Consider the following 72,089-nt stretch of genomic DNA (forward strand, 5'->3'; position numbering starts at 1 on the left):
TGTATTTTTTTGAAAAAAGGTACTGGGTTAGATTGCTGTCATTTTCCAATTCCGGATATAGTTTCCTACGCGCCAATGAAGTGTATGGCGTTCTATTCGACCAAAAATAACAACATTAAATCCCCTTCTAATTCCACATTGTTCCAACACACCGTTGCAACTGCAATCGCCTAGGAACAACTTGTATCTCGCTCCAAGGACACACACGTCGCGAACCAACCATGAAATTTGTTTCATTATCACATAAAGGCCTCCCGGAGCGAGAAAGAATACGGCTAGAAATGAGCCAACACCGGCGACAAAGGCATGTGAATGCGATGCTCTAACCCGCATGTTCCACATCACAGGACCATTGTCAGGGGGTCGTTTTTAAACTACTTAAAAATGTCTCTCACTTCAATGATCCAGCAAGATAAGTTGCCTTATTACATCGAACTCTGACGCTGAACGATATAATTAAACAGTGGGCAAGTTCAATAATTATAGGAGCTAAATATACATACCCACGTACCATCTTAAATGGAGAAACGTTAGTAAAACACAACAACACACACATATATGAACCCTTGCACGCACACATCTTCAGAAGCCGAAAATACGCGCGCGCGAGCACACACACACACACACACACACACACACACACACACACACACACACACACACACACACACACACACACACAGATATACATATACACAGACATTTCCATTTACAGGAACCATGCTCTGCCATTTATCATAGGTCCCAATATTAAAGACTTCCAGCGTTTTCGATCCTGTTCATTATATGCTGATTTTAATAATCATATTAATAATCATGTTACATGTGATCGGTAAATACATCGGTTAAAGTAAATACGAAAACCTACTTTCTACTGCACGTCACACTTCAATCAGTTTCCACAGGTATCCGTTATTTTCTAATTTTTCGTGCAATGTGTTTAAAGGAATTTTATGACACCGATCAATATCTTAGTAAAATAATCATTTTGGTCCTAGCCGGGCAGTGAAATCTTTGCTTTGTGCTAAAGTCAACACTGGCTGTGTTGAGCTCAAATAATCCAGCTTTGCTTCGACTTCTTTACAGTCAGAACGCAGCTCCATGAGTTGGGCTGCCGTCGTGGTTGGATCCACAAGTTCCAGGTACGTTATCTGCAAAATGCACGTTCATTTAAGGTTTTAAAAATATCCCAGCTAATGTCAAATAAACTGATCCTAAATCTCTCTCGCCATTGTCAGCTATTCGAACGAACTATTATTGTTACATTTTATGTAGATCGAGAGTGGAAAGCGTGGGTCTAGCTATTAAATTAAGATCGTAACTGAAAATAACATTTTCTACTTTGTTCTGTTTTTTTTTGTTTGTTTTAATAGGATTTGTGATCAAATTGAAATCAAATGCAACGAACCATTCAATGTGCGTTCAATAAACGTGTTCGCGCCTTCCCTTGCAACACGGTGTTTTCAATTTGATGGCAGCCAAGTATTACATTTGTCTGTGAGTCATGTAAATCACTAAGTTACTTATTTTCGAAGGAAGTGCTATTCTCCTTTAATATGCTATTTGGGTCCCTGGTGCTTTTAAATAAAAATGAGCATACAATACTTTCATTGACATCTATAAATAGACAAACTTAATAACAAAAGGATGCCCCTCTTAATTGGATTTAATAACTGAACAATGTTCACTCCTGAGAGTTAATGTTATCGAATTGAATCAAAAATAGAGCCGCAAAATATCAGGCAGACATAAAACTGTTAATGGAGGTCAGATAAATATATATAACGTTGGGTAGACAACTAGAATGAGATATATGGGTACAACTATTAGAAACAATGGAGATAGGATGGATGCATAGATAATTGAAGATAACAGATTTTCAAGACATTCATCTTTTGATGGATCGGCCAATGATGCGAAATGCATTGTTTCAATAAGTGGCGCACGGGGAATTGAAGATTGCTTTATCTGTGAACAATGCTCCGAGAATCATTTTAAAACAGATAAGGCAACTGTAGTTAGATAATGGTGAAGCAGAAAGCAACCCAGCAGAGTATACTAAAGATTGGAAAGACGGCTCCTGTTTGCCGATATGTGAGCGATATGGAGGGAACTTCAAATAACAGACAAATCGAATTTGTCTACTGTGTGATCGTCAGGGAAAACATGAGATCTAACTCTGACATCCCAAATCTTAAAATGCCGTTCCGTGACGAATGTCTGTTTTCCGGCTGCAGTTTGAAAATACAGAATCGAGGGTCTGGTGTCTCGCAGCGAAAACATAATCCGAAATGTCTGAATGTTTCTAATCTCCACTGTATTTCCGTTACTTATTCGGCGTTAAAGATGGTTTAAAATCAAGGAAGGAAATTAATTTGTTTGCTGGTGTATGGTGATCACAAAAGCTTTATTACAATGATTTATCAACATTGTTGGTTACTCAATCCGTTGTTATCTTGCACTGTTTCCATTTACTGTATTGGAATAACAATATCTTCGCTGCGATTGCAATACGAGCGCTGAAGTACGCAGCGTTTAATTTCTACGTTGCAATATTGTTAGTCTGTAGTTTCTAAACAAAATTCGACAAGTTAGCCTCCAGGATGCTTGAACAACATTATTAACCGTTCTCTGAGATATCACTTTGAAGTATATTTTTTAAAGTGATTAATACAGCCGGTAGAATATAAAACGAATGCCTTCACCTGGAAAACGCATGTAAACAGCGGCGTTGTCACAGCAGGATTAAGCATCTACAGAAAGCCATCGCACCAGAGTGAGATCCGTGGAAATCAATCCACACACGATAGGTCTGACCGTTTTAATCAAACCAAAGCAGCGACACGGGCGCAAATGAAACCACCGACATTCTCTTCCCTAAAATATAATCACTCTGCGGCGCATTTTAATTTCTATAATGTTACGTTGTCCGGGTGGGAGTAAATAAATGATAACGACAAGCGCGTTTACGTTATAACCATCTTGTAATAATATTGACAGTGGGTTCTCAAATGACGGACAAATAGGCAAATTTGCCTTTTAGTAATGTATTACTGTATATTTGAAAGAGAAACACACAGGTTATTTTAACGAGGCGTCTTGGACCTTTGTTCGAGCAGTCCCAAAAATCTAGAATCAAATTTTATTTCAGTCAGTCTAAGGTTATAACGGGAATCCGGAACAGGGACAACAAACAGTACAAGATCCAGCCAATCAGGGTGTTAGCGTGGAGGTCTCTTCCACAAGTAAAACATTACTTGTGCGCTTAATTACAGGATCGATTGAGATTGCACAGTTAGAGTTATCACAGGTTATGGGATCGAAGCGAGCGGATTCCGGGTACCTCTAAACACTGTCTCATTGGTACTTAAGACGAAAGGCCCACTTCTGTTCCCTAACAGCTATTTACTTATATTTCGAACATGGCAGCCGGCTGGTGGTCTACTGGGCAGCAGTGATCGCTGTCCTCCCGCACGTTTCTGATATCGATTGCCACAGGCACTGAAGAGATGCCTCAATAACTGCCTCGCAAGTACCCTTCCCCTTTTCGCTAGAAAGCCTGCACCTAGCGTTTGTTTGTTTGTTTAGTTATTTAGTTGATAAAGCGCGGAGTAGGTCCTTGCGGCCCTTCGACACATGCCGCCCCAGCATCCCCACAACCCCGATCAATCCTAACCTAAGCAGGGACAATTTACAATGACCAATTAACCTACCGATACATCCTTAGACTGTGGGAGAAAACCGGAGCACCCGGGGAAAACCCAAGTTCCACGGGGAGGACATAGAGACTCCTTACAGATCGGTGCCGCAATTGAACTCCCTACCCTACAATTGGCTCCGGTAGCCGCTTCCAATAAAACGGCCACATAGTTTGTATGACCGACATCAGATTACGGGAGCCAACAACCCCATTCTGAGCTCCGTCACGACATAACATTACCAAAGCGACACTGGGAAATCACTGATGTTCTCAGAGACTCCTTAAAAAGTGTGGATTTCCCCGCGGACATCTCAGGGAATCCATGGTACCCAAACACGATCAAAATGGAAATGGGGCATTCAGGACTTCAGTTCCGTTGATAGGACACAAAGAAACCTACGGTAAACGTCGGAAAGAGCCCCAGCATCTCCCAAACTGCCAAATCGTCCGTTCTGCCAGTCATCTCCTGTCCCACTTGTTTCGTAGTCTGTGAATCCCACATGGGCCTCATCAGTCTGTTCAGAACCCATAGAACTAGTGTTAGCCTAGGTCTCTAGGAAACTTGGCTGTCCGTCCTTCTATCTCTCTCCTAGTCTCGCTAAAAAAAAATTCTCCATATTCCAGCACCTACTGTTTCTTGTCTCCATGTCTGTCTATCTATCTAAACATCTGTCTATCTATCGCCATTTGTAACTATATGACATTTTAAAACTTCCAGAGGGTGAATTTACGTCATGAAACGTATAATTAGTTTCTAAACCTCCGGTGGTATCGGACGACAATATAAATCTTGCCGCGTTTTCCCTTTCGCTCTCTATGGCACCCAAGTGTGATTTAACATGTCATATTTTTAATACATGACCACTACTGTGCAGGACACGCTGAAAGGGTAATCGTTGTTAAATAATTAATACAGTTCTATTCCTCTAGTAATGCGAGTCTTCGGATTTGTCAATTACTTGTCATTAAATGAGTGTCTGCCCACGTACTTCATTTCACATCCTTTGACGGAGAATAACCTTTTGTCAAGCCCACTCCAGCTTTGAATTAAACACAACTGGCCTTTTGATATCTAAGTTCAAAGCAACCCGGTTTTCCACATTTAATAACGCCCCCACCCCTCCGTTAACGTCGCAAATTTAACAGTAATATTTTGTGAGAACGGGGTGATTTAATTTTAAAACGATCTCGGATAAAAAACAAAATGGTCAATCGAATTTCGAAATAAATCTGGATAGAATCAAACACCAAACTTCTGAAGTGGGAACATATCGGATAGTGTAAAATTGCAGCAGTGAACTTGGGGTTCTATTGAACAATTGACGTTTATCGTTGAATGTATATATATATATATGACGATTTTATTGGCCGGCTTCTTTTCGGCCTAGGACCAAAGAACTTCTAATACCTTTTGATGGGGATTGCATTGATTAGTCCAAAAGAAGGAAACAGAACGGTTCCCGGCCAACGAAAAGAACAAAGTAATACCTTCAAAAGCAGAGTTATTTCTTTTTTTAACCCTTCAATGTACTAAACAGAGAATTTCTGTCCAGACATATCTTGCAACCATGGTGCTAAGTGGAACAGAAATCGGGCTCTCCGAAGAGCGGGTGCTTTTCTCTCTCTTTCGCGGAGAAGGGGTGGAGGAGTTTAATTAGGTTATAATGTGGCGGTATTTGTATCGGAGAGCAAATCCAGTTTTGTTGGGGGGGGGGGGGGGAGGTGGAGCGCATTGTGAATCCCCATCCGATCCACAACATCAAATCTGCAGAGATTCTCACAGAAAGATTTGAAATGTCAGAAGAGGCTCCAAAATGCCTTCGTTTAAGACTTGGTACATTATAGACGGTAAGCTCGGACGGTTTACTGTTGTCGTGGCAACACGACACAGCTACCGCCTATAATAGGGCCTGCTTGATCCGTTTACTTCTGCGGGGCAATTTAATTACATTTTGCACTAGTTACTTTATCTGCATATAATTTGCAAATGTCGCAGCACATCTTTTTCTCTCTCACTTTCTCGCCTGGATTCAAAGGCGAGAAATAGCAGCGACTTCAGTAAGAGACGACTGCAGTCAAACATTGAGATTCAATCTATAAGTGTCTGCATCGGAATTATGGCCGGAGCTGCCTCATATCTTGCCCTCTCCAAACATTAAAAACTACAGATCAAAAACTTAGTTTATTATCAATTTTTAAATTGCCCCATGTGAAATTCAAAACAATCGACGGTCAATGGAGACAGGTTAAAAGCAACATTTTACTGCCTTTTTTCTACTACAGGCGTCCAGTTTAAACCCGCTCCTCATAGTTAATTAAAAATACACGAGGAAGTACAAGATCTTTGGAGGCTTTGCTTGCTTCTGCATGTTTATAAACAATTTTGTTCCACAACAAAATTTACAATGCTAAACTCGACGTCAATAAAGCACTTCTGGTCTGCGAGCTTTGGAAGTTGGAACCAAGTTTGTAAAGTCGAATGGATGATCTCGAATTTTAACTGGTTAACCGTGCTCGGGAACACCCAAGTTGTGCAGTCTCCCGGGAGACTGAGGGGAGACGAATCATACAAGCTGTAATTCCGCTTTAGCCTATTGCAGGGGTGGGACAGTTCACACTATACCGCATTAACTGGTCTTTCTTTTGAAATATTGCTAATCCTCTATCTGCGCAGCGGGAGCAGTCGTTAGTACACAGTACATTAAAACCGCGGCGAGGAAGCGGGATCTGCATTAGAACATCCAGCATTTTACATGCATTCTTCCTATTTTACACTCTTTACCATCCAGAAGGTGATCAGTCCACCACTTCCATTCGCCGCTGCGAAATTATGCACTTTTAATATCAATATCAATGAATTCTCCAGTTACAATTTGGAGAAACTCTTTTGCGATGAAATGGCACCAGTTCCATTTCCCTTTTACTGTTTTTTTTTAAAAATGCGTTTTTGCGTTTCAAAATGAAAAAAATATCGCTGATAATATTATCAATTACTTGATCCCTTTTTGTTTAATATTAGCAATTGAACGCCGCTTTAAAATAGACTTGTACTCTTGTAACATAGCCTTGTTTTAAGCATATCGAGCTTCAAATGCGCTTCGAATGCACCAGCGCACCCTGCCCCGCTAACTATACTTGACCTTTTGGTAATAAGGTAATTAAAGAGTAATTTTTTTGTGCAGAACGATAAATAGGACTATTAACGTCCTGACGAGTTTAAAGAGAATCGTATAACAAAGGCGAGAAGGAAGAGAATGGAACAGAAAAAGAGAGTGCTTTAAATTAAAAATATTGAAATGTCTCTTGTTTGTTTTAAACGCACCACAAGCGAAAATGCAGCCTGTACCCTCAATGTGGGTGAAATGGGAATTGTTTAAAGAGTACTTCTAGCCCTGAAAATTACAGTGAGAAGTCAATACGGCAGCTGTTATACAGATTCTGCACTGAACTCAACACACACTCTACAATACATTGTATTTTCCAAGTAATAACTACAGTTTTCTTGTAGTGCGATGGAATATGACACAGCGCTAATTTGTGTATCTTATCTTCTTTTTAATTTATGACTTTTAATTGATAAAGGTGGAAATAGGAACAGTTACATCTAAGTATTATCTAAGTATTTATTGCTCCAGATATACAAAGAGCGACTGTTGTGATATTCTGCATATTGCAAATTCATAGGAAACTAAGCTATGGTTTAACGGATGAAACCATAATTAAATGAATGAAACAATAACTCTTTACATAAGCTGTATTATTAACATTAAATTGGACATTATTACCCCCTCCCCCACTACTACCACCGCCAATTTAAAAGATGATCTAGTCACTGGAAATACATATCACATTTGTTTTAGGTAAGCATCGGTACACCGACATCCAACGAAACTCCCCCCTTTTTTTTGGTTAAAGACCAAAGGATATTAGAAAGTGCTCGATTCCATTTGCCGTGAGGGAGATGATGGATTATTTCGAGACGATATTATTGACCGTTTATTTCTGAGTTACTGGCGTTTGATTCGTCGCGGTTGTAGTCGGCCAGGGTAGCGGTGACTCCTCTGCTAGAAATCGATAAGAGAAATCAGCTTCACTCAACGCTTTACTGCTGCACTATATCCCGGACCAGCCGCATAATATCGTTTCCACGGAAAAATTTGCAAGACATTTGATGGGTGGTGGTGGATTGGGGGTGGGGGGGGGGGGGGAGAGGAGGTTAGTGGCGTGTGTTAGGGATGCTCCTGGATGGTTTAACAATTCAAAAACACAGTGCAGTTGCACTCTCTTTTTAAGAACGGTATTACATGTAATTATTTCCATTCTTAACTTGGGGGTAATTCGTAAAACTTCACTGGTAATCTCACTTTCTCGGGTCTCCCTTCGATTTTGCACCAACAGTTTATTTCGTTGTGGTGACAAACCCCAGGCTTGTGTACTATCAAACGTTTGCAATTAGGGATGGAATGGTTCACATTCATTACTCTTACTTAACCAATTGGTCACGTTTTGGACGTGGTTTGTGTAAGCTTCTTAGAAATAATTTAATTTCCATGAGATACTAAATCTGAGCGCGGTTTTTGATACACTGTGCTGAGGATAACAGCCTAGTAACGAACAGGTGGTGTCTTTGGCATCTGAATTCCTTTTGATATTTCTGCTTTTCTGGTGTGCAAAGCTTGGCCGCCGTTCAGTTTCGATGTTGCCACATTAAAATTGCACCATGCAAATAGCGTCACGATTAGATACAGATACACGCTGATGTAGACTGTGTGTGTGGGAGTGCGTGAACTGGTCCTGCGTGGGGGTGCATATTGTGTCAGGGAATATTGTCCCTCTGTTTAATTGTATAAACGCGTGAGTTTTCATATATGTGTTAGTATCAGTTTTCTCTTTCTGTGTGTGTGTGTGTGTGTGTGTGTGTGTGTGTGTGTGTGTGTGTGTGTGTGTGTGTGTGTGTGTGTGTGTGTGCGCGCGCGCGCATGAGTGTGTGTGTGCATGTGAGGTGTGTGTGCGCGCGCGCACGCTCTTTGCGACACTACACTCTGTGTATATATCCTTCTGCAGATGTATTTGTGATTATGAACAAATATTTGTAAGAGTTTGCATCAATTTTTGCACCATGTGGGAATTTGTGAATGTTTTATCACGCAGGTACCGTGAAAGTCCATGTTAATTAAGTATACCTCTACCGCTTTCTTCCCTATCTGAGCACCAATGTGTGTGCTTCATTTCGTGTGCCGAAGTGTTTGCGGTTTTTTTGTGAGCGTTTGTGTGATCTGACTGTGTGTGTATTGTGTACTGTATAAGTCTAAACTTGATGCATTTTCTTGCGTGCTTGAGCGGATATATTCTGTCGAGTACGTGCGAGTTTGTATCGTTTGGTTGAACATGCGTTTGTGTTCATATATGATTGAGAGATCCGCGCTTTGCGAAAATACTTGGGTAGATGTACGGTGTGTGTGTGTGTGTGTGTGTGTGTGTGTGTGTGTGTGTGTGTGTGTGTGTGTGTGTGTGTGTGTGTGTGTGTGTGTGTGTGTGTGTGTGTGTGTGTGTGTGTGTGTGTGTGTGTGTGTGTGTGTGTGTGCGTGTGCGCGCGCGTGTGCGCGTGCGCCCGCTAGTGTGTATCAACTATTCTGTGTTTCACAGGTCTATATGTTAACGAAAGAAAACCGGATAACTGTACAATTCTGCGGACTCCGTAAGGATGGGAGCAATGTGAGGGGTGGCAGAATCTATGCTTAACAACAGTTTCAGGCTGTATAATTTTGGTGTAACATTTCTGTGCATTTATTCAAGTAAAATGAGACGTAACGAGTCTGCCTTTGACCCTCCAGCGACCTCACCTGAGATTTTGTAAACTGTTGACTCGCCTCCCTCCCATCAGCGACGCTAACAATTTATAGCATCATCCTCGTTTTGCCTCAACTCGCCATCTCCTTTGTCATTTCGTTTTTATTACATGACAGGAATAACGTACAAAGTCAAAATACTCAAACCACCCAAGAATGTTTAGGATTGACCTTAAAATCCAGTGATCTGCTAAGTACTGCGGTCGGTCCACAGTGATGTATAGAAATGATATCCCAAGTAGTTTCACTGTTAATTTTATGAATTTCAGTCAAATGCTACCCGTACGACTTTCTCTCAGTATGTATTACATTATATTTAATGTAAAGTCAGTGGACGGACTGGTTTAATTTGGAAGTTTCACGCTTAAAACTAATATTTTTCTTCAGTTGGTACAAAATTTAAACTTGTCTTTCCATTCCCTGCAATAAACCTCGCACTCGATGCAAATTAACTTCATATCCCCTGCCGTTGTTCCAAGCAAAGCTAGCCATCAAGTCTTTCTGGTCTTTGTTGTATCCCCCAACAACAATATCTAAACCCGTGCTGATGCCACTGTATTTGTCCGCCGCATAGGTGTGCCCATGTCGGGATGATGATGATAAGGGTGGGGAGAATCGTTTGTGCTGTTTTAATTGAATAGTTGATTCCAGCTACGAAAACGACTAAAGTGGCTGCTCTCCGTTAACTGTGTAAAAAAAAACCCGTAAATTCTGCTTTACCATTTGCATTTCCTTTATTCATATATACGCACGAAAAAAATCATAGTTTGACAAATAATTACTGATGCATGTAGGTTGTTTCACGCTGTGGCGCGGTATTATATTTAAAAGTGCCACCTTAATCAAATCGTTGCAATCTCTGGAAAAAAAAGCGAAGACCAAATAAGATCCCGTGATAGTGTTTGGAGATGGGGAGGCAAGGAAATCAAACTTGGAAAAATTCACTCCCAGCACCTTACACGACGACGTGTTAATGTTATGGTATTAAAATAGATTATTATTCCTTACTTTAATATTTTCTGAAATACTCACTGTAGGACAATCATCATTGTAAAAATAGATGAACTATCTTCCCGGTGGTCAAATAACACGAAACATCCCCTTTAGTGCGTGAGGCTACACCGATGATCCACAAACAGGCCTTTCTCTAATTCTATCTTTACAAATGTCAAAACCACATTCTCAGAGTCAGATTCAGAATCAAGTTTATTACCACTGACATATGTCGTTAATTTTTCATGTTCTACGGCAGGGATACAGTGCAATACAATAATAGATAGATAGAGAGCAAGCAAAAAGAGAGGCAGTGTTCGTGGGTTCATAGGCTCTTCAAAATATGATGGCGTGGAAGCTGTTCCTAAAACACTGAGTGTGCGTTCTCTGGCTCGGATAACCTTGGAACAAGAATGGGAACACTTTTATTGTTTTTAAAGAGGAAATACTTAATAGAGGATAAATCAGAGCCACGGGGGGAGGAGCGAGGAGAATAACATTGGAACTAATTGCACAACACTGTCCAATTACCGCACAAGAATAGTTATAGAGTCGCATTGGGTAGAAACAGGCCCTTCAGCCCATTGCGTCATGCCAACTATCATGCTCTATCCCATTTCTCTCCAGCCAAATGGCCTAGTTTTCTGCTGCATCACTGTATATAATTCGATGAAATTAGTTCTTGTGTATAACTGCCGGGTAGATCCAAGACGAAGGTATTCAGCACTGCTTATGTTTTTCTTCGTTTCCCAGAGAGAGGAAATTTTACACTGACATTTCAGCTTCCGCGCTCGGAAAGCGAAGGGCAGGCAGGTTCAAGTTATTCTGATGCTGTGCGCAGCCATCAGTTGCAATCGAATTTTGGAAGAGTCAACAGAGCGATGGAACGCGAACCCCTTGAGGCGTGTTCCATTGCTTGTTTAATGCTGACCAAACGTTCCGTCTCGGCCAGCATGCTCCTCACAATATTTCTGCACCTGTCTCAAGCTGCAACAGCTGGGCAGGTTCAAATTATTCAATCATTTCGGGCACGGATACTGCGGTACACATGTATTGCCTTTCCGCGATAGTATTAAACAATTAATTTTTAAATTAACCAGTTCTTCCCTGAGCAAAAACATACGAAGGAATATACTAGAGAGCGCTAACTATTGGTACCAGAACCGACCCAGTCAATTATTTGGGGGGAATTGTTTGGCAATTCAATCTTGATTCATGTTTGTACCATAAAACTATATCAGATATTTTTGCATGCCTCAATGATAAACTTCACAATCTATAATCATTGAAAACGTTTCATTTGTAATTTAGGAAAATTATTACGGTACGAGAGGATCATAAAATATTGCAATATATATATATATATATATATATATATGTTCCAATATTTTATATATTTACGTAGCTGCTTATAATCCGTAGTGTAAAATCAGTTAAATCGTCCTGTTTCAAACCGAGTTGATATTGCTGCTGTTTCTGAATATTATAAAATATCAAATTCAGTTACATGTAAGGTTAGGTCTGTTAGTGTCACCCTCACTGAATCTAAAAATCCTGTTTTAGAATACAGCCGAACTAATCCACTCGAATTATGCAGTCGATCTATCCGTCTCCCTCTTTAACAGATGCCGCAGGGTTTATACTGGGAATACTTTCATTTTTTCGTTGTGATTGTTGTGTGTGCTTTCTGGCAGGCTTCTTTGTTCTCTCGTCATGATATTGAACAACAGCACTTACCTCCGAGAAAATTTCCAGTTGTCAAAGCGAAGGATAACATTCACCAACTATAACTAAAATAATTGCTACCCAATCATATAGCTGGAGAAGTCTTATTGTTGTAGTTGATCGTTTAGTTTCCAATTCACCCACTCTAGCATCTCATTCCATCACCTCCATCACAAAAAAATACACCCCCACAGCGCAACAAGCTTTCCTTCACTCAACCCAACTTTCCAAGGCGCTCAGTGACTTATTGGTGTGGACTTCGTGAATATGGTTGCCTGATAGCCACCATAGATGCAGTGGAGCAAAGAGCCTATTTCTGTGAAATTTTACTGTGGGTGTTTAGCATGTAAATTTTTCAAATTCCATGGGTTCACCGGCACCCAGTATTTTCCATCTCAGTCCCACATAGCTAATGGACACAGACTTGAGAGAGAGAGAGAGAGAGAGAGAGAGAGAGAGAGAGAGAGAGAGAGAGAGAGAGAGAGAGAGAGAGAGAGAAACACAAGTACAAATAAGTAGCGTGTGTACATTGTAAAACAAATGACAAAAACTTTCATCACATCCCCAGGATTGGCAGAGGTAAAATTTACCCACTGGCCCTGTTTTTCTGCTCACTCTTGTTCACTCTCTATTACCTCTAGGCTGTCACATAATTGAAACTGTACCAAACCAATCACAATTCTCTCTGAACCTCAATCCATCGCTTGACACATAAGATTTTTGCTTTTACTTTCTGCCTTGTATTAGAATATCTTGTTGTAATGCTATGTAAGCCTAGGTTGTCACATAACTGTACCAAATCAATCATAATTCTCTTTGAATATCAATCCATCTTTATTTACATAAGACTTTTGTTTTTGCTTTCTGCTTTTTGTTAAAACACCTTGTTGCCATGCTATGTAATAAGTAGAAAGATTTCTTAAATTTATAACATTATAAGTTATTAGTATGTTTGAAGGTATTGCAATTATATGTTTAAATTCCATAACTTGATGCAATATGTTTAATGATGAATTATCAGAATATATACAATGATAATGAACAAATGTATAATTTCTTTCTAATTTGTTTAACCATATATTTGCTGTTTACCTATTTTGTTCCACAGTTAGCTAATTTGCTACAAGTATGTGCACTATTCAATATATTTTATACTTTAATATACTTTTAATTATACATGCCTCTAAAACTTACTAATAACTAAATTATTATGTTAAGGATTATGATGCTGATTTGTTCTGTTTTCTGATAACTTATTAAGGATAGTATATTGAACAATTTTTCTATTAGCTTCTGGTTGTTTCATCCACCTTTGTTTCTTTGAGATTCTGACTTGTCTTTTATAGTTTTTTTTCTATTTTTGTTTCAGATTTCTAGTATTTATAATATTTCTTTATATACACTTTCCAGCATTCTAATGGTAACTGCTTAAAGGTTGCTCCCAAGTTATGTCTTCAGCCTGTCAATTAGACAACTGACTTGTCTTCAGTTAGATGATTGATGATTCCAACTGATATCTGTCATACATTTATGCATTTGTCTGTGCAATATTCAATTATCATTATTCTTGAGGCAGATTATTTCTATTTGCATCTCCACATTCTGTTTACAGAAAGGAATAAGTATGAAGCTGCCATATTGTATCTGAAACATCTTTCAAAGAATCACCTAAGAAATAGAGTGTTTAATGATGGAGAGAGCTGTAGTGCATTTAGTCACTGTTTCGAAATGAACAGTTTTAGTTCACTCCTGAATCAACAAAGATGAGGAACAGAACAATAACACTTTATGAAAAGGATTTCCAATATAGTTTAACATTGAAAATATACTGTTCAACGTAATTTTCCAGGAACATTTGTTAACCCAAATTTAACTATCTCATACAGTTAAAAATGTATATTTTATGCATTCTATAGCCCCCTTTTACATCAACAGTATGGCAAATATAATTACAACACTGAACTTGCAGTGTTCATTATGTTCTGCCCAAACAGTGAACCCTTCTAATGGAAGGTATTGCTTGCTTGCAATCTGACTTAAATCATTATATTTGTAAGCTGATTTTCTCTTTACTTTGGAATAAACTGTTAATTTTGGAAGATGTGATTAGATAACTGACTCTGTGGATAGTTTCATGTTTGAATCATGCAAAGAATTTGTAGCCTTCTTTAGCTTAACACCGATTTTATTAATCCAATCAAGGAAAGATTACCATGGCAACTAACAACAGAAAAGTTGCAGCAATGGCTGCTTTCTGAAAGGGTCTTCAAAAGGAAGATGCTTCAAAGAACATTGAAGGAATAATATGTCTGCTTTTCTTTCAATACGTTTTGCAACAGTGCCTACATAACATAAAAGACTGAATTATTCAAAAAACATTAAAAGAAGCAGTCGATATGGTTCAAATTCTTCAAAAGAACATTGCTGAAGAAACTTGTAGCTTGCTTCGGATATTTATTTGCTGCTTTGGCATGATTTATGATTTCTTAAAAAGAGTTACAGATTTCAAGAGGTGAAGTCGTCACAACACTATAATATTTTTGAAACTGTACCTGGTGCTAGAAGTGATTTATGGCTGACACTGTGCCAATACAAGTTTGTTTTTTTCCCCATGTATAAACTCATTGTTTTAGATGTAGAGTCATAGAAGGTTCTAAATGCAGGCCAAATAGCTTTTTCTCATAAGGAGGAAGAAGTGAAAATTAAAGAATTGTATGTAACTTCTAATAGCTATTCCTACTTTGTGGCAAAAAATAAGAGCTAACTACATATGTTTTTCAAAAGCATGGAACATGTTCTTGTAGAATTGAGTATTAACTTCAACAACCATTCCATTTCCCTTTTTTATCCACTCAGTGAAGTTGGCCCTGAATGTTTGGGAAGGAACAAAACTGACTCATTCACATGGCTTTTGAAGAGTTCATACATAGGATAGGTTGAATATGTTTTGTTTGTGTTTGAGTGACTAAAGAAGACCAAGCAGTGTTTAAAACACTGGAACATTTTTATAGGGCAGATGCAGTGCACGTATTTTCTATTTTGGAGGAATCCAGAACACTGGCAATACAAGCTTTTCTCCCAAAAGGTAGTGAAAGTTGTTTCAGTTGAAACTTACAAAACTAAGATAAATAGTTTATTATAGGGTGAGATATGAAACAAGGGATGTAAATAGAGTAAGTCCAACAGCATTGTTCATTAAATGGCCTGTTCCTGTACCTATCATTTACCAGAACAAAAGTGAGGAAAATTCTGGTCTGAACTATAAGATGAAAGGTCGATTAATTACTTCCTATACTAAATGTTTCCACTTCAGATAATTTTGATATTGTCCCAGATGCTTAATATAAATACTAGATGTTAGGTATGTGTCATCAGAAAAATCTGTTAGTTCAGACCAGTACCATTACTGCCATCCTGATGATAAAACTACATTCTCATAATACTGCTGTGGCACATAAGGCACCACTAAGTGGATCACCATTCATCCAGCAAATATTGTTGTTTGTGTTGGAAATGCCATTTTCCAAATCACCCATGCGAGCCTTTGTGTGTCCAGAATTAGTACGTGAATGCAGTGGACCACTACAAATGTAAAAGGTAGCCTATAAAATAGCTTAGTTCCCTTGTTGCTAAATCTGTTGTTAGTCCTGTGGCATGAATTCTGAAGAAACATCTGCTAGTGTAGCGGACAAAAATATTATATCTTGAAACAAATTCTTAAACTACAAATAGGTCAGAGGCCAAAATTGTGTTTTTATTTATAACTATGTGGTTTTTAGAATAAAATGTTTAAAAATATCAATTTGATAGAAGCCTTTTTCCCTCCAGTACACAATCTGCTGTTATTGAAATAAAAATTTAACTCAAATGAAAGACAGCTGATAAACCTGAGGTCAAAGGTTACAATAGTTTGCTGAATTAAAGTTCCTACTTTAAAAAATCCTTTACTTTAAACATTACTGTGATACTCCATTCTTGCAAAGATCAGTTCCTTTAGGAGAGAAGAGAGAGAAAAAAAGTAGAATGCTGAAATTAAATTATTGTGAAGATCTGAATGAACTTACCCACTCTTTAGCCACAAGTCAGACTGTGGGGGAGGGAAGAACAAAGCACACACGTTTAGCAAATACAGGCCAAGGATTGCTGTTTACAGACTGTCAGGTTTATTGGAAAAGTTTAGCTCTGTAACCTGATCCAATCTGATTTGCTTCTGATAGTTTAAAAGGACCAGGTGATTGTAACCTGCTCTCCCTGGTTGGTAATGACAGGCAGATTAACTAATTTCTGCTTTACCTCCCCAATTCTGATTTTTCTCCCTTTTCCAGGCACAGACCTGTGGACCGGCTTAGCTCTTTCAGGTATCGTCCTGCGAACAGAGCTGGTTCTGAAGGTTCAGATCAAGTGAAAGTAATGATATACATTATCAAATGACTCTGAAAGAAAAGCAACATATAAAGAATATTTTTGTTTAAAAAGGAGAGGGAACTAAAATGTGTTGCTTATTGAATCTTTCTGAGTGATTGGTCAGCTTCTCATGGCTCAGTTTCTGTCTCCCGTGTGGCTGTCTTGCAAACAGGTGTAAAATTCTTGCTTCAATTTTCCAATCCGTCCTTCCCCAGGAAAATCCTTTCAGCAGCTGTGTGGAGATGACTGATGGAAAAAAGGCTGACCCGTTGAGGTTTTTGCAAATGGGAGACCATTTTCTTTGAACTGCATTCCTCCTTCTCAGCACTTTGCTAAAAAGAAAAGAAAACGAGGCTTCAGTTTTGGTGCCTTGCTTTTTATGCCCTTGGTCATATTCTGGGCAGTCACATCTTGGTGCGAGCACAGACTTGATAATTACCTTTCACCCAGTGCTGCAAAAATCTGGCAGGTTCAATAATGGATGACCCTGATGATGTGTGCTCAGGCACATCTTTTATCCGGCACATGGCCTGGACTATCACACTCATTAGCTGAGAATAGGCAGAGAACAGTAATCCCTGTATGGGTGGAAAGCAATGTCAAAAGTCATAAATATGTCTTCGAAGCTGGGAAGAGTGAAATGGTTGGGCAAACTGGAATTTTCTTCTTAGCATGTCCTGAAAGATACAGTCAAATTTTGTCAAAAGATACCAGGTTATACCTAAACCCTCTTTGACTCTCTTTCATTGGAATACACTTAAATGCAAATTGGCCATAAATGCTGGTGATATATTAATCAAGGTTCCAAAGGAACCAACACCTTAACCACTTAAATGAGACTTAAAACATTTAGTGTCAGCCCATTTTACTATTACTAGGCATAGTAGGTACAGTCTGTAAAAGCAGGCTGGACTAGAGGGCGCGTGCTGTGAGGAGAGGATGAACTAGAGTGATGATGAGAGAAAATACTTCTTACTATGTGCAGTTGATATTGTAGTTTAAAAGCTGACTGATTCAACAGTATCTCATATACAAATATAAGTGGCGGATCTTCATATCTGGGCTTTCGCATAGAAGAAAAGATTGATGGCCATGGATAAAAGTTTGGATATATTGCATACAGGTGCTTATCTTGCTGCCCGAAATCTCCTGGTTTTGCAAGCCACACAATTTGTTTATACGCAATCTACAAACAAGGGAGCAATTCCCAGCCAGTTTCTCTGCATCATTAAAATCTATTTGCATGTGATGAAGAGCAGTAGAGTTGATGAGCAGTTAGATACAGTCTGTGCACGGTGCTGGCAATCAGAGGCATGGTGAAAAAGCATGAGATTATCAAACGTACAAAGGTTCAAAGTAAATTTGTTATCAAAGTACATATATGTCACCATATATGACATATATGTCACCCTGAACTTCATTTTCTTGGAGGTATTCACAGTGGAACCAGAGAATACAGTGAAATCAGTAAAAGGACCGCACATGAAGTCTGACAACCAACCAATGTGCAAAAGAAGGCAAAGTGCAAATGAAAAAACCCCAAATAACAATATATATAAATACGTAAATAATACCGAGAACATGTAAAGTCCTTAGGACGTGTTCAGTGATCACGTGGAAGGGAAATAACTGTCCTTGAACTTGGTAGTGTGGGACCTAAGGGTTCTGCACCTCCTTCCTGCTGGCAGCAGTGAGAAGAGAGCATGATCTGGATAGTGGGATTCCTTGATGATGAATGCTGCATTCTTGTTGTACCACTCCTTGTACATACGCTGAATGGTGGCGAGAGATTTTCCTGGATTATGAACAAATTTGTTAAGGATTTCAATGTATACTCTTCCAAGAGAGCCTGTGGTTTAAATATCTGTGCACATTCCTGCATGTAGGCTTGCTTCTGTGATCAAAGCATCAAAACATTGGAAGGATAAAACAAATCTCAGAATCAAGTGTTACTGGAAGATTCCTTATCAACCCTTCTTAATTGACTCAAAGTGAGCATAGAACTAGACAAGATGCAATGTGGATTTTTGAAATGAATGAGACAATTGGTGTTTGCCTTGAAGGCAGATTATTGATAAGGTTGCTTGGGGATTGCTAATGTATACAACTGATTTGTTTTTTTATGAAACTGAATTAAACAAGCTCAAGATATGCTGGCTGCTATGTATGATGTGATGATGGAAAGTAAAATCAGTTTTGTCTTTTCTGTGAGGGAGTAAGAAGAGCATAAGAACATACGAGCAGAATTAGGCCATTTGGCCCATCAACTCTGCTCCACTATTCATTCATGAGTATGTTTTCTTTCTCACCTCCCACTTACTCATCCTTACCAATCAAGAATTCATCAATTTCTGCCTTAATTACATCCAGTGATTTACCCTCCATGGCCCTCCCTGGCAACAAATTCCATGAAATCACCATCTTCTACAGGCATGTCTTTTTATTCTGAGGCCATGGCCTTGGATCTTACTTGGATTGGATACATTTTTTCCCCTTCCTCTTTAGAGGGAAAGATCTTGTTTGTTGACTTTAGGGTCACAACGCAGACTGTCCTGCCCTTAGCTGAATACTACTATAAGCACAACACCAAACTTCACTCTCTAAACGTTTGTGAGATGTTATTGGAAGGAAGAATAGGGCAAATGCATAATTTAACAGAAGCACACTTCAGATTCCCTCATTGTTAGATAGATAGATAGATAGATAGATAGATAGATAGATAGATAGATAGATAGATAGATAGATACTTTATTCATCCCCATGGGGAAATTCAACTTTTTTTCCAATGTCCCATACACTTGTTGTAGCAAAACTAATTACATACAATACTTAACTCAGTAAAAAAAAATATGATATGCATCTAAATCACCGTCTCAAAAAGCATTAATAGCTTTTAAAAAGTTCTTAAGTCCTGGCGGTAGAATTGTAAAGCCTAATGGCATTGGGGAGTATTGACCTCTTCATCCTGTCTGAGGAGCATTGCATCGATAGTAACCTGTCACTGAAACTGCTTCTCTGTCTCTGGATGGTGCTATGTAGAGGATGTTCAGAGTTATCCATAATTGACCGTAGCCTATCAGCGCCCTTCGCTCAGCTACCGATGTTAAACTCTCCAGTACTTTGCCCACGACAGAGCCCGCCTTCCTTACCAGCTTATTAAGACGTGAGGCGTCCCTCTTCTTAATGCTTCCTCCCCAACACGCCACCACAAAGAAGAGGGCGCTCTCCACGACTGACCTATAGAACATCTTCAGCATCTCACTACAGACATTGAATGACGCCAACCTTCTTAGGAAGTACATTCGACTCTGTGCCTTCCTGCACAAGGCATCTGTGTTGGCAGTCCAGTCTAGCTTCTCGTCTAACTGTACTCCCAGATACTTGTAGGTCTTAACCTAAAATAGATGTTACAGTTAAGGAATGCATGTTGGGTGAGGACTTGTTAGAGCTATTTTATCTAAATATTTAGCAGATCTTCTATTCGTTATCTGATGGAATAATAAAATATTGATTGTTGTATTGCAAGTTTCCACAAAGTCTGAATAAGGCTTATATCACTGATATATGTGACGAAGTCTGTTGTTTCATTACAGCAGTACGGTGCAATACATTAAAATACTATTAAATTACAATAATAAATAAATAGTGCAAAAGCAGAATAATAAATATGATGGCAGTGATGAGAAGGAGGAGAGTAATGCCTTGCTGAGAGATGTGCTGTACAGGGAATTTGTCAGGGTTTCGGCCTGAAACATCGTAATTACCTCCTCCCATAGATGCTGTCTGGCCTGCTGAGTTCTGCCAGCATTTTGTGTTTTTTATTTATTTCCAGCATCTGCAAATTCACTTGTGTTGCATAGAAATACACTTAGTTGCCACTTTATTAGATACACCTGTACATCTGTTTGCTAATATAAATATCTAACCAACCAATCATGTGGCAGCAACTCAATGCATAAAGTTATGCAGACATGGTCAAGAAGTTCAGTTCTTGTTCACACCAAACATCAGAGTGGGGAAAAATGTAATTTAAGTGACTTTTAACTGCAGAATGATTGTTGGTGCCAGATGATATGGTTTGAGTATCTCAGAAACTGCTGATCTCCTGGGATTTTCATGCATAAAATTCTCTAGAGTTTAGAGAGAATGGTGTGAAAAACAAAAAATTAACATCTAGTGAGTGACAGATCTGTGGGTGAATATGCTTTGTTAATGAGAGAGGCAGAGCAGAGTGGCCAGACTGGTTCAAGCTGAGAGTAACTCAAACAAGTACACATCACAAAAGCAATGTGCAGAAGAGCAACTGTGAATACAACACATCAAACCTTGAAGTGGATGGATTACCATAGCAGAAGACCATGAACTTCACGCAGTGGCCACTTAAAAAGGCCCAGGAAGTGCCTAATGAAGTGGCCTCTGAATGTATGGCAAAATAAACATTGCTTGATGCATACTTTGCTGGTATGGTAGCATAACAGTTATGTAACTGAACTACTATCCTTTGATATGGAGACTTCAGCTGGTACCCATGACAACATCTGGGGAATGGAAACCTGTAAACCTTGACTTTAAAATGTTGTATAATGAGCAGCTAGTCTTCTTAACAGCTTTTCTGACTATTTGTGCTGAAGTCAAAATAATCCCCTCCTCATCATACTGCATGTGCGCTGGGGAGGGGGTTGACAGGAGAAGCCACAGCTGTGATGTCCTGAAGAATACATTGACACCACAAGCCCAACATGGGTGCAAAGTGGTTTTGACTTCACACCAAAGTTCAAATTGTGGCAATGGACAGTGAGAAGGGGGGAGGGGTTCAGTCTACCCTATGCAGAAATCAGGAGATTTGACTAATGGACTGGTCATCTTCCAATGACAAAATTGCCCCCATTCCCCCAAGTAAGAATGGATTAAGTCCCAATTTAAAGTGATGTTCCACATTGTCTTTGAGCAATGACCTCCCACTCCAGGGATCTAAAGTTCCATTGATGTTGCAATCTTGCACAAAGTTACACAACTGTTTTGTGTAGCTTTATGTATCTTTTTTTAACAAACGGTATCCTAAATGAATTCATTGACATAGCATGCAGCTCTTTCCCAGGGAGCAAAGGATTAACATTCCAGTCATGCCCTTTTGGAGTACAGCCAGAACGTTAGCTCACAGCTGCCCTGGAGAAACACCTGAGCAGGCTCAGGCCAGGAGAATGCCAGGTGCCACCAGTCTACTGGTTGGAGAAACTAGTCATCCAATCTGCAGGCTAAATTCAATTGCGAATTTCAGCCGAATTGCATATCCTGAAAAAGAGCCTCGGTCTTGAAAAACAATACCCCAGTTGTGAGAGCAGGGGACTGTCTTAGGTGGGTGGAGAGAGAAATTTCATGGTGGGGAAGCACTTACTTGTTGATATTGCTTTGCTTGTGTTTTCTCAACTGTAGCTGTTTCACCGCACGAAACTTTGATGAGGTGTTAGCAGGAGTAAACATAGGGAAATACTTAGGTTTACCATTTAGAAACTTAACAGAAGCACAGAAGAAAATATATGATTAAGCTTTCATGACTCCTTCATTACTAGAGCATGTGTTCCCATTAGGGAATGTGTACGGGCTGAGGAATAGTTTCAGAACCAGAATCGAGTGTATTATCACTGGCATGTGTTGTGAAATTTGTTAGCTTGGCAGCAGAGTTCAATGCAATACATAATATAGAAGAAGAAGAGAAAAAAAAATAAATGAAATAAGTAAATCAATTACAGTATATATATATAATTACGCAAAAAACAGAAATAATATATATTGAAAAAGTGTGGTGGTGTTCGTGGGTTCAATGTTCATTTAGGAATTGGATGGCAGAGGGGAAGAAACTTTTCCTGAATTGCTGAGTGTGTGCCTTCTCCCACCTGATGGCATCAGTGAGAAAAGGGCATGCCCTGGGTGCTGGAGGTCCTTCATAATGGATGCTGCCTTTCTGAGGCACCGCTCCCTGGAGATATCTTGTCTAAACACTTCAGCTCTGGTGCAATTCTGAATGCCACTGAGTTCCTCCTGCATCCTGTGCTATGTAGTTGAATCATTATCACACTAACTGCTGATATTCACCGTCCACTCCTGTGCAGCAGCATAGCCCCACTCATCTGCAGAAATGACTGTTGGAACTGCAGGAGATCTTCGTACAAAATCCATGGTCTACCAGGCAGCAGCGATGCCCTTCTTGTGCCTAATTGACTATGTGTAATAGGCACTGAAAGGATGCCACCAACACTGTATCTGTGAAAAAAGACTTTCAGTCATTTGGTAGCATAATTGAACCAACATCAATATCCTCTCCCAGGCTAACATCACCACCACCAAGGCTCTGGTTAATCTCATCCAATTCTATTGTATAGGCCACCTTGATTGCATGTTTGGCATCAGATTCACGGTAGATATCCACTATTCTGGGAGATGGCTGGGATAATGTGAACTCTTTTATGCTGTGAAAGCTTTGGCTGTTGACTATCATTGCCATCTTGTCATTGGCATTGCTGAGCAGCAGCACGGTCAGGCTACAGAACTGAGGATGAAATTCAGAGGTGAGCCATATTGACAGAGAACGGACCATACTGATTTTTCCCCACTTCATCATAAATAACAATGGACTGGTGAAAGATTATTTTTTTGCAATACCAACCAATGCTTATTTCATTATTATATTCAACACCATCTGGCCATCACGAGAAGGTCAGCAAGTATTACTTCCCCTTAATTGCCCAAAGTGGTTTGCTGGATCTTTTCTTTAGGCAATTAAGTAATAACCATGTTTCGGTGCACATGGAGCCACATTTCAGGCTGATCAGTTAGAATTTTCTTTATGGCTATTATTAAACAAGAAGGTGCTTTAAGATAACTCAGTACATGATCAAAACTAGTGTTTAGTTTAGTTTATCCAGTTAACAATATACATTCATGATGACTAATGACAGAATCAATATGGCACCGAGGATTCTGAATTCCTTGTCCAGTTACGGGACCAATATGGTATCAAACCTTTCAAATACCACTCTTCACATTCATAATTTGTTTATCTTATTTCAGATCTGTGATATTGCAAGCATTTTTCTTTCCATTATATTGTTCCAATGGCCAATATTATGTGATAATATTGTGTGATAATGTCACATCTTTGTGTGACAAAGATGTGATAATTAAATAGAGGTTTGATTAACCAGATCTGCAGCATCTAATCTGGATCAACACGCAAAATGCTGGAGGAATTCAATGGTTTGAGCAGCATCTATAGATGGAAATGTACCCTTCATCAAACCCACAGAGAGGGTAGTGTGGTAGACTGACCACTGCCTCTGTATCCTTCTCTTATCTACCCTTTGACCAGGATTACTAGACCTCTATTACTAGACCTGATTATTAGACCACTATTTCCCAAACCATCACCAACTTCATTAAGAGATCTCCCCTCAACTGTCTCTAATCTTACAGTTTCCTGAACCCCACATTGCCCACTTCTAAATCCTACCCAAGATTTACAAGCAAAACTGCCCTTGTAGGCAAATTATTTATGCCCACTCCTGCCCTACCAAATTTATCGCATTGTTTCTTGAGCAACACACAAAAATGCTGGAGGAACACAGCAAGTCAAGCAGCTTCTATGGAGGGAAATAAACAATCAATATTTTGAGCCGGGACCCTTCATCTGTGGCCTCCGTCGGTCGTGGTCGACCATGTGTACTGTGCCTCTGGTAGTCACTGGGAGTGGCCTCCCCTGGGCGCAAGCCAGGGCAGAGTTATAATGGAGATCCGTCTGTTGCCCATGCAGTGGGACCCCCCGCCTCTCCATGCTGATGACAGGTCCAAAGGAATGACGAAAGTCGATAAGGTTTGGTACCAGCAGCATCGCAGGAGTTGTCGTGCCAGTGCTGGGTATAGCAGTTAACCACCTTCGGGACTCTGACACCGGAATTTTCCTTGGGGTTTATTCCCAAAACTTTTCCCGTGAGCGGGTATAGCCGCAAGGCAGCAGATGTTTGAAATTGGAGTTTTCCATTTCCTAGATGAGATATTATCCATGGTTAACGAACCCCATCTGCCTGGGGCAACTGGTTTTAAGGCGCCAGTGGTCCGCCTTTGCCCCTTCTCCTGTCAGTGAGAACAGCTCCGCTGGGCATAAGAACTATTCCACACGTGAAGGCCAGGAGCTGGACTTGGTTGTCAGAGGCTGTTTGAGACGCACACCATGAAGACCATTTGTTTAGCAGTGGGAGTTCATCCCCACTACCACCCTTTGGCTATGATTACCCTTGGACCCTTCATCAGGACTGACTGAATTGATGCTGTTTGACTTGGTGAGTTTGCCAGTATTTGTGTGTGTTTCTCAAGATTTCCAGCATTGGCACAATCTCTTGTGTCGTTGTTTCTTGATTCCATCTTGAAATCGCTGGTCCAGATCCTTCTCAATTGCATCCATGATTCCTTGGGTGTTTTCCACCATCTTGAAGAATGGTACCCTGTCAGCATCTTTTCTGGATTTCATTAATGAACATGTTTAGCAGTTCTTTTAAATGAATACACAGTGGGGATTTCAGTTAATGACTACTTGACTGAGTCAAACCATTCAGAGTATGGATTCCAACCCACAGCAGGATTCAGTAGATGGAAATTGATTTCTAATGAAGGTTTTCATAATGGAATGTCAAATATTTTAGAAGAGTGGTATAAACTCTTGAGATACGGTATGAAAGACTCTTCTAGTTACTCGTTTGCACAAATGAACATTTGAGTAGAGTAGGGCTCTCAACTCCTGAAGTCTACACCATCATCTAGAAAGATCATGAGTGACGTGAATGTAACATTAGATCTGCTTTTCTTATCAACCCACAATAACCCTTAACCTCCTTGCTTGTCGTACGCCTGTCTTGAAAGTATTCTAAGATTCTGCTTTTACTATCCTTTGAAGAAAAGAACGCCAAAGACATGTTGCCTTCTGAGAGAAAATAAAATTGACCAATGAAAATAAAAACAACTGCAGGTGCTGGAAATCTGAAATAAAGTTGAAGCTGCTGGACATGCTCAGCAGGGGAGGCAGGATCTGTGTAAAGAGAAATAGAATTCTGATGAAGGGTCTTCAGCTTAAAACATTAAATCTATTTTTCCTTCTAAAGGTGTTGTCTCATCTGCTGAGTATTTCCAGCTCTTTACATTTTTATCTGATCTCTGTCTTAAAGAGTGACCACTTATGTTTTAAACAGTGACTTGACCTCCAGATTCTGTGCATGGTAATTCAGTGGCTGGTCGCTTGTATCTAAATTCGCACCACATTATGGTTTTAATTTCCAAATATTCCCTCCAGGCTTTACAAGAAGCTCAGAGACCTTAGCCTTCACCCTGCCTTGTGCAGCTGAATCTTGGATTTCCTGTCAGATCGTCAGCAGGTGGTAGGAGTGGGCTCCCTCACCTCTGCCCCCTGACTCTCAATACAGGTGCCCCTCAGGACTGTGTCCTAAGCACCCTCCTTTAATCTGTGTATACCCATGACTGTGTCACCACCCACAGCTCCAATCTACTAATTAAATTTGCTGACGACACTACGTTGATAGGCCTAATCTCAAATAACCTCTGTACCTCCTTCTGGAAATGGATCCTCAACTTCCTAACCGGAAGACCACAATCTGTGTAGATTGGTGATAGCATCTCCTCGTTGCTGACGGTCAACACTGGCGCACCTCAGGGGTGTGTGCTTAGCTCACTGCTCTAATCGCTCTAAACCCGTGACTATGTGGCTAAGCATAGCTCAAATTCCCTCTATACATTTCCTGACAGTACAACTGTTGTTTGTAGAATCTCAGATGGTGACGAGAGGGCATACAGGAGTGAGATGTGCCAACTAGTGGAATTGTGTCACAGCAACAACCTGGCACTCGATATCAGTAAGATGAAAGAGCTGATTGTTGACTACAGGAAGGGTAAGATGAAGAAACACATACCAATCCTCATAGAGGGATCAGAAGTGGAGAGAGTGAGCAGTTTCAAGTTCCTGGGTGTTAAAATCTCTGAGGATCTAACCTGGTCCCAACATATCGATGCAATTATAAAGAAGGCAAGACAGCGGTTATAATTAATAGGAGTTTGAAGAGATTTTGTAAGTCAACAAATGCACTCAAAAACTTCTATGGATTACCGTGGAGAGCATTCCGACAGGCTGCATGACTGTCTGGTATTGGGGGGTGGGGGCTACTGCACAGGACCGAAAGAAGCTGCAGAGGGTTGTAAATTTAGTCAGCTCCATCTTGGGTACTAGCCTACAAAGTACCCAGGACATCTTCAAGGAGTGGTGTCGCAGAAAGGCAGCGTCCATTATTAAGGGTCTCCAGCATCCAGGGCATGCTCTTTTCTCACTGTTACCATCAGGTAGGAGATACTGAAGCCTGAAGGCACACACTCAGCGACTCAGGAACAACTTCTTCCCCTCTGCCATTGGATTCCTAAATGAACATTGAATCCTTGGACACTACCTCACTTTTTTAATATATAGGGTTTTTTTGCACAATTTTTAATAAAGCATACTGTATAATGTATACTTAATAAGATTTATTTATTTATTATTATTATTTTTCTTCTACTGTATTATGTATTGCAATGAACTGCTACTGTTAAGTTAACAAATTTCATGTCACATGTGGGTGTCAAGAAAACAACCTCTCCCTCAAAGCCGCAAAAACAAAGGAGCTGGTTGTGGATTACAGGAGGAATGGAGACAGGCTAACTCCTATTGACACCAATGGATCTGGGATTAAGAGGGTGAACAGCTTTAAGTTCCTTGGCAGAAACATCACTGAGGATCTCACTTGGTCTGTGTACACCAGCTGTGTGGTGAAAAAGGCACCTCAGACGGTTGAAGAAGTTTGGTATGGACCCTCAAATCATAAGAACTTTCTATAGGGGCACAATTCAGAGCATCCTAACTGGCTGCATCACTGCCTGGTATGGGAACTGTACTTCCCTCAATTGCAGGACTCTGCAGAGAGTGGTGCGGACAGCCCAACGCATCTGTAGATTTGAACTTCCCACTATTCAGGACATTTACAAAGACAGGTGTGTAAAAGGGGCCCGAAGGATTATTAGGGACCCCAGTCATCCCAACCACAATCTGTTCCAGCTGCTACCATCCAGGAAACAGTACCACAGCATAAAAGTCAGGGCCAAAAGGCTCTGGGGACAGCTTCTTCCACTAGGCCATCAGACTGATTAAGTCACGCTGACACAATGTATTTCTATGTTATTTTGCCTATCCTGTTGTACGTACTATTTATTATAAATTACTAAACTGCACATTGCACATTTAGTCAGAGACATAACATAAAGGTCTTTACTCCTCATTATATGAAAGATGTAAGTAATAAAGTCAATTCAATTCAATTCAATATTGCTATTTGCAGTTAGCGATTAGTTAGTGGCAAACCCTTTCTCCCTTGTCAAGAGTCTTGATTCAAATCTGACTTCAGAGGTGTCGATATTATAACATGGACTGACAATCTGTTGTAATGTGAAAGGAGCACTGAAATGTAAAATCATGCTGTCTTTCAGATCGAAACTAACACAAATTCTGTGTTAGTGAGTTGGTGTGCAGAAACTTGCTGCTGCATTTCCTATGTTACAGATCTGACTGCACCTAATCACCATGTGCACTTTGGCATTTTGTAAAGTGATGAAAAGTACTATATGTAAATGTACTGTAATTTTTCTTTTCCTTTGACTTTTTTGTGAAGAAGAATGCATTCTAAAAAGCTCAGTTACTGTGTATCATGTTGCCCCCTAACTGTATTCTCACATATTAATACAATTACAAGGAAAAGCCTTACTCCTCAACAGAAGTTTATAAACTTTGCTGATAACTCAGTGCCCTATTGAGGGAGTGATGCACTATTGGAGTTGCTGTTTCTTAGATCAAATGGCAATCTCGAGCCCTGCCTATTGACAAGTGTGATTTCATTGGTCCATGAAAGGTTTTCTGTATCATATTCTGTTTCTTTATTTGCAGAAAATAAAACTTATTGGAAATGTCAATAAATTTGTAGATGGTGAGATAAGGTTACACATTCTGCAATCTCGCAGCATCACAGAACTTATCCACAGAAGGAAATCATTCAACCTATCAGTTCCATGCTATTCAAAACAGAATTCTGGTTAATTTACTTCAGTCCAGCTAGTGTTGGTTCCTCAAGAGCCCATTGATCTGACTTGCATCTATGTCAAGTTATCTGCCCGCATTACACTTTCAAGTTCTCACTTCCGCACTACATTAGGCATATATTGAAATACTTTTTTCTTAACTTCATTCTAACTTTCCTATTAATTAAGATAAACCCATTTGCCCTGTTCTGTCATCTTGAGTATTGTTTGTTCCTCAGCTAATAACAACAAAATAAAATAAAGCCAGTTGCTTCTATTGTAGAATATTGTTGTCTGATGATCAGTAGGTGTCTAATAAAATATTCTTTGTGGTTCTTCCCCCCCCCCACCCCCAACCCACCACTCCCGGACAACTGAGTATAGTTTGCTTGGCCACTTTAAATACAATTAAACATCAACTACATTGGTGTGGACTAAAGTCATGTATCAGCAATTTAAGATAAGATTAAGCAGGGACCTTTTATTAAAGAGGAATAATGAACTGATTTTTTGACTCAAACTGCCTTATGAGTTTAAAATCATATTTTATTTGGATTGTCCATTCAGATTATGACTCAGTGCCATAACCAATACAGAGTCACATTCAATGTTGCCCTGGCTATTGAACGTCTAAAGGAATTAATAAGTTATGATTTTGAATGCCATTGAGAAGATGCATAGGTGCAAATTAATTTTATATATGGCAAATATTTTTTTCCTCATGAATGTCTACTGTTGTCTGTAGAATGAGGTAGAAAAAAATATCAATGCATTTTCAGAAACAGAATCAGAATCAGGTTTATTATCACCAGCATATGCTGTGAAATTTGCTGAAGTTTTATTTTTTTAATAAAGTGTTGCGGAGAGTAGTTCTGATTCTTGGATGTTTCTTCCTCAATTTAACAGCCGCATGTCCTTAAGTTTTGATCGACAGCTATCCACTGATTCCTTTCACCTGAAGTGTGGAAAATTAGTCTTCCAAGATAACGTTCATGGCCAAAAGACATGGTAAAATATTCAGCATCATTCCCATGTTTTAGATTTTAATTTTCACAGGGCTGGAAATACAATGAAAAGGGCCAACAAATCTGTCCACTTTGGTATTTAGCCTTCACATAGTCCACAGCTTAGCCTCACTGTTCCAGTGACCAGAGTTCAGCCCTGACAACTGGTGTAATCTGTGTGGTATATCAATATGTGCAGATTTCTTCCAGGACATCCAGTTTCCACTGCATCCTAAGCATGTGCAGATTCATAGGTTAACTGGCCACTGTAACTTGCCCCAAAGTGGAGGTGAGTGGAAGGCATTAATGCGATTGTGGGGAGGATAAAGTGGGAGTGGGTTTGGATAGGATAGGTAGGTGCCTGATAATCACATGTGGACACGGTGGGGGGAATGTTGAAGGGCTGTTTCTGTGCTATATGATTCAATAAGCAATAGCCCTATTTCAACAATATTTCTGTTTTCTCCTTTCTTTCAGCTAAACAAATTCATTCAGAAATCTTTGCATCATATTTTCCTTATTCACTATCTCTGCTGATGCATTACTTCTGTATACAGGTGTCCCCGCTTTACGAATGTTCACTTTACGCCACTTCGCTTTTACAAAAGACCTACATTAGTAACCTGTTTTTGCATTACAAAGAGGATTTTAGCTTTTACGAAAATTTTTCCCATATAAATTAATGGTTCTTCGCTTGACGCCATTTCAGCTTAAGAAATGTTTCGTAGGAATGCTCTATCTTTGTGGGGGGGGGGGGGGTGGAGACACCAATATGTAAAAAAACTATCACTGATTTGTCTCTTAAATGTCACATGCTCAACCTTAAACCTAATTCTGCCTGCTCCAGACTCAGCTATCCCAGGATGGAATCTGTTTCTATCCCATCCCTTTGTGATATTCAGCAACTCTATCAATTATCAGTAAAAACAGGTACACATTTTTAAGTTCTCCTTCCTATTTGTGTTTTGCCTGAAGAGATATATTTCTCATCATCTGTGCTTTATATTGTGAATTTCCTCGGTTTTCTTCTTGTAGTTGGAGTCATACTCTGTCCTGGGAACTTTCAGAGTAGTTTTATTTCTAGGCTTTTAATCCACCAGAACATGAGGGAAATCAGAGAGCTAATTTCAGCAAAAAAGAAGTTCAACAGAGAATGAGATGGACTTTACCACAATGTAAACTCATAATAACAACACAGCTCTATAGTTTGTCCTTGGCCTGAACAATTCTCTCAATCCCCTTAAGTCCGCATAACCTTCACAGCCCTAGCAAGGCTGTGCTAGCAAACAACATGTGGCCTCCAAAACCTGACTGCCTGAAAGCAAAACAAGCCTCTTTTTGCATCATCTCATCATGGAGACCTCCTTTTCTCACAAGCTGGTGTCAACCTTTTCATGATACACAAGCTTCCATCTTGGAAACAGATGACTCTCTTATTGGCTACATCAGTGCAGACCAAAACAAAGAGTATACTTGTCTCCTTCTGAAAGCAGACTGTTAGATGTGCAACCAATGTACTATAGATTCTTCATCATTAGTTGAGGCAAATTGAAACTGTCAAGGTACTGATTCGCGCTTATAACTGCAGTAACTGTATTAATAATTGAAGATTTTTCTGTAAATAATCTCCATGGTAAACTGACCTTCTACTGTCTGAGTGCTCAGTCATCTCAGCACTGTTGAAAGAGGTGCTTGTCTATGACGTAGATGCTCAAAAAAGCCACATATCTAGTAATGGAAAAAATTATAATACTGAGTAGTGTTTCTTCATGCCTTTCCAATTTTCATTTTTGATCCAGTAAATGTTCATAAGCAGCTAGATTCAAAAATTAAAGATGATAGACTCAATTGTGCACCTGTAAATATCACCAAACCATCATGTAAGCTGATATGGATTCATGATTATACAGGTCAGCAGCATTGTCTGTGCTGTTATTTTATGGTGTGATCTTCCACGGTGAATCGGCTGCTGTATTCAGTCGGATGATCTCAGCATAGGATCCATTGTAGTACATTGCCAAAACCCATATTACCTACACCTTAATTTCCGTTGCTGGTATGAGCAGGTTTTGCAGTAGGATTCTAATTGTTAATGGTTTTTAAATTAATCAAACCCAGAAACATCTTAACAGCTATTTTCCCCACCCTTTTCTTTTAATTCCTTGCTTAAACAGTGGTGAGTGATTGTAAGATCTGGCTCCAGAGAGAAGGAATGTCAGGCTTGTACTATTTGAAAGGATCACGCAGTTGAAGCTTTTTGAGACTTTGGAGGAGATTGACACTGTGACAGATATTCTGCTGTTCTGCTGTATGGCTGTGAACTGTGCTGTACTTTCCAGTGTGGCTCTGTCTCCAAGGATATTAGTTCCCTGTTCACTGGTGAAACAAGCACAGGGCAGCCAGTCAGCTGGAAAATCCATGCATACTTGTGAAATCCTGCTGGAATCCGAAGAATCCAAGCAGGCAGCATTAAGGTGTTGTGCACAGCACTCTTTTGAATGGTAGGTTGTACTGTAGCTTCTTTCGGGAGTTGCCCAGATATGGTCATATCCATCATCGGATGTACATTGGATCTTGTTGGAAGATTGACTGCAATAATCTTAATGTTGGGCAGGTTCTTCATTATGGTCAGTACAGTGGCATAGATGGTAGAACAGCTACCTCATACCTCCAATGCTCCAATGATCTGAGTTCTTTTCTGACCTCCGGTGATCTTTTTGCGAGTTTGCACAATCTCCTTGCGACCTGTTTTTTTAAATTCTCGGGTTCTGTGATATCTGCCCACATTCTAAAGATGAGTGTGTTGGTAGGTTCATCAGCCACTGTAAATAGTCCCTCACTTGTAGGTGATTGTTTGAATCGGGAGAAGGTAGTGGGAATTGACAGCGATTTGAAAAACGGGATAAGCATCTTTTTCCAGTGCTGATGAAGGGTCTCGGCCCGAAACATTGACACTTTTCCATAGTTGCTGCCTGGCTTGCTGAGTTCCTCCAGTGTTTTGTGTGCCTTGCTTGGATTTCCAGCATGTGCAGATGTTCTTGTGTTTTTGAATTGATAATCCTTGATGGTCCACATGGACTAGATGGGCTGAAATGCCACACTGTGACTGCACAAATCTATGGCTAAGTATTACTTGAGGCAAGTTAACTAACAAGCCAAAGTAGAATTTATTGCAATACCAAGGTTAAGCTTTGACATAAGGTGCCAGTGGTTAGTGTGATGCTATTACAGCTCAAGTCATTCCGAAATTTGGAGTTCAAATGAGGTGCTGTTCTGTACGGAGTCACTGTATGTCTTCCCCATGGTTGCTAGGGCAATGTAGCTTGAAGACTCAGAAGGGTCTACTCTGTGCTGTGTCACCAAATAAAAATAAAAAAATAAATTCAGGGCGATTGTAGATGTGCTTCTACAGAAGAAGATGCATTGAATGAGAGGGCAAGTCAAGGCTGATGAGCTATGGAGACATATGGTTTTCCAGATCCCAAAACTCCAACAAGACCTGGGTGACTGGGACGAATGATACAGTGAATCAGCGCTTCTGTGGCTTGGTGACTGGCTGTCTTGATGTTGGTTAAACTCTGTCTCTGCTGTAAGGCCCAAGTCAAGGTTTTAACAGAGCCTCCCCAATATTAAAATCCATGTTAAATTTAAGTTAATAATGCTCCCATACTACTCTAAAGAAATCTTATGAAAATGTTAGCAACACACAGAAAATGCTGGTGGAACGCAGCAGGCCAGGCAGCAGCTATAGGAAGAAGTACAGTCAATGTTTCAGGCCGAAACCCTTCATCAGGACTTCGTCTCGGCCCGAAACGTCGACTGTATTTCTTCCTATAGATGCTGCCTGGCCTGCTGCGTTCCACCAGCGCTTTGTGTGTTTTGCTTGAATTCCAGCATCTGCAGATTTCCTCGTGTTTGCGTTATGAAGATGTTATTATTGTTGTTGAGGAGATCAAATGAGAACAAAACAAAGGCAATTGTGAATACGTTGAAGCCATTCCTGAAAAAATGGCTGCTTATTCTTATATTACATTTGATCACAATAGTTTATTTTTGCTTATTGGCAAGGAAAGAGTTAAGGAGCAATAGCCACTCCTTGATGATAGCTTTTACTCTTGGTTATATCAAAATGTTTGTGAGAGGTCCTTCCCAACAGGGTGGGTGCTAGTACTCTACCTGAAATATTTGGTATCCTCAGTGAACTGTTTCTTATGGGGAGGGGTGCATTTAAAAATGGTGGAGATCTTCCTGTGACAGGAAGCCAGCTTTAATTGTATTGCAATTACTAATCTGTTAGGTGGATGTAGGCAGTACCTGTACTGTAGCTGTTATCCTTTGTGCAGGTGGTGATTCATAGTAACCTAGGGTGGCTTATCTCAATACCATAGCACTCCAATGGAACAATCCGTAAATGGGAGTTGTTCAACCAAATGTGTTTGCACAACTTGTTGTGGGGTCAATATTCCGAGATAGGACAAAGTGATTGAAAGATGGGACAAAAGGCAGGCTGATAAATTTATCACAGGGATCCTTCATAATGACCTCCTCCAAGGGACCAAAGAGTTGTTTTCTGAATCATAGTGTGGAATCTGTCCAACGTGGGGCACAGAGGAGATTATTTTCGTCATGTGACAACTCCAAGTGAAATCCGGAATGGAAGGTGGGGGAGGCTGCATCAACTACAAAATGCTCACAAAAGACATTTTGCTCCATCAGTCAAGAGGGCTCTGTCTCAGATATGGTTTTCCCCAGAAATTCATTGTGTTCTAATGTTTCTAGCATCTTAACCAATCGGTCCAACACAGACCTAATGGTTTCCTCAATCTCTCTTGCTGTAATATTGCACCTCACATCCTACATGATTCTTAGTGGAGTGGAACAAATCTACAGGATAAATGGAAAATTGTTTATCCTCCATTGTGAAGCTGCAGTACATGGATAATGCTTGTGAATGCCCATGTTCAGACGCTGAGCTTCATTTCAAATTCCATTCACAGAAGCATGAAAAGAATGGACCTTGTACTAATCCTCATCAAGATAAAATTCTTCAATCTGTCCAGACCGTACAACATCAACCCTAGCAACAAAGGTTCATGGCAAGACTTTGGACCACATGGATCACATTCCATATCTCAGGAGCCAACTCTCAGCCGAGATAAGACTTAGATTAGTGTCAATGTTCACCACTGCCTCCTGTATGTCAACACAACCTCTGGCCTTCTGAGCAAAAGCTGAAAATTGAGACCTCAAACCAAAGTAGCACTTACATTTCAATGGGTGGTATTGATCCTTGTTGCCCATGCACGCTTCTTAAATATAGACTACCTACAATAAACACTGGAGGAAAACCATAGAATACCATGTTTACAAAATCCTCCAAATCCACTGACAGAATAAGTGAATAAACGTTGGCAGCTGCTTTCAGTCTGATACCCCTAGCACCTAATGATACTCCATTGACTCCAATGTGCATGTCATACAGATTAGAAACTTGACATCAGACTCCCAAAGAGACTTGCTATTGCGGAAAGTGTTTAGCAGGAAGACAGAGACAATTGACATTCCAGAGAATGTTACTTTAATGAAATTATTATTCATAAACACTTATAGAACATAGAACATAGAATAGTAGAGCACATTACAAGCCCTTTGGGCCACAATGTTGTGCCGACCCTCAAACCCTGCCTCCCATATAACCCCCACTTTAAATTCCTCCATATACCTGTCTAGTAGTCTCTTAAACTTCACTAGTGTATCTGCCTCCACCACTGACTCAGGCAGTGCATTCCACGCACCAAGCACTCTGAGTGAAAAACCTTCCTCTAATATCCCCCTTGAACTTTTCTCCCCTTACCTTAAAGCCATGTCCTCTTGTACTGAGCAGCGGTGCCCTGGGGAAGAGGTGCTGGCTGTCCACTCTGTCTATTCCTCTTAATGTCTTGTACACCTCTATCATGTCTCCTCTCATCCTCCTTCTCTCCAAAGAGTAAAGCCCTAGCTCCCTTAATCTCTGATCATAATCCATACTCTCTAAACCAGGCAGCATCCTGGTAAATCTCCTCCATACCCTTTCCAATGCTTCCACGTCCTTCCTATACTGAGGCGACCAGAACATGGCAAAAACATGAAAACTTGAACTTCAGGATTTTTGATTACTCAGGAGTGAAATCAGGAAGCATTTTTCCACATAAAGGAAGTGGAAGGTTATGGATATTAGGCAAATTGATGCTTTTGGTCCAGTGGCAAAAGTGGAAAATGTTCCCATGATACAATTGAATGACTGTTAATGAAAGTAAATAGCCCTGCAGAATGTCAAAACATGAAATATAATAAAGATTTAATTTTAAATTATTAAAATTAATTAAAAATTGTTAGCAACAGTTAAGGAATCCTTCCACGGAAATAAATTATAACAGGGTCAGATATATATTCAGCGATGGCATGCCTTTGGATCAAACAATGGAGCGTGATTTCTTCCCTGTGAACTACTCAGGTTCATTGTGATCTGATTACTCCATTCATCTTGAAAACAACAGGAGCCAAGTTGCTCTGGGTCTTCACTCAGACCCATTTGCAATGGGCAATAGCCAGTTTTATTGACAATTCTGCAGAGGAAATTCTGTACAGGAAGTGGATCAGATTTCATTAGAGATGGAATAACATAGTTCTTCGGGAAAAGTTTTGGGATGGGATGGTTGACCTAAGAGGGGAGTTTAAGCAGTCTACATCTATTTTCTGCAGGGTTTAGAAAAATGAGAGATGGTATGATTGAAACATACAACATTTTTGCTGTTAATGTTTGTTGTTGCTGCTGAGGTTCATTTAATATCCAGGTCATTCTCAACTGCAGAAATAATTACAGTACTATAGATAAGAAATTAATCCAACCAATTGAAATATGCCACAAACCTTTTACTTTTTATTTTTTTAACAGACATTCAGGCAACCGTTCACTGATCCCTCTGTTGATACCCTCTCATTCCTGAAACGGTTCACTTAAGAACAGTTTTGTCATCTCCAACAGCTCACTGCTAACTCACTAAAGACGAACTAAGACCACAAAATCCAGTGGCTTGCACAGCTGTGATGACACCACAGCTGAACCTAATCCTGCCTCAGTTCAGCACCCACATTCAGAAATTTCCAATGGGTATGATTGGATAGCAGATAATGGCCATACATCTCTTGCTCAGCTCAGTCAGAACACAGAGCTTCCTTTGCTCTTCCCCACCTTATGATTCGACAGCTCGGCGCAGGTAATGAGCCAAAGGCTGGTGCATTCTGGACTGTCATTCCTCAGTACAATGTTTGTCCTGACTGAGCTGTTGGTGAATTAAAGATTTAACTGTTCTGTAAAGCATCCAATATTCAAATGACTGATAAAAAAAAAAGTTGCAGCTGTTATGTTTTAACTGTCGTATCTTACTGCAGCAAATTACCACTGATATGTCTGGATCCAACTCCGGCTCCAAAGACAGCTTTTGATTAAAATTGCAAGAATAAAAGAAACACAAGAGCTTCAGGAGATGCTGGAAATCTAGAGCAATAGAATCAAGATATTGAATTACACAAGCTGCTGCTGGAGCACATGAAAAATAAAAAGAAAACTATATACATTTATTTACAATTTACAAGTAATTAATTGCTATTGCACTAAAATGTTGCTTTCAATGTAGTTGATACTTCTGTGCTCTGTAACTAATACAAATTATACTCACTTGCAAAGAATTCTGTTGATTTGCAGTGAACTACTTATCCAATTATCAGGAAATAGTCTGGCCATGTAACCTTTTATTTATCTGTACTACTATTGCTGACATTCAAATATCTTAACAACTTCCACTGAATATTTGTTTGCACATGGAGGCAAGGAATCTCAAAACAGATTCCCTTTTTAAATGACTGAATGCAAGAAGTGCGCCTTTGTAAGAAGTTAAGTAGTTGATGATTAACAGTGCCCAGAAACAGTCTCCCAACCGTCAATAATGTATCTCTGCCAGGTGGTTCCATTGCCAGGTCCTTTTTTATGTGCAATTATTGCACTGCGGGTCTATGTTCAGTCAAGTTCATAGCAAAGAAAGTTTCGATAAATCAGGATGTTGTGTTTACCTTTTTTTCTTGTTTCATTTCTAATCAAGAAATGATCAACAATGCATTTATTCTCCAGCAAGTTTGGACTTTAACAGGAAGCTTATTGAGGAGCAAGTAGACACTCTTCGCAAATGTAAAAAGAGATCACTTGGATGTAGATTTAATGATGGGAGAAGTAGTGAAAGCTCCTTTCAAAGTCAAAAGCATCAGCAGATGAAGAAATCATCAAAGTGGCAACTATTGACTGAATGGGAAAGGTGAATAATCTGCCCTGCTCATTTTCTAGAGACTGCCTAAGATCATTACATCTACTTGGGAAAGTTGATGAAGCTTCATTCAGTACCCCGTCTGAAAGACAACACCTCCAGTATGTTAGTACGTTACTTTGCTGAGGTGTCAGCCTGAAATTTTGCCTTCATACCTCCAGACTGGCACTTGACTGCACAGCATTCTAACTGCAGCAACAATATAATTTCTGATCCCTGAATTACTCAGTGCTCCACCCTTCCCTTCTCCACCTCTATAACAAACCTACTGTATATATGACATGTTACTCACTTAGCACCTAACAACATGGCTTTCCTCAGGCACCTGCGTCAACAGAAACAGCAATAACATTGCACACTTAATGTAGCAAACTGTGCCAAAGAATGTCACGGAAGTATAAAAGAAAGGATTGGATAAAGAGCAATGAAAGGAGATAATTAGATATAAACTAAAAATTGTCCACGGTGTGTTTAAAGGCTGGTTTTAGAGATCCGTGCAAGAAAAAAAATGTAGGAAATAATGCTGAATCCTTGCTCTGGGAACACCACATATTAGAAGCTGACATATACAAGTTGTCAGGGCCATATTAAGTATTGTACAATGATTGAATCATTGCACGTTAGGTCGAAGATTGACAAATGGAACTTAATGCAGAGAAATGTGAAATGAATCAATCTAGAACAGGGATTCCCAACCAGTAGTTCATGGACCCCTTGCTTGATGGTATTGCTCCATGGCATGAAAAAGATTGGGAAGTCCTGCTCTAGTAGAAGGAATAAAGAGGGGCAATGTGGCGACATGGACCAGACCTAAAGGATGTACAAGAGTAAAAGGACATGGGTGTAAATGTGCATTTTGAATGTAGCAAGGTAGGTTGAGAGGATGGTGAGGAAAGCATTTGGCATTCTGGGATTACCAAACAGAAGCATACAATATGAAAGCAGGGAAGTTAAAGTATGGTCATCAGAATTATAAAACCCTGCTAAGTCACCAACTGCCCCATTGTAATTAGGAAGCCCTGGAAGCTCTAGAAAGTTTGCAGAGAAGATGTAATACAGTGATTCTAGGGATGAGGGATTTCAGCTGTTTGATGCAAGGGTTGTTCTTGAGATAACAATAGTTGAGAATAAATGGGAGAGACGCATATAGTCAAGTCAAGTCAAGTCACTTTTATTGTCATTTCGACCACAACTGCTGGTACAATACATAGTAAAAATGAGACAACGTTTTTCAGGACCATGGTGTTACATAACACAGTACGAAAACTAGACTGAACTACGTAAAAAAAACAACACAGAGAAAGCTACACTAGACTACAGACCTACACAGGACTGCATAAAGTGCACAACAACAGTGCAGGCATTACAATAAATAATAAACAGGACAGTAGGGCAAGGTGTCAGTCCAGGCTTCGGGTATTAAGGAGTCTGGTAGCTTGGGGGAAGAAACTGTTACATAGTTTGGTGGTGAGAGCCCGAATGCTTCAGAGCCTTCTCCCACATGCTCAGTCCACTGCTGTTCACTCTGCTGACCCACGACTGTGCTGCAACACACAGCTCGAACCACATCATCAAGTTCGCCGATGACACGACCGTGATGGGTCTCATCAGCAAGAACGACGAGTCAGCTTACAGAGAGGAGGTGCGGCAGCTAACGGACTGGTGCAGAGCCAACAACCTGTCTCTTAATGTGAACAAAACAAAAGAGATGGTTGTTGACTTCAGGAGGGCACGGAGCGACAACTCCCCGCTGAACATCGACGGCTCCTCGGTAGAGATCGTAAAGAGCACCAAATATCTTGGTGTTCACCTGACGGAGAATCTCATCTGGTCCCTCAACATCAGCTCTATAGCAAAGAAAGCCCAGCAGCGTCTCTACTTTCTGTGAAGGCTGAGGAAAGTCCATCTCCCACCCCCCATCCTCATCACATTCTACAGGGGTTGTATTGAGAGCTTCCTGAGCAGCTGCATCACGAAAGAATTAGATAGGATACACAGAATGAAGAAACTGTTCCCATTTGCAAATGGCTCAAAGGATTAGGAGACACTGAGTTAAAATTTGGGCCAAATGTTCGGTGATGGAGGGGTAGATTTTTAAAAAAAGTTGGGTGTAATTCATTTTCTTGTGAAGGCAGCAGAAACAGAAGTCAATCAGTACTTTCAAAAGTCTGCTGGATTGACACTTGAATGAGAATAATTGATATGTCTATGGGGATAGACAATGAGTGGGATTGATGGGATTATTCTGCGAGGAGAGTCCTGATAGTCTGATGGTATCCTCTGCCATGATGATTTTATGACTACTTTCATTTATGAATATGATCATTCATCATATTTATTGATGGATGAGCAATTATCTTACTCAGTTAAGGTACAGTAATAAATGTTTATGGTATAGAAATGGGCCAGTTATCATAGTTTGTTGTTGCATGAAATGTAAGCACTGCACTTCTGAATATGCCTGATGCTCCTCTCAGGATTCACTCCTATGCATCTGACTGAACTTGATAATAATTGCAGAGAGAGAGGAAAATGCCAGCCTTGAGGCTACAGATTGCAGAGAAATAAGAGTCAGAATCTGTCCCAAGAGCTTTAGTGCCTCATTAATTTACTTGAAACAGCCTAATGTCTTCTGAATCTATTCTTTCTATCTAGAGGACGACAGAGACAGATGGCATCAGGATAGCATTCCACCACAATCTCTATCCAAATAGCTACCATGAAACGCACATGCTGTAGAGTCATAGAGGTGCGTAGCATGGAAACAGGCCTTTCAGCTCAACACGCCTATGCTAAATGATTTGGCCCAGAGAGTTTGCCACACCTGCCCACACTTGGCCCATAGCACTCTAAACAACTCCTACCTAGGTAGTTAGCTATAAATAGAGCTAAGAGGTCACATCAGTAATGTATCAGATACACATTTCACAATGCATAAGAGACAGGAGCAGAATTAGACCACTCAGCCCCATTGAGTCTGCTCCTTCATTTCCTCATGGCTCATTCTTTTCCCCTCTCAAGCACATTCTTTTGCCATTTCTCCATAACCTTCGAGGCCTCTACTAATAAAAACTGTCGTAGGGTCTATATTTTTCCATACCTGCCTACTATATCCAGTCATAAATAATGCACAGATAAGCGAGGCTTTGGGCCTACTCTGGGCTGCTCCAGGGTTCAGATCTGAGAACTCTGTTTTAGTTCGGAATGCTGTGGTTCTTTCCTTCAATAGCTTACATAATTTTCAAGGTTGTATAATTTATGCATCCTTTGATAATAAATGAATCTTGAATCTTGGTTCTTAACCAACACATGATGATGATCCGCATCATCAGTGAGGGCACAGCCTGGTACATGATATCAAAGAGAAAGACCGAAGGAGTTGCAAATATCTCCAGCCAAAACTGTTGAATAAACAGTTGCCCACTTCAGGCTTCTCCTAAAGTCATTCGCATTACAGAAAGGAGACCCAGCCATTTCAAATTACTCCAAGTGATACCAAGTAGTGGCTATGAATATTTGATGCAGCCAGCACAGCATCCCAGCTACGGTGATGAATCTGTCTGTCTCAGAACCAGATACACAATGAACCAAACTGTTTCAGTGCAGCTACAAGACAGCTTCTCTCCAAGAATAGGCAACAGCTTCTTCCCTCAGGCCAACAGGCTTATGAACTCACTGCCGCATCACATTTGATCTGTCACCGGATAATTTGTACTACAATATTTAATTTCTGTACATTACTTTGTTTGGCATATGTAATTCATTTGTAGGTTTAATTCTTACTTTCTTAAGTTGTTGTATGTTATATGTACTACTGTGCTTTACACCCTGGTCCAGAGAAATGTTGCCTCGTTTGGTGGTATGTATGTATATAGGTAAATGACGATGAACTTGACTTGACCTGAATTGATAATTGCCTAGGTATATCTCTTACATAAAAAGCAGGATTAAGTACAATTTGACAAATTAGCAAATCACCACAAATGTGGCAGAAAGTACTCTCAGTGGTGTGATCAAGTAGAAATCACTCAATGATTACTTGTTCATGATGGGACCATTCATTAGGCCCAAATAGGAACAAGAAACTGAGTTTAGGAAGTGAGCTGAAATTGAATGCCCTTGACTGCAAAGCAATATTTAAACATGTATCTCATCAAGGAGCTACATTAAACTCAGTCAATGGGAATCAAAGGAAAATTCCCCTCTGAAGTATGTATTACAAAGGGATGTTCATGTAGTGTTGGTAACTCACTTCAACTGCTTTATCAATAGTCTCCTCTTCATCATTTGGAACAACTGGGATAATGAAGCAGTCTGTGCTCACAAAAAGCATGACATGAAAACCTGAAGAGAGAGGCTGATAAGTAGCTCGCAGTGCTTTCTTCAAGAAGAAAATATAAGCCTTGATGCTCAAGGGCAATGCCATCACTAAGTCGCTTGTCACCAACTTCCCAAGAAGTGCGAGCAACTTCACTGGATTGATTGCACCAGTCCATAGATGTTTCACAAGCTTGGTATTTTAACATCAGTGACTCGGCTTTTGAGTCTCATGACCTTCTATCATGTCAGATTGTGATGAAATACTATCCATCTAGTAAGCTCAATGAAAGTGCTATGACACTAAGTTTAGAGTTATCCAAACAAACAAAACTTGTCAACTTCATCCACTTTGCCTCCAACATTCATCCTGCCCTTAAGTTTTCCTGGTCCATTTTCAACGCATCCCTCCTTTTTCTCAATCTCTCTGTTTGCATCTCCAGATACAGCTTATCTACTGATGTCTATTACTAACCCATGGACTCTCACAGCTACCTGAACTATACCTCCTCCCACCCTGTTACTTGTAAAAATGCCATCCCCTTCTCTCAGTTCCTCTGCCTCCACTGCATCTGCTCTCAGGATGAGTCTTTCCCTTTCAGAACGAAGGAGATATCCTCCTTCTTCAAAGAAAGGGGATTCCCTTCCTCCACCATCAACACTGTCCTCAAATGCATCTCTTCCATTTCATTCATGTCTGCTCTCACCCCATCCTTCCACCACTCTACCAGGAATAAGGTTCCTCTTGTCCTCACCTATCACCCAAATGGCCTCTGTGTCCAGCATATGATTCTCTGTAACTTCTGCCATCTCCAAGAGGCTCCCACCATCATGTACATATTTCCCTCCCCTGACATTCTGCCTCCAGCAGTGACCACACCCTATGCAACGGCCCTGTCCATTCATCCCTCCCCACTGATCTCCCTCCTGGCACTTACCCTTGCAAGTGGACCAAGTGCTTCACCTGCCCCTACACCTCCTCCCTCACAAACACTCAGGGCCCCAAACAGTCCTTCCAGGTGAGGCGACACTTCACCTGTGAGTCTGATGGGGTCATATACTGTGTCTGGTGGCCTCCAGTATAGTGATGAGACCCGACGTAGATTGGGAGACCGCTTCACTGAGCACCTACGCTCTGTCCACCAGAGCAAGCAGGATCTCCCAGTGGCCACCCATTTTAATTCCACTTCCCATTCCTATATGTATATTCATGGCCTCCTCCATTGTCGTGACGAGGCCAAAGAGGTAGGAGAACAACACCTTATATTCTGTCTGGGTAGCCTCCAAACTGATAGCGTGAACATCGATTTCTTGAACGTCACCATTCACCCCCTTCACCACTCCGCATCCGCCTCTCCCTCTCTCACCTTATCTCCTTGCCCACCCATCATCTCCCTCTGGTGCTCCATCCCACTTTTCTTTCTTCCATGACCTTCTGTCCTCTTCTATCAGACTCCCCCTTCTCCAGGCCTGCATCTCTTTCACCAATCAACTTCCCAGCTCTTTACTTCATCCCTTCCCCTTCAGGTTTCACCTATCACTTTGTGCTTCTCTCTCCCCTCCACCCCCCGACCATTTAAATCTACATTTCAGCTATTTTTTTCTCATGTCCTACTGAAGGGTCTTGGCCTGAAACGTCGACTGTACTCTCTTCCATTGATGCTGCCTGGCCTGCTGAGTTCCTCCAGCATTTTGTGTGTGTTAATTTGGATAGTCATCCCACCCACCAAGCTATTCACTCTCTTTTACTTCTGAGGGTGTCTATGATGAGAGTGAGATCTTGATGTACAATGGCGTCTCATTAGGATTTCTTTTGGCAGCACCTCTCAAAAACAAAATCTTTTCTCCCTAGAAGGACAGAACAGCAATAAACTCGAATGTCACCACTGAAAAACCCTCTCCAGGTCATACTTCCCCTTGACATGTGGGTTCACCACTATCTCCAGTGGTTTCTGGGCCAAAATGCTGGAATGAGCCAATAACACTGCTGTGTAACTTTTAGCAGGAGGACCACACAGTAGTTCAAGAATGCAGCTCACTATCAGTCGATTGAAGATAATTGGGGAGGAGCAAAGGATGTAAGTCTTGCCAACAATGCTCACTTATTATGAATGAATAAAGGAAATACATTGGGATGTTCTTACACTGTGAAAAGTTTTGTGTTATTCCATCATTTTAATTCCTCATTAGAAGCCACATGTATAAATGTGGACCCCAAATTTCACAACAACTTGTCTGGCATCTACAGCTTGGCTATATATGTATCTGCAAGAAGGATTTAAACAACATTTAGTAATGGGCCATGGCAAAGTTCAGATAAAAATGACTTTAAGAGCTGTCTGAAAAGAGGAAAGAATTAAAACTATTTCCAAGCATTTATGTATAACGTAGTACCATTTTCCTTTAATTAGTTAAACATACCCTGCACCACAGTAGCTGGCTACAGTGCTAAGCGTCGATTTTTTTTACTGCTTTGGGAGCTAGAACATCATGAACCCGTCCTCCCTGTGTAAATGTGCTCTTGTCCTGCATGAAGACATCAAAAAGATCATAAAGCAAAGAGCCACACACACTACTGAAACAACATGATAAAGTAACACTGGCGACGTTTCCTGTCTCATTTTATCAATGGATTATCTCTTCCTCTTACATAGTGCAGCAGAACCACCGCGTTGTTGCTAACGAGGAGAATTATCTTGTGACATCGCTCATGCTACATGGTGAGACCACCACAGGGAAGGTGTCAGCAGCATTTAACAGTGTCAGACCTGAACATTCACACATGCTGTCAACAAATTTAAAAGGACATCCATATCTGGTAGCAAATAGTCTGCCCTTTGTTTTATATACAATCATTTGCCTTTCTTTTCTACTCCCCTGATAGCTACAATTTTCTTGAGTTTATTGCTCAGGAAAAAGAAATAAATGACTGTCCAGTTTGGTTTAATTTAATTTTCCCAAGACACTAAAGAGGGCCACATTGTTAAAGTGACAGTTAGTCAGCAGGAAGACTGATTTCTTTGTTTTGCAATTTGCACCATAAAGACTCCCAAAGGGAAGCTGCACTGTTGAATTCAATTCTGCATAATTCCGCCACTTAATGATTCTCGCCTTGCAATAGGGAGCATCTCCTTGTGCATGGGAGCATCTGCTTTAACCTGTTTGGACATTTAATTGTTTGCTGAAAAGTGAAAATAACAACTGGCCTCAACAAACAAGGGGAAGCACTTTCAAGAACTTAATTATGTCACGTAGGGATCTGCAGAAAATGATACTCACTTTAATCATAATGAATTTCCCATTTATAAACTCACTATTGAGGACAATAAAACAATAAAATTCTGGTAGCAGTTTGTGATTCATCATATGTAATTGGTGAAGGCCATGGCACACTCACAGCTTTAAAGTTCAAAGTAAATTTATTATCAAAGTACATAAATGTAGCCATATACAACTGTGAGATTCATTTTCTTGTGGACATAATTAATCCAATAACCATAACAGAATTAATGAAAGACTGCACCAACTGGACATACAACACTGTGCAAAAGAAAATAACCTGCAAATACAAAAAGAAAGAAATAATAATAACACATTTTGAGAACATGAGATGAAGAATTCTTGAAAGTGAGTGCATAGGTTGTGGGAACATTTCAGTGGTGGGGCATGTGCAGCTGACTGAAGTTCTCCCCTTTGTTTCAGGAGCCTCGTGGTTGAGGGGTAATAACTGTTCCTGAATCTGGTGCCCCGAGTCTCAAGGCTCCTGTCCTTCTTGATGGCAGCAGCAAGAAGAGAGCATGGCCTGGGTGTTCAGGGTCCCTGATGATTTGTGCTTGGAGTGGTGGGGAGGGCTTTACCCCTGATGGGCTGGGCCATATCCACTGCTTTTTGTAGGATTTTCTGTTCAAGGACATTGGTTTTCCATACCAGATGGTGATGCTGCCCATCAATATACTCGCCATTGCACATCTATAGACGTTTGTCAAAATTTTATATGACATGCCGAATCTTCACAAACTTCTAAGAAAGTAGAGGTGCTGCCGTGTTTTCTTTGTAAATTGTATTTATCTGCTGGACCCAGGACAGGTCCTCTGAAATGATAACACCAACAAATTTAAAGTTGCTGATCCTTTCCAACTCTGACCCTCCTGTCAGCACTGGCTCATGGACCTCTGGTTTCCCCCTCCTGAAGTCAATAATCAGCTCCTTGATCTCGCAGTCCCAGCAATCTGCACACAAATTGCCCATAGAAATAGCCCATTAACATGCCCAGGAAAAAGTCTCTTGTATTTGAAAGTATCTATCGATCTTGCTGCCTCCTACTCATGTAGAACCTGTATATGTAGAACCTTCTGTAGCTGTAACAATATGCAGAAATTGAGACTGCTAAAAGCAGGTTAACAGGCTCATCACTAATTTCTATTTGGGTAGGCTTCTTCACATCCTCAGTCAGCTGGCGGAAGTATCTGTTGCAGCAACCTTAGAGAAAAATCACTTCCATGTTTGCAATTTGAATCAACTTCAGTGTTTGTAGGAAGTGAGATGTTGACATTTCTTCAAACCTTCACCACAGCCAGCATTCAGCAGCATTTTTAATTAGTTTGAAATGGAGGCTTATCAGCTCCAGGAATAAGCGGTTTTCAGCCATAATTATGTGGAGGACTTGCAGTCCCACCAATGTGTATACAAATTGTCAATGGAAGTAGCCCTTAATGTGCCCAGGAAAAAGTCTCTTTTGTATTTGAAAGTATCTGTCATTCCTGCTGTCCCCTACTCAAGTAAAGCTGTATAGAGCAGAGGAACAGAATCAGATTTAGTATCACTGGAGTATGTCATAAAATTTGCCCTTTTTCAGAAGCAGTACATTGGAATACATGGTAATAAAAACTATCAATTACAGAAAGAAGTATATATAAAAGATATAGTAAATAAGTAGTGCAAAAAGGGAGGGTAAAATACTGAGGGCATATTCATTGTTCATTTAGAAATCTGATGGCAGAGGGGAAGAAGCTGTTCTTGAAACATTGACTGTGTGTCTTCAAACTCCTGTACCTCCTCCTTGATGGTAGTAATGAGAATAGGGCATGTCCTGGGTGATGGGGGTCCTTAATGATGGATGCTGCCTTTATTGAGGCATTGGGGAGGCAGGTGCCCATGATGGAACAGGCTGAGTATACAACTTTCTGCAACTTCTTCTGATCCTATGCAGTAGTCCCTCTGTACCAGTCATAGATTAAAACATTTTAGCTGTGTTGGGTTATCCAATTGAAAAAATCAAAGGTTTAGCCATCGCAGGATGGAAAGCATTCTCTATTCACTTCTCCTTTGGATGAAGTAATCACCATCCATATGTAGTGACTAGTGTCCCATGGTGGGTGCCTAAGATGTGTATGATCACATGAGCTTGGTAATTTTTCCCTAATGCTCAGTCATCGCAAACTTATTGCAGCAAAGTCTGTGTCCATTCTGCCCATAAACTATGCTATCTCTTTCCAAAAACAATCAGATTATTTTCAAATAGCCATGAGAGAAATTCCCTTTCAAGGTTATATCCAATTAGATTTTGAAGAATAATGTAGATCCAGTATTGATTAGCCTCTCAGGAGGTATATGCAAGATCCCGCAGTACACAAAAAATTATTATTTTGCTGCTTTGTTTTTCCTTAATTTTCCTAAATTCATGTCATCTGGTTATCCTTCCTTCAGCCAATGGATATAATTTCTCTTCAATGTTGTCTAAAACTTTCATAATTTTAGGCACCTTTTTCAAATCAATTTCCCTGTAGACTTTTCTGTTCTGTGGAAAACAATTCAATCTTCGACAGTCTATCCACAAATTGATTTCAACATAATAATCCCCAATTTAATTCTAATTTTATTATGGCTTTCCAAACACACAATGTCTTCCAATGTTGGTCCTGAATTCAACATGATATTCCAGCTCCATATGAACTAGCAGCTTATGTAATTTTAACTATAGTGTTCTTATTCTCCTTTTTTTTAAAGTCCATTATCTCGTATATTTTATCAACTAGCAGTAACATATAAATGCTTGACAAAAGTTAGTTTTTTTCTCTTTCTGCAGTTTGCCTAGCAGGAGCACATTAGTGTCAACGATGCTGTCATCTACCTGCTAAACATATTCCCTTTTGGATAAGCAGGGCAGCACTGTGAGGATCGTGTTTTTTTGATTTCTCAAGTACCTTCAATACCATACAGCCCTCATTGCTGGGGGTAAAGCTCCGTTCAATGCAGGCTGACACTTCCATTGTATCCTGGATAACGAACTACCTGACTAGCAGACCACAGTTTGTGCGGCTTCAGAGCTGTGTGTTAGACATGGCTATAAGCAGCATTGGGGTTCCACAGAGGACTGTATTGGCTCCCCTCCTGTTTACCCCGTATACCTCAGACTTTAGATACAACACTGAGCCATGTCATCTGCAGAAATTCTCTGATGACTCAGCAATAATTGGGTGTATAAAGGGAGGAGAGGAGGATGAATACTAGTGGCAAACACTGACTACATATATTACTATTTTGTTCAAGAAGTGAGAAGAGCAGTTTGGTAAACACAAGTCAGCCAGTTTACCCTGGTGGCAGGGAGGTTGTTAGATAGAAGAACCAGAGAGGCAATTAGCATTGATTTGGATAAGCAATTGTTTGGAGCAATGAGTGTTAAATGAAATATATTTATTAAAGACAAATCATGTTTGAGTAAACTGAAGTTTTTGATGACATAGTAGAAAAAGTGGACATGGGTTGTGCAGCAGATGTTGTTTATATGGATTTTCAAAAGATGGTTAATAAAGTGAAATACATTCAGCTCCTTGGCAAACTTGAAGTGCAAAGGCTGTTTTTGGATAGAAGGGATGTATGCACAGAAATCTCAAGAACTTCCATAGAAAATAGAACAGAAAGAAGAAACATTATTTTGGCCTGTCTCCAGCCATTCATCCCTCCATTCATCTCCTGAGGGCATTGAAGCAAAGTGTTTAGAACTGGTGACTATGAATTGGTAGACAACTAAATTTACATTATTGCAAAATGTCAAGACTTATGCCTAAAACTGAGGTAGCTGAGCCATTGGCAATTGGCTGCACTCTAAGACCTAGTTCTTGGTTGCAATCTTCATATGCAACACACAAAGCATTGATTATTTGCCATCTCATTGGGTGTGCAGTTGAAATAGCTCAGTGTGGTCTTGTTCTGATCAGGCAAATTGGGAAATAAATGTGGCTGATTAATCCACTTCATCACTAAAATGGAGGAACACATTATTGCAGTCCATCTGATTTCTACTGCTGCCTGGAGAAAATTTCTGAGCAAGGTTTGAATCATTGCCTAGCAATTTATCCTTGACTGAACTCATCCAATGTCCTTTAGCACATTGTCTTCTCTCTCTGAAATTCATTCTGTAATTTCAGAGATAGAGCAGTGTGATGAAGTGATTGTATTACTGAGGCTATGAACTCAGTACATTCATTGCCACACCAGAAGGAATATTTCTTTTCTTCCTCAGAATGGTGTAGCCCTGCCTATATCACATTGATGAGCACCATCGTGCTAAACTCAAAGTTTAATATGAAATGAATGGCGGGTGATTTCAGTAGGATAATTGAAATGTGAATCCCAATCTGGATCGAAGATAAAAATGAGCATTCAGATAAAGAACTAAAGTGGAAACTTGGCACCAAAGTCTGGATAGCAATTATCCAATTGTGCTGAAGCCTGGTTACCACGGTAGCCAGGATGTGGCCAGATATACATATGGACCCTTTGTTCACTTTGTGAGCCAACTAGTAAGGTCATAAATATTTATGTCACATGGTTTATCACAAAAAATCGAGACACTGAATTATCAAACAGTATTTATCAGTTTTTGCCAATTGAAGAACCCGCAGTACTGTATCTCTCCAGGGTGTGAATATTATGGCGTTTACATATTAACCTGTAAAACGGTTTCAAAAACTTGTCAGTTTAATAAATTCAAAATCGGGCAATTATTAATTTGTGTACTCAGGCAGATTTAAAAGTAGGGCTATCAGAAAGGAGAAATGTGGAAAATTCAAATTGCCATCTAAAATGAAACAACCATGGGAATATCAAGTAATTATGGAATTTAAAGCAGGAGCAATGAAATGCTCATCATGGTGCCTGTTAGCAGAGGTTTCTAATAGGATAAGAGATACACAGCATAATGATGAAAATGCAGTGGAGGTCACTCCTGGGAGGACTTTAAGCCCAGGATAAGATTCAATGCTGTTGCATTCCCGAGGAACAAAACATTCTCATTTAATATCAAGTGACAACATTATTCTTTTGGTAGTTATTTATTACTCAGAGTAAGATTTAGATTACTTTAAATGCCATTGTGTAACACTTGATTTTTTTCAGTTGTCTAAGGGCTTGCCTGAGCATCAGTTATAGATCATGGCATTTAATTTCCCATATCCACTAATTTCAGTAAAACCACTAGCACAACTAACACCTGAAAGCTGGTGCGAGACAAGAGTTTCATGCTGTATCCTTAGGCTTGTTCTAGCTTTGCCTTGTTCTTCCAGTAGCTGCACTAAGTTTTTGCAGTCCTAGAGTCCAAATGGAGCTTCAGGTTTGTTCTCTAAGGGAAAAAATCAATGGAAGATCACTGGAAGATCCTAAGATGCACCTTTGGAATATCCTGATACCCTTTTGACGGCAGTACTATCACAAACTTTTTTCTCTCTGTTCTTTGTAAATGAAGATATTCCTTCAGAAAGGAAACAGGTTTAAATACTGAAAAGATGAATAATATTTGAAAATAAATAAATTAGAAGGAAATAATTTGATTAAAACATCAAATAATAACTAAAATAGAAATAATTCCCAAACTGAAAACAGACTACAGGGCGTTAGGAAGGAAGTTGAGAAGCAGGACCTCCGAGGTAGTAATCTCGGGATTACTGCTTGTGCCACACGACAGTGAGAATAGGAATAGAGTGAGGTGGAGGATAAATGTGTGGCTGAGGGAATGGAGCAGGAGACAGGGATTCAGATTTCTGAATCATTGTGTCCTCCTTTGGGGCAGTCATGATCTGTACAAAAAGGATGGGTTGCACTTGAATATGAAGGGGACCAATATCGTGACAGGTAGGTTTGCTAAGGCTATTGGGGGCAGTTTAAACTAGAATTACTGTGGGGTGTGAACTGAATTGAAGAGATGGAGGAAGGGGCTGTTGGCTCACAAATAGAGGAAGCTTGGAAACAGTGCGAGAGGGAGTATAGGCAGGTGATAGAGAAGGGATGTGCTCTGACAAGTGGTTTGAGATGTGTCCATTTTAATGCAAGAAGCATCGTGAACAAAGTGGATGAGTGGGGTCCAACCAGGGAGCTATATAGCTGTAACATTACCTCTTAGCTCCTAAAATTAAACCCACGATTGACAAAGGCCAATGTTCCGTATGCCTCTTAACCACAAAGTCAACCTGCACAGCAGCTTTGAGTGTCCTATGGACTCGGACCCCAAGATCCCTCTGATCCTCCATCTGGCAAGAATCTTAACATTAATACTATATTCTGCCATTGCATTTGACCTACCAAAATGAACCACTTCACACTCATCTGGGTTGAACTCCATCTGCCACTCCTCAGCCCATTTTTGCATCCTATCGCCTTAACCTCTGACAGCTCTCCACACTATCCACAACACCCCCAAACTTAGTGTCATCAGGAAATTTACTAACCATCCCTCCTCTTCCTCATCCCGATGTTCTCAGGGAAATGTACGGCAGAGATGTGGCAAATGTTCAGGGGATATTGGTCCAATGAGAAAGGCAAAGGATGGTAGCGTATAGGAACCATGGTGTACAAAGACTGTTGTAAATCTAGTCAAGAAGAAAAGAGCTTATGAAAGGTTCAAAAACTAGGTAATGATAGAGATCCAGAAGATTATAAGACTAGCAGGAAGGATCTTAAGAAAGAAATTAGGAGAGCCAGAAGGGGCCATGAGAAGGCCTTGGTGAGCAGGATTAAGGAAAACCCCAAGGCATTCTACAAGTATGTGAAGAGCAAGAGGATAAGATGTGAGAGAATAGGACCAAGCAAGTGTGACAGTGGGAAAGTGTGTATGGAACAGGAGGAGATCGCAGGGATACTTGATGAATACTTTGCTTCAGTATTCACTATGGAAAAGGATCTTGGTGATTGTAGGGATGACTTACAGTGGATTGAAAAGCTTGAGCATATAGACTTTAGGAAAGAGGATACGCTGGAGCTTTTGGAAAGCATCAAGTTGGATACGTCTCTGGGACCAGATGAGATGTACCCCAGGCTACTGTGAGAGGTGAGGGAGGAGATTGCTGAGACTCTAGCAATGATCTTTGCATCATCAATGGGGACGGGAGAGGTTCCAGATGATTGGAGGGTTGCAGATGTTGTTCCCTTATTCAAGAAAGGGAGTAGAGATAGCCCAGGAAAATATAGACCAGTGAGTCTTAATTCAGTGGTTGGTAAGTTGATGGAAAAGATCCTGAGAGGCAGGATTTATGAACATTTGGAGAGGCATAATATGATTAGGAATAGTCAGCATGGCTTTGTCAAAGGCAGGTCCTGCCTTATGAGCCTGATTGAATTTTTTGAGGATGTGACTAAACACATTGATGAAAGAAGAGCAGTAGATGTAGTGTATATGGATTTCAACAAGGCATTTGATAAGGTACCCCATGTAAGGCTTATTGAGAAAGTAAGGAGGCATGGGATCCAAGGGGACCTTGCTTTGTGGATCCAGAATTGGCTTGCCCACAGAAGACAAAGTGTGGTTGTAGATGGGTCATATTCTGCATGGAGGTCGGTGACCAGTGGTGTGCCTCAGGGATCTGTCTGGGATCCCTTCTCTTCGTGATTTTTATAAATGACCTGGACAAGGAAGTGGAAGGATGGTTAGTAAATTTCCTGATGACACTAAGTTTGGGGGTGTTGTGGATAGTGTGGAGGGCTGTCAGAGGTTACAGTGATAGGATGCAAAAAGGGGCTGAGGAGTGGCAGATGGAGTTCAACCCAGATGAGTGTGAAGTGGTTCATTTTGGTAGGTCAAATGCAATGGCAGAATATAGTATTAATGTTAAGATTCTTGCCAGATGGAGGATCAGAGGGATCTTGGGGTCCGAGTCCATAGGGCACTCAAAGCTGCTGCGCAGGATGACTTTGTGGTTAAGAGGCATACGGAACATTGGCCTTCATCAATCGTGGGTTTAATTTTAGGAGCCGAGAGGCAATGTTACAGCTATATAGGACCCTGGTCAGACCCCACTTGGAGCATTGTGCTCAGTTCTGGTCACCTCACTACAGGAAGGATGTGGAAACCACAGAAAGGGTGCAAAGAAGATTTACAAGGACGTTGCCTGGATTGGGGAGCATGCCTTATGAGAATAGGTTGAGTGAACTCGGCCTTGTCTCTGTGCAGCAACGGAGGATGAGAGGTGACCTGATAGAGGTGTATAAGATGATGAGAGGCATTGATCGTGTTGGTAGTCAGAGGCTTTTTCCTAGGGCTGAAATGGCTAGCACGGAGGGCACATTTTTAAAGTGCTTGGAAGTAGGTACAGAGGAGACATCAGGGATAAGTTTTTTACACAGAGAGTGGTGAGTGCGTGGAATGGGCTGCCAGCAACAGTGGTGGAGGCAGATACGATAGAGTCTTTTAAGACTCCTGGATAGGTTCACGGAGCTTAGAAAAATAAATGGCTCTGGGTGATCGTAGGTGATCTCTAAGGTAAGTACATGTTCGGCACAGCATTGTGGGCCAAAGGGCCTGTATTGTGCTGTAGGTTTTCCATGTTTCTATGTTTTGTTTACTTTTATTTTTTCCTCCCAGGTTGAGGACCTGTCTTAATGAAAGCGGCTGTGCTGCTTACATTGGTGAGGTGACATAGTTCAGCTTGATGGATCTCTGATTCCGGACTTGCGGCTGAGTTCACTTGTGGAGCAGAAGATCAGATAGGCTGAAATTTGACCTCCAGCACAACTCCTGGCATCCTAATGCAGGCAAAGTGATGAGGAATGTGCTAACCCATGAAGAGGACCTCACGGGCATTTTTCCTGTGTACCATCAGCAAAGAGTGAGTATATTTTGGCTCACTGAAATTTCCAGCTTAGTCAATAAAATTGAGGACAGTTATCTCACTCCCATTGTTAAGACATGATTTAACATTTTAGCTTTATTCCTTAATCATTAATGTAACCTAAGAATATAGCGTTAAGATTTCAATCATTGCTTTCAAGTCCCACTATACTTTCACATCTTTTTCTCTGCAATCCCTTCCAACTCCATGTCTCTATATTTGCACACCACACCAATACTGTTGATTGGATCATCATCAGCCATCATTGTTTCACGAGCGGCCACCATGCCTTCAAGCATCTTTCCAAACTACTCTAAATCTCCTCCATTCTTTCAGATTCATATTTATTTATCACGAGTATATCAGAATATCAAATGACACACAATATGCCAGAGCAACTCAATAGGTCAGGCAGGGTCTCTGGAAAAAGTAAATAGTCGATGTTTTGAGCTGAGACCTCTCTTCGGGATTCTCTTGTGTCAGTGAAATACACAGTTTTTGTTAACGGCCATCACACCTAGGGACGTTCTGTGGACAGCCACATATTCTGGTGCTAATATAGCATGCCCGCAGTGCTCAGCAGAACAACTTCTCTGAACATATATTTCTCCAAATCTGAGGGTTGCTCAGGACTGTATGTTTGCCTGCTATTGCAGGGATTCCAAGTACAAATTAATATGAGTGAGTGGGTGTACGTGCCCATCCTCTCCTCAGATTTTCAGAAGGGATAGTGCCAATGGTTGCTCCCCTATCTCATGTACATCTTGGGCCACAATATCACCTTACATGTCTTAGGATGTATTACTCTACAAATACAAGCTATTATCTATGACCAACCTGTGTGGATTGGAAATTCATGGATACAAAATCTGCTTTATGTTGGCAGTTCATAGAGTGGAAATATTTGGGGTACAATAATTGATTTCACTTCATCTATCCAATAACACAGGTATTATGCCCTCGATCAAGTGAATCCTGAATGAAAAAGTGAACTGAGAACACTATTCTAGGGGAAGGATAAATCTGACTACTGTATATGCTCTCCACAGATGAATAGCTCACTGTTTAAATTCACAAAATGTGGGATGGGATGTCCAAACCGGAATGAACACAACAACAACTGCTGCTTAAGTATAAAAGCATACTGGTACACGTTCATCACTGAACCAAATGTGTCTATATCAGCTGACATCCTGATGAACGTTGACTATTGCCTTTAGTGTAATCAAATCAAGACTATCTAATTACAAGAATGATTTCTATAGTCGCTCCCTATGCCAGCTCAAATGAAGACTGCCAAATTAGTGCCAATTGTGCCAAAGCTGAGAGTAATTTTCATCTATAAATATCTCCAGTGGGAGTGTGTATGGGACTGTCCAAACTCATTTTCCTTACAACTCTTAACAGCTCTCCAAAGCACCATTTATGCTACAGCTGGATATTAGCATTTGTTGTGAATTTACACTGTAGCCAATTTATTGAATATCCCCCAGTGTAAATAGCATGGATTTACTTACTACAGTCCGAGATCAGATTACAGATTCAGAGGTGTTAAAAGGTGTAATACAAATGAGGTCGCCATGAATTTGGAAGTGCTGTTATAAATCACCTGTGAGTTTTGCTGAATGCTAAACATGGAACATTCAGCAGATTCCCTGCAGAACTGCCCAAGTGAATCCATGAACTGAATGTGAGAGGGTGTGTAGTAAACAAAATTACCATAAACATCCATCTATGGGTGTTTCTATATTATTATTTTGGTCCAATTCTGAAGTCTCAGGCAGTCAAAGGAAACACCAAGCCAATTCACCAAATTTGCTAAGACCAGTGGCCAGAAAGACCGTACCTAGGCACCACCTGTCTTGGTGAGTCCAATGAGTGAGTTAAGGGAGCCTGGGAAAGTGATGTTGAAGTCAATGTTGAGTTAGCCATGGTTTTATTGAATAGCTCAAGGGGTTATTGACCTATTCTCCTGCTATCTTTGTTCTTACATTCTTTGTCTTTTTACAGTTTACTTCCATGTCAGGGAAACCAATGTATAAACCCATTAACAAACAAGCCTTTGAGATTTGATTTGGATTTCACTAAAGACTGAAGGGTTTCCAATTCCTTAGACTAAAATCCAGATATGAAAAGACATTGCTCTAACTCATTACACACAGGTGAAATTAAAATTTTTCATTCATGTGTGGACTTTAATAATAACCTGTAAAGATAGATAAAGGAGCAAAGAGAATGCTTCTTAAGATTAAATGGGAGTCTTTTTGTATGTGGGTGATAGCATAAAATATGATCTGAAGAGAAGCAGGAATACGGGAAGTTATTGCTGCTTATGCTCTAGGCACTTAACTTACATTACTTGCCATCTTTGACCAAGTTATTGATAACCTGTTCTCCACTCCCTTTCTGAAACAACATTTTCCCATGTCTTAAAAATGGTCCTTGAGGTATTTTCTGTGTAATTACATGTTGCTACAGCAAATGTGACATCAGAGAGCATGGCTGTTGCTTGGCTCAGTGCTCAGTAAAAGACTGCATGCAAGAGTTGCATTGAAACTGGCTAATCTGACTCTGGCAACTTCACCGATACCCCTCAATAGTTACTGATTAACCACTATTTGTTTGACAGAATCAATATTTCCAGCTAAGGATAATCACTTCTGTCGCTTGGAGCCACCCGCTTGGTTGCCTCATTTTCCCCCTTCATGAGGTAATTAATTTCAGAAATGTCACTGAAGTACAGAATGAGGCAGGACTCTCTTATCTGGTGGTTGTTTACAACACTTTAAAGCTCTGCATTTATCTCCCGCTATTGTATGATAATCCAGGTTATATGGGAGATTTGGCTTTATTCAGGTGAACAATGCAAAATCAAGAGGAAACCTTACACAATAGCAAATTGGAATTTAGGCTAATGGGTGGCTTTTCTATGCAGACTGTGATTGGTATATCTGATCTCCCTGAACTGATCAATTCTATGCTCTGATACCATTCAATAGCAAATGAGGTCCTCTTGAAGATATTAATACAGTCTTGGCTGATTATTTCTCACTTTGATCTCTCGTACTTGAGGATCTTGAGCTTAATTAAATCAGAATTCAAACCAGTGTTATCTCTTCCAGCAACTGGCAATGTACAACTTCACTTCTGAAGCGGATCATTGAAGATTAACATAAAGAAGTAATATGATTCTCCAGAGTGCTGCTCTGGTCTCTGTACTCATAGATGAAAGACCATATTGCCACTGCATACCCTTGCAGGAGGATCAAGAGTTAATGCCTTAACTTTAGCAACCAGTCAGTTTCAACAAGTGGACACTAAACGAGCAGGAAGGCTGAAATCAGAAGTTCCTTTTCAAGGATTGGTCCAAAATCCACAGAAAATAGTGTTCCTCAGCTGGCAGAGTGCTCCATGACCTGTGGGTATTCTGTTAATACCTTGTCAAGCGAGGAATTTGAAAAATTCTTGAGTAACAAATAACTGGAGATGATAACTTAAGAGTTGGAATCCACAGACGGTATTTTAGCTTCAGTTAAGGACCATGGGAAGGGAAGTGGGCGGCATGGTAGCATAGCAGTTCAGGTAACACTATTACAGCACCAGTGACCCGGGCTCAATTCATCACTGTCCGTAAGGATTTTGTACAATCTCTTCATGACCGCGCGGGTTTCCTTCCACATTCCAAAGACTTACAGGATACAAGGTTATTTGGGCATGTGGGTGTAAATTGGCAGCGCGGGCGCATTGGGCCGGAAGGGCTTGTTACCGCACCATATCTCTACATAAATGTGGCTATGCTTCCCACCCACAGAATAAATAGAATGTCTCCATCCTGATAGGGAGTTTCAGGAGCACTTTTACCTTGGCTGCATTTGGGAGTTGTTACCCAATCAAGCTCCTTGGATATCTGTAATGATTGCATTGATGTGCCAATCAAACTTTTGTCCCGTGTTTACAGGTGACTTTAATCTGCCCTCTTCTGTTACACAGGGGTGACGCACTAGGGTGCGGATGTCAGGAAGGGGTGGGTGGTGGTTAATGTGCAGTGTTAGAAGGAGAAAAACCAGTAGGTTTTTAATCTGGACTGTTTACTCAAGATGAAGCTGAATTACTTTGAATCACAGCTGGTTTAGAATGGGCAAGCGTGAGGTTGGCATCTTTACCCTACACTAACAGCACAGCAAACAAATCTGCACTGTTTGTGTGGTGCATTTTAATGTGGGTCAGCCACACACTGAGGCTGGATCCAGATGAACAGCTGCTGAGTCAAGGGAGTTGCGGGCCGGATTGGGGGGGGGGGGGGTGGTGTGGATGGTGCTGGTGAGATTGATTTTAAGCACAGAGCGAGACAGTTGAACACGAGCTCTAACTAATAAAGGTATCTTATGCAACTCCACAAGTTAAAGGGTGTTATCTTGAATTGTCTCCAGTAACTCAGCATTTGATTATGGGACATTAAAAGAGATGGATTTAGATGAAGCTATTTACACACAGAAAAAGAAGCTAAATGCCAATATTTTGAAAGTAACCTGTCATGATGTTGTTAACCTGCAGCAGGATATTTCTGGAATGTTATTTTAATTCTAATCTGTTTTTCCAATTAAGTTTTTGTTTGTATAGTGATTATACCTTGAAAAAATATAGGAGGAAATGTGACAATTATATTCATAAAATGCAATATTGTGCTGTATTTTATTTCAAAGACGGGTTTAGTTGTTGGAACTCTTCTTGCCAGAATCACAGTGCACTTTAGTTTTACATTCGTGTTTTTGATGTGCCAGCTATTCCTCAGATTTTTGTCTTCATTATGAACTTCTTCAAACAGTTAAACTGAAGCAAACTTTGAACCACCTCTACCATCCTCCCCCCTCTCCGCATCTCCCTCCCCAACCCACTCAATAAACCCACCCCCATCTTTTCATTTGCACTAGATAGGAAGCACAACATTGCAAACAAAAGAAAATTGGCTATTGCAAGGCATAAATGCATACATCAGACCTCATTACCATCAATAGTGGCCTGAGAGGTAATAGGTAAAGTAAGTGCATTGCTGAGAAAAGAACAGCGGAAAAAAATATTGGAAAAGACTTTGTTGGACATTTGGTGACAAACGAGGTCTGTCCCTACTTAAAGCAATTAATTCAGGATACTGACATAAACTCTTCAGCTCTCTGACAGCTTGAGGCTGAAATAAAAATGCTAGTTCTCCAGGGAACGGGGGGGAAGATAGTTGGTTCTTTTCTGGACTGTTTGCTCACAGGCCCAGGGAGCAATCTTCCTCGCGGAATGAAATGCAAGGACACAAACAATGTACCAGGGAGAGAATAGAAGATGGGAATGAACAGTTTGAACTATTTGCTCAGCAGAAGGGCAGTCACAATGCTCGACCAATGGCTTTCCCATGCATCAACAGGGCTTTTTAGGCCCTCTTGTTGCCAAGCACTCTCCTCTGGCCAGATAACAGCACAGCTGCCAAGCTGTGGTGAGCAAGGCCTCCTCATACTTCCCTCTTTAATTCCCGTAATACATTTACTGTATGGCATTTTATTCAACATTCTTAGCTGTTCATTGCATTGGCTTTACTTATGGGAAGACATTTTCTACTCTTTACCAATTGAAAGCATTTCCATGGATACAACTAAACTATTAGTCTGCAGGGATAAGTGTTCAATTCAATATTGCCCTAAAATCTGAATGGGGATTGATTTATTTGTTTTTTTTAATATAAATGAAAAAGAATGTGGTCTTTTATATGTGGTAAAGGAGCATATTATCCTGCAAGTTAGGTAACCAAGCTATCCTTAGTACATCATGGTATGCAAGGCAGACCCTTACATTGATGAGACTATCTTTACTTTTGTTGACACTGCAGCCCTATCAGAGATTGCAATCACTTCAGGTCACAATGATCCAAACTGCATGTGCTCTTGCAGCATTCATCTTCACCTCTGCCCCTGTTTAGCTCTTTGTTAGGAAAGCATTAACACTTTAAGGTTTGGTAAAGCACTTTTCCACCCTAAAGTAAAACCAGCATGTATCGGCCTTTTAAAGCAACAGCAATGTCCAGATTAATAAAGGAACATGCAGCAATCTGTCTAGTTTGCCTGAAAACCTGAGAAGGGGTGATACAGATCATGTTAAAACCTATAGTGACACTTTTGTATCATGTCTTTAAGATCAAACATAATTATTCCTGACTCCACTTGTTTATCAAGTAGAAACTATTTTATACCTGTTCTAAAGACATAATCAGGCATGGTTTAAGATTATTATAAATTAGAAAATGACACTTGCATGGGTCCAAAATTTACGGTAATTCTATTTTGGGTTACTTAGGAGCAGAAATTTGCAAAGAGTGCACCTTTTGGGGAAGAAGGCATTTGGCATGAGAAGTTATCAGCCAAGTCAACTCTGTGATTTGATTTTGATTTTCTCCCCCTTGGGTAGTGTGTCAGATTTACATACCTCAACTCATGCATCAGCCAGACACAGAACAGAGGTGGGGAATACGAGCTCGAAGAAAGATCAGAGCAATGCATTCACTATCATTCACTCCGACTATGATAGTGTAAATGAGTTGCTCAATATCAAAACTTTATAAGCATATCAAGAAAGGGAACAATACGGGGTATGGTTGACTCTGAAAACTAATTTTGCTCAAAATATTTTGTTGTTTCTCTTGAATACTTATAAAAATCACAGCTAAAGGAAATGCAATAAGACATCTGAAATAACGTGATTCAATTAATAATGGTCAATGTAGCACCAGAAATTTCCACTCATCCTGATGTTTCAGATGTTGACTTGATTTATGTTGTACTTTAAAATTATGTCACACTTATTGGTTACTAACTCTTTCTGTTGCACAGCTCTCTATGAGTTCCTGTTAAGATTTACACCAAAATTTTCCGTCATATGCTTAAAAACCGCATTAACGATGGAGGCGTCTCATCGAGGAAGTTGGTATTTGGGGAATAATTTATCCTCAAAAGGAAAATAGCACATTAATTGTACAGTTTTCAGCTAACAGAGATGCAGGCCAGACACGTTTAATTAATACAAAGGAAGAGCCAAGAACTTGAATTAATTAAATGCTGAGAAAAAAGTCGTTAATTTCATCAATCCTTTTTTCACTGCATCTGAAACAACACGTGCCAGAAATGGTGGTAGGAACCCAGTAATTACTTTCCACACAGACCCAGTGCTAGAAACATTAGAAGATAAAAAGTCAAGCGTTATTTGCACTTCAATTAAATCTTATTGAGGATAAAATAATAAAGAAAAAGTAACCTGCAGGCAGTCAGGAATATCAAGCCAATTCCCTTCAGCTGGCTGGACCTTTTAAAAGAAACCTTCAGTATCCCCTTTGCTGCTGGGTGGTCAAAGACTGAGTGTGAAAAGCCAAAGGATTCACATTGTCTAAAGTGTAGCCTTAAGAATTGACCTCGCGTGTCTCCAGAGAAGACAAGCACCTGTCTGTTTGTCCTTGGTGATCCGTTGCTCATCTTTGCTCCTTTCCGTCCCACAGTTATCATCATACCAAAAAAAAACACACACGCACACATAGAAAAGCGTCTTCCTAACAAAACACTAACAACAAAAACATTCTCTGTGAAACCTATGGTAATCAAATACATTCAACAGTCAAAGTAAACTTTTCTGTTGGAGTCTCCTTTTGGCAATAACAGGCTGTCATTTAGATGAATAGTAAAGTATACACTGAGACTCAGATAATTATGCAATTGGTTATTGTCAGACTTCAAGATATTGAAGGATTCTGTGCTGATTTGTATGAAGCTAATAATATTGCTCAGTATAGCGAGGTACTTTTATTGGCAGTTATGATTGATATTAAGTACAAAAGTACTGTAGTTAGTTTTTTGACAAATGAAGTTTTCCCCCGAAATGACTCCTTTCCTGGATTTTATGCCAGGAAATGTAAAGCAATTTTGGGGCATGCCAGGGATGATTGTATGCTCTGGGTCGACGCAAAGTTATTTCTTTTCATTCCTGACTGAGGTAATAGAAATCACACTCACAATTTATCTAAATATAACAGTGCCTTTGTCTCCTCTTGTCAGTTAGATGCAATTGAACATTAATGTTACTTCCACAAGTTTCAGCAGTTCCCAAAACCCTAATAGGACCCTAAACTCTATTGTCCTTTAATAATCCTGTGGAGTGAGTATCAGCAGTTTATTTTACTTTGTGAAGGGTCAGGGGGTTTGATCACAAACTCAATCCAGTCTGCACTAAAACTTGGGCAGTTTACGTTTGGGAGTCTGGATCCTTTGGTCCTGATGAAACATCTCGACACAAAACACTGCTGGTCCATTTCTCTTCCTAGATGCTGTCTGACCTGCTGAGATCACCCAGTGTATTATGTATTGCTCCTGATTCCAGCACCTACAGTCTTTCGTGTCCCCATTAAGTCTTCCATGTCATTCAAACTCCATCAATGATCACTGGACTTCATGGTTACTAATATGATCCTGAATGATGCCATTATGCTAATCCTGCCCATTCTAACACCAAGACGAGCAATCCCATCAATTTCATCCCCACCCCTGTCCTCATTTCCTTGCATCTTTGCAAGTTATTCACTTCCTCCATATCTTTTATTATTTTTCTATTAACTTACCCCAAAAGGATAACTTACAATCACTAATTAATGTACTAGGGCATCCTTAGCACCACCCAGCAGAAAAAGCACATGCATTCATGGTAAAATCGTGGAAACTCCACACAGACCCTGCCTCAAAATCAGGATAGAACCTCGATCCTTGGAGCTGTGAGCCAGCTGCACTAACTGCTGTGTCACTTTACCAGCATAGTGGTTGGTACAACACTTTATAGTAAAGTGTAAACCCTTTGTAGTAAAGGGTTCAATTCCCACTGCTGCCTGTAAGGAGTTTGTAAGCTCTCCCTGTGACCATGTGAGTTTCCTCTGGGTGCTCTGGTTTCCTCCAACAGTTGAAAGATGTACTGCTTGGCAGGATAATTAGTCATTGCAAATTGTCCTATGATTACACTTGGATTAAATTGGGGGATTGCTGGGAGGCACGGCCCGCTTATTTTCCAGAGATCATGTGTATCTCATGGAATGCCCTAAGCAGCAATACACCATAAAGTGTTTATGGAATTATATAGTTAAAGATGGAAGGAGCGTGTTCTGCCCACTGAACACATGCTGTTCATTATTGACTATCCGTTAATCCTACGCCCAGTGCTTGGTTTATAGCATTGTGGATAATGGCTCCTCAAAGGTTCATCTAGGTAATTCTTTTGAGAGTTTCTGCCTCCGCCATCCTTTCACGTGTCAGCTCATTCAGTGAAATAATCTCACCTTAATTCTCTAATCCTAATAATTAACTTAAATCTTTGCCCCCCCCCCACCATTGTCCTCTCTCCTTAAAGAAATAAACCCTTCCAGATAACCTTGCTCAGTCTCTGATGATTTCACATACCTCAGTTAAACCTCCCTTCAGTCCACTTTGTTCCAGAGACAGCTGACTCAAGAACATCCCATAATTCTTCAGGTCTGGCGTTCTTCTCTGCACCCACTCCAGTGTTACTATACATGGTGTGCAGCAGAGGTTTATGAGGATGTTAGCATCACCAGTTTAATCACTAAGGATACCATGATACCTGATTCTAAACTGAGCCATCTCTGAGAGGAAACATGCTAATGAGGAGGATGTAAGCAACAGCTCTGAGGAGATATAAGTAGCTTGCAGCTAAGTTAAGCACACGGCTGTGGAGAGTGCATATATTGAGGTTTCATCAAGCCATTGTTAACATCCATCCCACAGTTCGCACTATTGTGATGCTTTTCTTAGACATTTGTCTTTAAAATTGAACCTACCTGTTTCTTTTAAATGTGTAAGAAGCACATAAAGAGCATTTTTTCATGACATATTCATCCTCCACTGTCAGGATATTGGACTGGGTACACCCCTTTGCAATGTACCCTAACACTGAATTTTTTTTTTCTCCTCATACTTAATGCGAGTGAGCACAGCATCTTTGCTGTCCAAATTGGAATGAGAGGTCATGACTTACGACCTTCATAAAGCTCTCCCAATAGAATAACTTGTACGTCATGTTGGATGTGTAAGATTTTATGCAATGTTGGTCAGTCTGCTTTGGAATATTGCAAGGAATTTTGGGTTCTGTATTTAAGAACAGATCTGTTGGCTCTGAAGACTCACAAGAATAATCCCAGCAATCAAAAGCTTAATGTACGGGAGCCATGTTATGTCTCTGGATGTGTCCTCATTAGAGTTCAAAAGAATGAGGGAAGGGTCTCATTGAAATCTACTGGATAATAAAAAGCCTGAATAGAGTGGATTTGGAGAGAATGTTTCCATTAGTAGATGAGTCTAGAATCCAAGGGCACAGGTTCAGAATAAAGGGAAATCTTTTTTAAACTGCAAGGAGGGATTTCTATTCATTGCCACTGAAGGCGGTGCAGGCCAAGTCATTGGGAGTATTTAAGCTGGACAAAAATCTTGATTTAAAGGGAAATCTATGCTAGCAGACCACTATAAGAGTTGGTGTATATCTGAGGAGGGGTTGGGAGGTTTGGGGTTTGCAAGCTTTTGTTTTCTTTTTAAGAGGTGGGGGGTTGTTGACTTTTTTTCAACTACTTCTATGGTTTTTCTATATTTTATGGCTATCTGGAAAAGATGAATCTATAAGTTGTATTTTGGATACATACTTAGATAATAAAAATGAACCTTTAAAACTTTGAAAACAATCTCCTAAAGCATATATGTCAAACTCAAGGCCCGCGGTGGAATTATCTTTGGCCCGTGAGATAATATCTAATTACTATTAAAGCTGGCCCCAGTAATCGAAGCGCCTATGGCGTATGATATGGCTAATGCTGAGTTTATTCAGGTACCAGGTTTTCAGGGTTTTCAGTGTTTATTTGGCAGTCTTGCTCGGCAGTCTTCTTCATAAGAAACGGAATTTGTAAAGTGAAACACTTTGTAGTTATAGCAGAGACTGAGACACATGAGAGCAGGCTGAAAAAACGGAGGCAACGAAAGCTGCGTTCGCACGCGTCCGACTGATCCGGCCCGCATGAAGCTGCATTTTGCTCAATCCGGCCCGTGACCTAAAATGAGTTTGACACCCCTGTCCTAAAGCAATGCCATCCCAATGTCATAATTCCTTGTAACTTCTGCCTGATACGATCTCTATATGCATCACCAATTCAAAGCATCAAATCTGACTAAAAGTTCAATATCTAAGCAATTCCTTTACAAATTAGTCTTGATATTTTTAATGGGGCAAATCACAAAACACTTGCAATGTTGTTTAACACACCTTGCACATTGTTGCAATAAGAGTTTGAAAAGCCTCATATCTAATTCTTTTATCACCTTCTAAAAGTTTCTGCCTCCGCCATCCTTTCATCTGTCAGCCCATTCAGGGAAATAATCTTACCACCACTTTCCCCACAGGAATCTTTCGTATTTTAGTTTAACACAAGTAAACTTGTGCCCTCCCTTCCAAGATTTTTCCCCAAGCAAGACTAAATCCGTCCATTAATGCTTTCCTCTCTATATCACAAGTCAACGTTATAGCTTAGCAGTAGATCTACTGCCTCAAGGTTGCAAGCACTGGGATATGACAAAAACCCTGAGTTCACTCCCGACTTCCAGTGCTGACTGCACATGGAGTTTATATGTTCTCACTGTGACTGCAAGGATGCTCATGTTCCCTCCCAGTTTCCAACAATATGCTGGTAGGATAATTGGCCACTGTAAGTTGCCCCTTTGTGAAGATAGAGTCATTGACTCGTAGAACACTATAGCACAGAAACAGGCCTCTTGGCCCATCTTGTCCATGCTGAACTATTATTCTGCCTAATCCCATCAAAATGCACCCGGACCATAGTCCTCCATACCCTTCTAATCCATGTACCTATTCAAAGTTATTTTAAATGATGAAATAGTCATTGATATGAAGCAGAAAAAAGGGGAGGAAGAATATTGGGACTGGGAAAGACTGAAAAGACTGGGATTGATGGGATGACTCTGACTGGAGTTTTGTGTGCTCCAAGTGAGCCAAATTGCCTCTTCTATGTTGCAACAAGGAAGGAAAGATAAAACAATATGATGTCTGGCTGACTTTGCAAGTAGTACTAGGATTTTGCTGTCCTTTGGATGTGATCTTCATGGGGCACCATTTTGAAGTTGAACAGACAACTTCTCTCCAGTACCCTGCACTTCTACCTCACAAACATCAGCACAAATACCAACTATTTGGTCATAAATTACTGCATTACTATTATTAACTCTTAAAAATCAGTAATGTTAGTTAAAAACCTTCAAAGATAATTCTTATGATAATAATTCTTAGTAGAAAATAGAGTATTTTTTCTATTTCTATTTCAATATTCTCTCCTTTATCTGCCAACAGTGTTAAACTGAGTGATCATGTTTGAAACTCTTCTTAGAAATGATCAGTCTGCCAGTCCTTTGGTACTATACCTTTCTCAAATGTCTCTTGTGGTTATGGCTTTTCTATCTTTGATCCTTTGAAAGGGAGGATGCAATGCGTGCAGACAAGGGGTTTCATCATGTCTGAATCTTTGGCTCACTTTGTATCATCACCTTCCATTGCTTACTTTACTTAATTGCTTAATTTACTTATTACTATTTAATTATTTATGGTTTTTATATTGTTATATTTCTACCTATTCTTGGTTGATGCGACTGTAACGAAACCCAATTTCCTCCGGGATCAATAAAGTCTGTCTGTCTGTCTACTCCAGATACCGACAGAAAACACTGTACACCCAAAACAGGTCAAAGTTGATATTTCAGGTGAGAGACTGGCAAGGAGAGAAAGCAAGTTGCTTTTAATTTGTCGAAACGGTAGTGGAGGTTTGGTCAGGATGATTGGAATATCTCTAATATGGTGAGGCTAGCTTTGCTAGGGTGAGAAACTATTGATAAAGCTGGCACACCAGTGAGTGTGGCCAGAATGAAGGAACTCATAAGGGATATGTAAGAGCTGAGAAAAGCATTTCAGAGGGCAGGAAATGCCCAGCAAATCAGGCAGCGTCAGTAGAGAAAGAAAAACTATGTTACAGATGATTAACCTTACAACACCAATGGGAGAGCCAGCCCTTAACCCAGCACGGATTCCAATTCACCCGACTGCTTCTGTTCTCTCCCACACTGCCTCCAACGTCTCCTCCCCTGGGTGACTGTAACAGGCAACGCTGTAGCATCTCCTGTTCCAGCCACCCAGTGCCAATTATTACACAAGTGCCAATATCCTGATAATTGTACAGTTTCAGCATAATCAATTTACATCTTCCACACAGCAAAATTACCGAATGAGCATTTAACAACCTGAATTCTAGCACGTTGACAAATGAAAAATGATTTTCGTGGAATGAAAGAAAGTCTCTTCACACAGAACATGCTCTTTTCTCATTGCTTCCATCAGGGAGGAGGTACAGGAGCCTGAAGGCACTTCAGGAACAGCTCCTTCCCCTCTGCCATCAGATTTAAATGTACATATAGTATGTCATTATTTTGATTTACTGGTGCTAATAGAGATCGAAAAGATATACTTTATTGACAGTTGTTTCTTAGTAGTAGAAGTTAACCGGATTTTCTCAAATATTATTAAAACCAAAAATAAGCCTCAAAAACTTCAAGCCTAAAGAGTTTGTTACTGAGTTTGTACCAGAGAGTGGTGAGTGCGTGGAATGGGCTGCCAGCCATTGGACATTGGACCCATGAACACTATCTCACTACTTTTATGCAATACTTATTTAATTTAACTTCTATATATAAAAACAACAAATTTCACAACATATGATAGTGACATCAAACCTGATTCTGACACTGACTCTTAAGCTTTAATGTGATTGATAGACTGGTTACCTAAAATTAATACTCTTGCACTAAAACAAAACTTCTATCATTCAACAACCTGTGGACGGTGGCTGAACAGCTCAATGTGTGCTTTGTAAGTGATCTGGGAAATTATTTGACAAAATGCTATCTTTCCTGTTTGAAAAACCTTATGAGGCACTGTTTGAACTGTTGTTATATTTCAACAGAAGCTTTTCACAGTCATGCCATGCCCAAGTATTTAGATTGTTTTGAAGTACTCTGTTGATTTGTGGACTGCATACAAACATTATATCTATAATGTGGAATGATGTTATAACATTAACTGAACAGCGATTGGTGTCAGAATTCACTAACTGCAATGGTACTTCTGATTGTAGTTCATTTTCGGCAGAAGCATTACTTGGAGTCCAGTGCTTCCTGAGTAGCATATGTTTTATGGGATGTCTGGGTTCCTATATTTTCAAACTTAGTACGCTTCATAGAAGCATAGAAACATAGAAAACATACAGCACAATACAGCCCTTCGGCCCACAAAGCTGTGCTGAACGTGTCCCTACTTTAGAGCTACCTAGGCTTTACCCATAACTCTCTATTTTTCTAAGCTCCATGTATCCATCCAGGAGTCTCTTAAAAGACCCTATTGTTTCGGCCTCCACCACTGCCACCGGCAGCCCATTCCACGCACTCACCACTCTCTGGTACAAACTCAGTAACAAACTCTTCAGGCTTGAAGTTTTTGAATCTTATTTTTGGTTTTAATAATATTTGAGAAAACCCAGTTAACTTCTACTATTAAGAAACAACTGTCAATAAAGTATATCAGTTCTTGATCTCTATTAGCACCAGTAAATCAAAATAATGACATACTATATGTACATTTAAATTCTGGTTTATTTATTGTATGTGCCCCAATTTATTTCAAAAAAGCTCATCTAAAATGTGCTACAACTCAATTCAACAATGCTATCCTCTATATTGTATAATAAGCAAAGTCAAGATGATCCTTTCATCTAACAAGCCAGAGAAATCAATACATGTACTCCCCTGAAATCAGGATAGTACATTTTAATTCACAGGATATCTTCACCATATATCTTGCAGAATTATTGAACTGGCATCCCAAGGGGTGCTGAATGTGTTAAGAAATTTTCCAAAAAGTGCATCTAGATAAAAACTGCACACTTGTAGAGATTCCCTTTACAACCATGACAGTATTCATTCTGTTTTGCAACAGGACACATGCAGATGGATGACATACATTTAAAAAGCTTGCATGAAGGGAAATAAATATTTTTAAAAAAAATCACCTGCCAAAAAAACCATGGCAAATGCTTGGTATAAAGCCTGGTCCATCACAGGTTCCCCACCATCGAGCACATCCACATGAAACCCTGTTGCAGAAAATCAACATCCTTCATTAGGGACACCTCCACCCAGGACATGCTCGCTTCTCGTTACCGCCATCAGGAAGAAGGTACAAGAGACTCACACCACCAGGTTTAGAAACAGTTCAACCATCAAGATCTTGAACTTCACTCAACGTCATTTGCCCCATCATTGAAATGTTCCCACAAACAATGGACTCTCTTTCAAGGACCCTTTGTCTCATGTTCCTGATATTTGTTGCTTACTTATTTATTATTATTCTTTCTTTCTTTTTGTATTTGCACAGTTTGTTGTCTTCTGCACTCTGGTTGAATGCTCCAGTTGATGCAGTCATTCATTGATTCTGTTATGTTTATTATTCCATTGATTCATTGAGTATGCCTTCAAGAAAATGAATCTCACGGTTGTATATGGTGACATTTATGTACTTTGATAATAAATTTATTTTAAACTTTGAACTATAGCAGAGGTTTTGTGGTGAAACAGCTCTCTGAGGGGAACTTTTGTTTGATATAATAGGATTCCCCGTTGTACTGTTACTGAACAATGAGAGATTATTTCTCCTCTTTGTGTTTTTAAAAAAATTTAAATGCACTTATTGCCAGTGACATCTGCCCTGCTCCAAAAGTTGAGGCGTTTTAGTTTTCTGTGAAAAGGTTTCATTTGTGGCTGATTCTCTAAAATCTGACAGTTAGCTTGATTAGTACCCACAGAATTGGCAAGTCTGCTAGACATATACATATCAGTACTGGATTTCCTTCAATTACTTCTTTGGCACAATATTTATTTCCTTTCCCATAATAATTATTTTCCCCCCTTTTCCATCTGAACTTTTCCATTTCTTTTCTCCTCTATCAGGTCATTGATCAGCACATCCCACAAAAAGTCCAAGAGTGAGCTGTGGAGTAACTATGGAGGTGAGAATAGATTATCTGTAGTGGATATTTAGTCCGGATCCCATTTCAAAGATGACACCAATGCCATGAAAGGTCTGGTTCTGTTCCAGGAAAGGAGCCCTAAAAAAAAAGCTAAAATAATCGCGTTAGGTGAAATCATTTTCATTTAATTTGTGTTTGCTCGAGATCTGGAGAAGGTGGAAGTAAATCATCAAAGGGGCAGGAAGGGGTTAAAATGGGGAAGGCAGGAAGAAGACTACAATATGGAGCAAATGGATAATGAGGAATCATTTACTCTTAAAAATTGTGAGAGAAAATAAAAATTAAGAAAACAACAATGAGCAAGTTTGTTGAAGAAATAGTGTGTGTGTGTGTTTAAGTTTAAATTTAGTTGCACAAATAGAGACATAATTGCAAATAGAAGAATATATGCACTGATTTAAGGAATTGTTGGAGGTACTGGATTAAATAAGGAGGACTGAGAAAAACCAAGAGTTCTGGGCTAATGAGTAGAAGATAGACAGATTCATGATAGGACTCACGGGACAAAACATAATTATGTGACAAAATAGGGTCCATTTGAATTGTGCACTAAAGTCTACAGAGTCTAAGATCATGTACTTTAACTACAACAAATGCAGCCCTTGACCCAAACTGTAGCAAAGCTGTAACTTAATTCTCATAGATGTGTTGGGTGAGACTTAAAAGTTTCAGAAATCCCACAATAATGCTAACTTGCCTTTCAGCTGTTTGGTTTAGCTGAGCGAGGAAGTGAGTATTGGAGAGAAAATGCACTTACAGAATGTCCATAAGACTCATAACCAGCATTATCAACGGATATTCTCATGTTCCAGCCCAGGAGTAACACAAGGAAAGCCAGACCTGCCTCGGAGATACAGGAGGTATCTCCTAAATCGCTCATGTGGGGCAGCTGGAGCAGGGATGGTTCTTATGAGCTCTCAAAATACATGTTTTCCAACCACTGGCAACTCCCAGACAAAGGCCCTAGCCTGGGATCTAGTCTTACTCATATCTGTGACTAGGGATCAGACACTGTTCTCACATTTTGTCCCCTGCCATTGGATACTCCCACATCAAAGTCTCTTACTCACCCCAATATGGGCCCATTGATCTGAATCCTCTTGGGATTGAAGCTCTCCTTGTATTGGAGACGAGCGATCCCCTAGTTAGATGATTGAATCTCCTCCACATTCCTTTTAGCACCTGTGGATGCTTTATCCACTTGCCTGGCTTCATCTGTCAGGCCTGGTGTCCAGAATCAAGCTCATATCAGGATGGTCATAGTGTGTGGGATCCT

General features: G+C 40.1%; 1 long non-coding RNA gene across 1 annotated transcript; it reads left to right on the plus strand.

The window, feature by feature from the left end:
* The first annotated feature begins 759 nt into the window (after nucleotides 1-759).
* Nucleotides 760-59,246, plus strand: LOC140730639 (uncharacterized). The gene is made up of 3 exons (XR_012099646.1): nucleotides 760-1,142; nucleotides 54,357-54,600; nucleotides 57,233-59,246. It is a non-coding gene; the product is annotated as an uncharacterized lncRNA (long non-coding RNA).
* The last annotated feature ends 12,843 nt before the right edge of the window (nucleotides 59,247-72,089 follow it).

This window comes from Hemitrygon akajei, chromosome 7 (genome assembly GCF_048418815.1).
Source record: "Hemitrygon akajei chromosome 7, sHemAka1.3, whole genome shotgun sequence".
Classification (NCBI taxonomy): Eukaryota; Metazoa; Chordata; class Chondrichthyes; order Myliobatiformes; family Dasyatidae; genus Hemitrygon; species Hemitrygon akajei.